The 60,948-nt window shown below is 44.9% G+C and overlaps 3 long non-coding RNA genes across 3 annotated transcripts; all 3 read left to right on the plus strand.

Annotated features, from left to right (window-relative positions):
* The first annotated feature begins 28,874 nt into the window (after positions 1–28,874).
* Positions 28,875–30,319, plus strand: LOC306809728. The gene is made up of 3 exons (XR_013776300.1): positions 28,875–28,973; positions 29,897–29,944; positions 30,092–30,319. It is a non-coding gene; the product is annotated as an uncharacterized lncRNA (long non-coding RNA).
* A 482-nt stretch (positions 30,320–30,801) lies between these two features.
* Positions 30,802–51,279, plus strand: LOC306809630. The gene is made up of 4 exons (XR_013776279.1): positions 30,802–30,930; positions 31,699–31,878; positions 50,736–50,870; positions 51,152–51,279. It is a non-coding gene; the product is annotated as an uncharacterized lncRNA (long non-coding RNA).
* Positions 51,280–51,405: 126 nt separating this feature from the next.
* Positions 51,406–53,434, plus strand: LOC306809971. Its single transcript, XR_013776338.1, has 3 exons — positions 51,406–51,443; positions 52,622–52,781; positions 53,339–53,434. It is a non-coding gene; the product is annotated as an uncharacterized lncRNA (long non-coding RNA).
* The last annotated feature ends 7,514 nt before the right edge of the window (positions 53,435–60,948 follow it).

Here is a 60,948-nt window from a genome sequence, read left to right on the forward strand (position 1 = left end):
TACCCATAATTCCCGGGAATTGCGCACAATTCCCTGGGAATTACACACAACCCCCTAGTAATTTCTCACAATTCCCTGGTAATTATCCCCAGTTCCCAGGGACTTACCTAAAACTCCAGGGGAATTACCCACAATTCCTTTGAAAATGCCCACAACTCCTTGGGAATTGCCCAGGAATCCCTGGAAATAATCCACAATTTCCTAGGAATAACACACATTTCCCTGGGAATAACCCACAATTCCCTAGTAATTACCATCAATTTCCTGGGAATTACCCACAACTCCTTGGGAAATGCCCAAAATTTCTGGGAACTACTCACAATTCCCAGGGAATTACCCAGAATTCTTGAAATTACCCTCAATTACCAGAGGATTACCCACCATGCCCTGGGAATCAACAGCTATTCCCTAGGAATTAACCACAATTCCTTGGGAATTACATATAATTCCTGGGAATTACCCAAAATTCCAGGGGAATTACCCACAATATCCTAGGAATTATCAGGAATTATCCACAGTCCCTGGGAATTACAAAAAATTCCCTGGGAATTGCCAACAATTCCTGGGAAATACCAAGAATTCATTGTGAAAAATCCACAATCCCTGCGAAATTACCCACAATTCCCTGATAATAACCTACAATTCCATTGGAATCAGTCCCAATTCTCTAAGAATTACCCACAATTTCCCAGGAATTGCCCTCAATCCCAGGGAATAACCCATAATTCCTTGAGAATTACCCACAATTCATTGGGATTTGCACATAATTACATACAATATCCTGGGAAATACCATGAATTCCCAAGGAATTACCCATAATTCCCGGGGAATTACAATTCTCCGGGAATTACCCAAAATTCCTGGGAAATACCCGCAATTCCTGGGGAATTTCCCACAATTCTCATCGAATTCATCGCAATTCACTGGGAATTACCCATAATTCCCTAAAAATTCCCATAATTACTAGGGAATTACTCAAAATTCCAAGGGAATTACCCACAATACCTGGGGGATTATCCATAATTCCTGAGAATTACCCGCAGATCCCTGGGAATAACCCACAATTCCCTAGGATTTACATACAATTCTCAAGGAATTTCCCTCAATTCCCTAGGAATTACCAACAATTCCGTGAAAATTGCCCACTATTCTCTCGGAATTATCCACAATTCCTGGGAATTACCCACAATTCTCTAAGAATTTCCGAGAATTCCCTGGAAACTACCCACATGTTCTCGAGAATTACCCACAATTCCTGGGAGTTACCCTCAGTTCTCTGGGAATTACCCACAATTATGTGATAATTACTCACAATTCCATGGGAATTACCAACTATTCCCAGGTATTACCTTCAATTCCTGGGAATCACCCACCAGTTCTTGGAATTACCCACAATTCTCTATGAATTACCCACAATTTTTTGGAATTAACGTCAGTTCCGTAGGAATTACGCACAATTTGCAGGGAATTACCCACAATTCCCTGGGAATTACCCACCATTCCCAGGGAATTTTCCACAGTTCCTGGGAATTGCCACATTTCCCAGGGAATTACCCACAATTCCTGGGATTTACCCACCATTTCTTGGAAGTTACCTACAATTCCCTGAGAATTTCCACATTCCCTGGGAATTACCCACAGTTTTTTGAGAATTACCCAAAATTCCTGGGAATTACCCTTAATTGCTAGGGAATATTCCACAATTCTGGGGAATTGCACATAATTCCCTTTGAATTACCCACCATTCCCTGGGAAATACCCACAATTCCCTGGGAATGACCCATGTTGTCTGGGATTTACCCACAATTCCCTGGGAATTTCTTACAATTCCTGAGAAATAATCCAAAATGCCTGGGAATTGACCACAATTCCCAGGGAATTACCCTAAATTTCTGGGAATTGGGCACAATTCCCAGGGATTTACCCACTATTCCTGGGATTTACCCACAATTCCCTCGGAATTACCCACTGTTATCTAGGAATTACAAATAAATTTTTTAATTATCCTTAATTCCCTAGGTATTACCTATAATTTTTGGCAATTACCCATAATTCCCTGGGAATTACCAAGAATTCCCTAGGAATTACCCACAATTCTCTAGGAATTACCACCAAATTCCCGGGGAATTACCCACAATTCCCAATTCATTACGCATAATTTTCTAGGAATTACCCACAATTGCAAACAATTTCTTGGAAATTAGCAACAATTCCAGGGAAATACCAACAATTCATTGGGAAAACCCCACAATTCTTGGGGAATTACCCACAATTCTCTGAGAATCACCTTCAATTCCCTGGGAAATTTCCTGGGAGTTACCTGCAACCCCCTGGGCATTACTCCCATTCCTATAGGAATTAGCCATAATTCCCTGGGAATTACCCACAATTCCCAGGGAATTGCCCACAAATCTTAGGAGTTATCCACAATTCCCTAGGAATTACCCACAATTCCCTTTGAATATCCCACCATTCCTTGGAATTACCCACAATTCCCTGATTTTTACCAATAATTCCCTAGGAATCAACCAAAATTCCTATTAAATTCCAAGAATTCCCTGGGAATTACCCAAAGTTTCCTGGGAATTACCAACAACTCCTGGAAATTACCAACTATTCCTGCGAAATTACCCACTATTCCTCAGGAATTTCCCAACTTTCCTGGAATAACATACAATTCCTTGGGAATTTTCCAGAATTCCAGAGAGTTACCCACAATTCCCAACAAATACTCTGCCATTCCCTTAGAATTACCCTGAAGTCCCAGGGGTATTACCAACATTTCCCTGAGAATTACCCACAATTCCTTGGGAATTACCCACAATTCCTTAAGAACTACCCACAATTCCCTGAAAACTGTCCAAGTAATTACCCACAATTTCATGGAAATACCCACAATTCTATGGGAATAACAAACAATTCCCTGGGAATTGCTCAGAATTCCTGGGAATTACCCAAACTTTCAAGGGAATTACCTACAATTCCCTGGGAATTACCAACAAGTCTCCGGGAATTACCCACAACTCCCAGGGAATTACCCACAATTCCTGTGAATCACCAACAATTCCTTCGGAAAGACCCAAAGTTTTTGGGAATTACCCACAATTTCCTAGGAATTTCCCACAATTCCTGCAACGTACCCACGATTTCCTTGGAATTTCCAAAAATTCCCTGGAATTACCTACAATACTCTGGGAATTACCCACAATACCAAGTGAAATACCAACAATTGCAGGGAATTACCCACAATTCTCTGGGAATTACCCACAAGTTTAGGGAATTGCACACAATTCACTCAGAAGGCTCACAATTCCTTGGGAATTTTCCAGAATTCCTAAAAAATACCAAGATTGGCCTTGGAATTACCAACAATTCCTGGAAATTACCCACTATTCCTGGGAATTACCCACTATTCCTTGGAATTCCTCACAATTCCTGGGAATTACCCAGAACTTTTGAGAGTTATCCACAATTCCCGATGAATTTCCTTCCATTCCCTGAGAATTACCCACAATTCCCAGAGGTATTACCCACAATTCCCTGAAAATTCCCCACAATTCCCTGGGAGCTACCCACAATTGCCAGGGAATTGCATAATTTTTTTTTTTTAATTACCCACAATTCCTTGAGAATTACCCGCAATTCCTGGGAATTACACAAACTTCCCAGGGAAATACCCACAGTTCCCCGGGAATTGTCCAATATTCCTGGGAAGTACCCACAATTCCTGGGTATTACAAACAATTCCCTGGGATTAGCACACAATACCGAAGGAATAACCCACAATTCCTAGGAATTATTCTCAACTCCTGGGGAATTACCAACAATTGCTGTGAATTACCATCAATTCCTATGAAATTTCCCAATATTTAAGGGAATTACCCACAATTCTCCAGGAATTACCCACAATTCCTGGGAATCACTCACCAGTCCTGGGAATTATCCACAATTTCTGGGTAATTACCCACAATTCCTGGGAAACTACCCACAGTTCCCTAGGAATTACCCACAATTCCAGGGAATTATCCACAATGCCTTGGGAATTTCCCACAATTCCTAAGAATTCCCCACAGTTTTTGGGAATTACACAGAATTCCCTGGGAATTACCCACAATTCCCTGGGAATTAAAGATAATTACTGGGAATCACCCAGAATTTCTGGGAACTATTCACAATTTTCTTGGAATTGCTCACAATTGCCTGGGAGTCACCCATAATTCCCCTGGAATTAGTCATATTTCTTGGGAATTACCCACAATTCCCTGGGAATTTCTTGCAATTCTTAGGAATTACCATCAAATCTCAGGGAACTACCCAAAATTCCTGGTAATTACCCTCAATTCCTTGAGAATTACCCACAATTCCTGGGAAATACCAAGAATTCTCTTGTAATTACCTACAGTTCCCTGGGAATTACCTAAAATAGTCTAGGAATTGTGCTCAATTCCTCAGGAATTATCCATAATACCCTGGGAACTACCCACAATTCCGGGAATTACCTAGAATTCCCTGAAAATTACACACCATTCCTGGAAATTAGCTACAATTCCCTGGGAAATACCCAAAATTCCTGAGAAGTAGAAGAATTCCCTGGGGATTATCCACAATTCCCTAGGAATTACCCACAATTCCTGGGAATTGGCCCCTATTTCTTGGGAATTACCAAAAATTTCTGGGGAATTATACACAATTTCAGGGAATTTCCCACAATTCCCTAGTAATTACCCACAATTCCCTGGGAATCACCCAAGGTTTATGGAAAATACCCACAATTTCCTAGTAATGACCCAAAATTCCGGGGAATTACCCCCAATTCCGTGGCAATTACCCAATATTCCTGGGGAATTACCCCAAGTTCTCTGGGAATTACCCACAATTCCTGGAATATACCCACAATTCTCATGTAAACACTTACAATTTCTGGGAATTACCTACAATTCCCTAAGAATTACATGTAGTTCCCTGGGATTCACCAGCTATTCCCTGGCAATTACCCACAGTTCTGTGGGAATTACCCAAATTCCCAATTGTGGGAATTATCAAAAATTCACAGGGAATTACCTAAAATTCCTGGGAATTACCCACAAGTCCCTGGGAATTGCCTACAATTTTTGAGAAATACACACAATTTTTTAGAATTACCCACAAAATTCCTGTCAAATAAAAGAATTCCCTGGGAATTACCCTCAATTCTCAGGGAATTAACCACAGTTCCCTGGGAATTACCCAAAATTCCCTGGTATTTACTCCCAATTCCTGGGAATTACACACAGTTCGTGGGGAATTACCTACTCTTCCCTGGGAATTACCCTAAGTTTATGGGAAATACCCACAATTCCCTGGGAATTACCCAGAATTTCTGGGGTATTGCCCCCAGTTCCATGGCAATTACACAAAATTCCTGGGGAATTACCCCAAATTCTCTGGGAATTACCCAAAATTCCTGGGATATACCCACAAGTCCCAGGTAAATACTCACACTTCTTGAGAATTACCCACAATTTCCTAGGAATTGCCCACAATTCCCTGGGATTTACCAACAATTCCTTGGGAATTATGCATATTTCTTGGGGATTACCCACAATTCCCAGGGAATTATCCACAATTCATGTGAAATTACCTACAATTCCTGGCAATTACCCACAATTCCTGTGAATTACCCAAACTTCACAGGAAAATACCCTCTATTCTCTGGGAATTGCAAAAAATTCCTAGGACTTACACAAAATTCCTGGGAATTACAAACAATTCACTGAGAATTGCCCACTACTCCTGAGAATCCCCCACTAGTCCTGGGAAATACCCACAATTCCCTGGGAATTACACACAGTTCCTAAGTAATTACACACAATTCCAGTAATTACCCTCAATTCCCTGGGCATTACCCACAATTCCTAGGAATCACACACCAGTCCTGGAAATTATCCACAATTCCCTGGAAATTACCCGCAGTTCCTGTGAAATTACCCACAACTCCATGGGAATTACCCAGAATTTTTTGGTAATTTTCCACAATTCCTGAGATTTACCCACAATTCTTTGGGAATTACCTGCAATTCTCTGGGAATTACGCACAATTCCCAGGGAAGTACCCACTATTTCTGGGAAATGCCCACAGTTCCCAGTGAATTATGCAAAATTCCTGCAAAATACCAAGAATACCCCAGGAATTCCCCCCAAATACTTGGGAATTACACACAATTTTCTTGGAAAATACACACACTTCCCACAATTTCTGGAGATTTATCCACAATTACAAGGGAATTATGCAATTTCGGGGAAATTACCCACAATCCCTGGGGAATTGCACACAATTCCCTGGAAGCACCCACAAGTCCTGGAAATAACCCACAATTTCCTGGTAATTACCCACAATTCCCTAGGAATTACCCACAATTCCCTTAGTATTACCCTCAATTTTATGGAAAGTACCCGCGATTCTGTGGGAATTACCCAAAATTCATGAGAATTACCCAAACTTCTCAGGGAATTACCGACAATTCCCTGGGAATTGCACACAATTTCCTGGAAATACACACAAGTCCTGGAAATTACTCACAATTCCCTGGTAATTTCCCACAGTTCCCTGGGAATTGCCCAAAATTGCTGTGAATTACTCGCAATTCCCGGGTAATTATACAAAATTCATGGAAATTACCCACAATTCCTGGGACTTACCCACCAGTCCTGGAAATTACCCACTAGTCCTGGGAAATACCCACAATTCCTGGGAATTAGCCACAATTCCCTTAGAATTTTCCTGCAGTCCAGTGAATTACCCAGAATTCCTTGGGAATTACCCACAATTATGGGGAATTGCCCACAATTCCTGGGGAATTACCCACCATTCCTGAGAACTACCTGCAATTCCTGGGAATTATCCACAATTCCACAGTAATTTCCCACAATTCCAGGGAATCAGACACCACGTGAGGGAATTATTCAAAATTCCCAGGGAATTACCCACAATTTCAGGGAATTACCCGCAATTCCCAGGGAATTTCCCACAATTACGGGCATTTATCCACAATTCCCTGAAAATTACCCACAATTCCTGGGAAGTAACCACAATTTCTGGGAATTACCCAAAATTCCTGGGAAATACCAAAAATTCTCTGGGAATTATGTACAATTACCCAGGAATTAGGCATAATTCCTAGTAAATACTCACATTTTCCGGGGAATTAACCACAATTCCCTGGGATTTGCCCACAATACTTAGTGAATATCCCACAATTGCTGGGTATTATCCCCAATTCCTGGGGAATTACCCACAGTTCCTGGGAATTATCCACAATTCCCTGATAATTACCCACAATTATTGAGAAATACTCAAAATTCCCTGAGAATTCCTTACAATTACCTGGGAATTACACACAATTCCTTGAAATACCCACAGTTCCCTAAGAATTACCCACAATTCCCAGAGAATTACCCACAGCTCCTGGGAATTACCCAAACATTCTTGGGAATTACACAAAATTCTCTGGGAATTTCTAACAACTCCTGGGAATTACCCACAATTCCTGGAAATTACCCACAATTCTCCGGAAATTACCCAAAATACCTGGAGAACAACCCACAATTGCTAGGATTTACCCACAATTCCAAGGGAATCACCCTAATTGTCTGGAAATTACTCACAATTCCCTTAGATTTTTCCACAATTCCTGTGACTGACCCACAATTCACGGGGAATTGCTCACAATTCTCTGGCAATTACCCACAATTGTCAGTGAATTACCCAAAATTCCTGGGAATCACCCAGAATTCCAGTGTTCTACCCAGAATTTCCTTGGAATTTGCCACAATTCCCAGGAAATTACCATCAATTCTGGTGACATACCCACAGTTCCCTGGGAAATACCAAAAATTCTTGGGAATTTCCCTCAGTTCCTGGAATTACCCTCGATTACTCAGGAATTACTCACATTTCCCTGGGAATCACCAACAATTCCCTAGGAATTATCCACAATTCTTGGGAATTACCCAAAATTCCTTGGAAATTGCTTTCAATTTCTGGGAAATACTGACAATTAACTGGGAAGCACCCATAATTCCCTGGAATTACCTGCAATTGTGTGGGAATTACACACACATTCATAGCAATTACGCACAATTCCAAGGAATTACCAGTAATTTTAACACGCTCTGCAGAATCAGATTTCCTGCCTTTGTGTGATCAATTGCACACTATCTGCTAAAAACCAGGCTTCCTACTTCTTCTGGTTTTTTATCTACCAAGACCAGATGGTTACATGACCAGTTGTCCAAAGAGCTGTTCCACAAAGTTTGGAAGTTCCTTTGACCACCACTGCTTACCTTGCAGAATTACTACACAAAAACAAGAACAATTATTGATTACTGCAAGGAAAAGCATGCTATAAAAAGGGAGCTGCAAACCAAGTTCGGTGGAAGTGTGGAGTGGGCCGTGACCCCTCACGTTTTCCCCAGCACGCTGCTTGCTCTGTCTACGTAAAATGAACCAATGAAAATTCTGCTAAATACAGAGACTTTGTTTCTCATTTATAACAAATCCTTTAAAATTTGCACTGAGAAAGACAAAAATCCACAAGAAATTGCACCAGAAATGGCCAGAAAAACTCCTAAGATCTGCCCTAAAACCCAGTGAGTGTCCAGGGATTTCTAAAGAAAAAACTGGAAAAAACAAGTAGGCAAATTTCCGGAGGAAATGTGACTTAAAATGCCCCGCACCCCACCCCCCCCCAAAAATGATGAAAAAAATTGCCCAAAAATGTCCTGGAATCTATACAAAACCACCTAAAATCTATGAAAATCACAAGGATTGCTGGGAAAAGCATCAGAAAAAATGCAGGGAAAATCAGGCTAACAAATTCGCACTAAGAGATGCAAAAATCCCCTAAAAATTGATATTAAAATGGCCAGAAATAGTCCTAAAATCCACAATGGAACACCCCAAACTGGTCAAAATTACAGGCATTACTGGGAAAAACACTGGGGAAAATCCAGGATAAATTCAGCTTTAGCAACCCAGTAAAATGCCTAAAAATTCGCAGTAAGAAAGACAAAAATCCACAAGAAATTGCACCAGAAATGGCCAGAAAATCTCCTAACATTTGCCCCAAAACCCAGTGAGTGTCCAGGGATTCCTAAGGAAAAACTGGAAAAACTAGTAGGCAAATTTCCAGAGGAAATGCGACTTATAATGGCCCAAACCCGCCTAAAATTCACCAAACACTTCTGAAATCTGTACTAAAACACCTAAATTCTGCCGTAATCCCAAGGATTGCTGGGAAAAGCTTCAGGAAATATCCAGGGAAAATTCAGACTAAAATATTTGTACAACGAGATGCAAAAAGCCCCCAAAAATCGATATGAAATTGTCCAGAAATAGTCCTAAAATCCACACTGAAACAACCCAAACTGTCAAAATTACAGGCATTATTGGGAAAAACTTCAGGGAAAATCCACTAAAAAATGAGCCTTAGCAACCCTGGAAAATGCCTAAAAATTCGCACTAAGAAAAACAAAAATCCCCCAGAAATAGCACAAAATAGCACAAAAAATTGCCAGAAAAGCTCCTAACATTTTCAGTAAAAAACCAAACATGGCCCCAAAATCCAGTGAGATTCCAGGAATTTATGAGGAAAAAACTGAAAAAATGGGTGGGCAAATTTCTGGAGGAAATGCAACTTAAAATGGCCCAAACCCCCTAAAATGGTGCAAAAAAAATGCCCAAAACCTCCTGGAATCTGTACAAAACCACCTAAAATCTATAAAAATCCTAAGGATTGCTGAGAAAAGCATCAGGAAAAATCCAAGAAAAATTGAGCCTAACAAACCTGAAAAGTCTCTGAAAATTTGCACTAAGAAACACACTGAAAATGACCCAAAAATTCCCAAAAGTTGCACTGGAACACCCCAAAGCTGTCCAAATTTCAGGCATTATTGGGAAAAATATGTGGCAAAACCCAGGAAAAACTCTGCCTTTAAAACAGGAAAAATCCTTTAAAATTCGCACTGAGAAACACAAAAAACACATAAGAAATCGCACAAAAATGGCCAGAAAAACTCCTAAGATCTGCCCCAAATCCCTGTTAGTGTCCAGGGATTCCTAAGGAATAAAATGGAAAAACGAGTAGGCAAATTTCCAAATGAAATCAACTTAAAATGGCCCAAACTCCCCTAAAGTGGCTCAAAAAGTGGCCCCAAAACTCCTGGAATCTCTACAAAACCCCTAAAATCCATTAGAATTCCAAGGATGGCTGGGAAAAGCATCAGGAAAAATCCAGGGAAAATTCAGGCTAACAAATTCGCACTAAGAGATGCAAAAATCCCCTAAAAATCAATATGAAAATGGCCAGAAATAGTCCTGAAACATGCACTGGAACATCTCAAACTGGTCAAAATTGTGGGCATTATTGGGAAAAACATCAGGAAAAATCCAGGAGAATTTCAAACTACAAAACCCCAGTAACTAACTGCTGTACGCCGAAAATTCTGAACACCTTCAAGCATGGAGCCAGGTATGCTGCCAGCAGCTCTGCAGTGGCTAATGCTATTTTGCTGAATTGGGCTGTGGCCTTGTCAAAACTGAAGGAATTCAGCGCAGCAGCTAAGGAAGTCTAAAAAGAGGAGTAGGTATCATCCTGCATATTCCCACATAATAAAGTTATGCACGCTTTTGTTTAATATCACTGTGTGTGCTACTACATACCTATTCGTCATGCAGTCTTCTGTGGTGCATATCCAAGATGCAGAGAACACATTTCTAGGTGTAGTGGAAAGTGAGGACTACTGTGTGGTGTCCACACCTTCTCCTTAGCTTTAGGCACACTTCTGTGCTCTTTGCTATGCAGAGCTGAAAGGGTGCATGGCACTCTTACAAGAAGAAGGGAAGATAGATATTACAGAGGATTTAGCACAGAAGTGTTCTTCCTAGGCATGTTTTGGCAGTAGCAAAACCTAGCAGCAGAGTGTTCTGTGTGAGCAGTAGATGTCAGTTCAGCTGTGTTAGAGAGAAATCGCCGCAGGAGACAAAGCCCAAACAAGAAAGCCGCAGAGCACTCTGGTGGTCTGCGCAGCGTACCCCTTGTTAGTGGCTAGTGCACATTTCCTCTAAACCCTCTCTACCATACCAGTCTACCCTGCTTCTTGTAAGAATGCTTCGCACTCTTTAAACTCTGCAGAGCAAACATCGCAGAAGTGTACCTGAAGCTATGGAGAAAGTGTGCACACCACAGAGCATTTGTCCCCTTGCACTGAACTTACCAATATGCTCTCTGAAGCTTATTCACAAGTGGCCTCGGTTGAGGTCGCTCTTGCTTCATGAAAATGCGTCTGCCAGTTATTTACCATGTCAGAACATTGTGCTAGGCTTCTCCCTGCACCTTCACCATTTCAATGTTATTCAGAACACAAGGCGTTCTAAATGCACGTGTTCTTCAAAGAGCTTTGAAACAGCGTACCAGTTGTCAGTGACCCATGGTAAGAAGGAACTTCAGCGTCAACTAGCTTTGCTGCTACAATACATACTCTTTATGCAGACTTCTGTGGTAAACATGCTTCCTGTTCAGCTCCGAGATGCAGAAAACATATAGGTATGTGCAGTGGAAGGAGAGTAATGGTGTGTGCACGCTTTCTCCTTAGTTTTTAAGGTGCACTTCTGTGCTCTTACCTATGCAGAGTTATAAGAGTGCATGGCACTCTTACAAGAAGCAGGGCAGACTTACATGGAATAGAGTGTTTAATAGAAAAGCACACATCTCAAGCGAATTTTGGCCGCAGAAAAATCTCACAGCTGAGTGGGGAGTAGACAGCAATTCATTTCCGTTAGAGAGAAATCGCCGCAGGACTCAAAGTGCAAACAAGGAAGCTGCAGAGCTCTAGAGTGCTCTGTGCAGGGTCTCGGCTGTCAGTTCCTAGTGGTAAGAAAACAGATCAACGCAACCTAGCTTTGCTGGTACAAACATATTTGTTATGCAGCTTTCTGTGGTAAACATGACATTGCCGTTAGTCTCCAAGATGCAGAAAACACATAGGTATGTGCAGTGGAAGGGGAATAATGCTGTTTTGTGTGCAGGCTTTCTTCTTATCTTAAAGTACACTTCTGTACTTTTCGCTATGCAGACTTGAAAGAGTTCATGGCACTCTTACAGGAAACCAGGCATACTGGTGTGGTATAGGAGGCTTAGAAGAAAAATGCACCTCCCCGGCTGTCCTGATTCTTCTATGAGTACCATGCACATTGATCTTTCTTCTTACCTGGAGTCACTAACAACTGATAGGCTGTGCAGAGCACTAGAGTGCTCTGTGACTTCCTTCTTCAGGTTTGTGTCCTTCAGTGATTTTTCTCTAACGCAGCTGAAGTCTACTGCTGACACAGAGTAGCCTGCTGCTATGTTTTGCTACTGCCAAAACACACCTGGGATGTGCACTTTTCTTCTAAATGCTCTCTACCATACAACTCTGATCTGCTTCTTGTAAGAGTTCTGTGCACCCTTTTAACTCTTTAAAGCAAATAGCACAGAAGTGTACCTGAAGGTAAGGAGAAAGCGTGCACACCATACAGCATTTCTCCCCTTGCACTAAACATACCAATGTGCTCTCCATAGCTTGTTCAAAAGCAGCCTCAGCTGAGGTCTCTCTTGCCCCATGAAAAAGCAACACTCAGCTATCAACCGTCAGAATGTTGGGCTAATCTTCTCCCTGCACCTTCACTGTCCCAAAGTTGATCCGAATACAAGGCGTACTAAATGAACATGTTCTCCAAATAGCTTTGAAACAGCAGACCGGTTATCAGTAACTAATGGTGAGAAGGAAGTTCAACGTCTGATAGCTTTGCTGCTACAAGGCATACTCTTCATGCAGCCTTCTGTGGTAAATATGACACTTGCTGTTAGGCTCCGAGATGCAGAGAAGATATTGGTATGTACAATGGACGAGGAGAAATGTTGTGTGGTGTGCATGCTTTCTCCTTAGCTTTAAGCTGACTTCCGTACTTTGCACTATGCAGAGTTGAACGAGTTCATGGCACTCTTACAGGAAGCCAGACAGACTGATGTGGCATAGATGGTTTAGAAGAAAGGTGCACCTCACTGTCTGCCCTGCTTATTCTATGAGTACCATGCACATTGATCTTCCTTGTTACCTGGAGTCACTAACACCTGGTACGCTGCGCAGAGCTCTCTGGTGCTCTGCAGCTTCCTTCTTCAGGCTTTGTGTCCTGCAGTGATTTCTCTCTAATGGAGCTGAACTGACGTCTACTGCTCACACAGAACACTCTGCTGCTAGGTTTTGCTACTGCCAAAACACACCTGGGATGCACACTTTTCTTCTAAACCCTCTATACCCTACCAGTCTTCCTTGATTATTTTAAGGGTGGCAAGCACTGTTTCAACTCTGCATAGCAAAAAGTACAGAAGTGTACCTAAATCTAAAGGGGAAGCATGCACACCATACAGCATTTCTCCCCTATCAGTTGACATACCTATGTATTCTCTGCATCTTGTAGCCTAACGGCAAGTGTCAGGTTTACCAAAGAAGGCTGCATGACGATTAGGCATGTAGTATCAAAGCTAGCTGACGTTCATCTTCCTTCTTACCTCTAGTCATTGACAAGCAGTATGCTGAGCAGAGCACTTCGGTGCTCTGCGCCTTCCTTGTTCGTGCTTTGTGACCTGCAGTGATTTCTCTCTAACGGAGGTGGACTACCATCTACTCCCCACACAGAACACTCCGGTGCTAGTTTTTGCTACTGCCAAAACCCGCCTGGGATGTGCACGTTTCTTCTTAACCTCTGTAATATCGCAGTCTGCCATTCTTCTTGTAAAAGTACCAAGCACTCTTTGACTCTGCATAGCAAACAGTACAGAAGTGTAACTAAAGCTAAGGAGAAAGCGTGCACACCACACAGCATTACTCCCTTTCCACTGCACATACCTAGGTGTTCTCTACATCTCGGAGCCTAATGGCAAGCATCATCTTTATGACAGAAGTCTGCATGACGAATGGGTTTGTAGTAGCAAAGCTAGCTGACACTGGTCTTCTACTTACCATCGGTCACTGACAACTGGTATGCTGTGCAGAGCACTCTTGGTGCTCTGCGGCTTCCTTCTTTGCACGTTGAGTCCTGCAGTGATTAATCTGTTTCGGAGGTTAATTGGCGTCTACTCCTCTCACAGAACAGTCTGCTGATACTTTTTTCTGCTGCTAAAATATGCTTGGGAAATGCAGTTTTCTTCTAAACCCTCTGTAGTATAGCAATCTGCCCTGCTTCTATGTAAGAATGCCATGCAATCCTTCAACTCTGCATAGCAAAGAACATAGCCTTGTACCTAAAGCCAAGGAGAAAGCGTGCACACCACACAGTAGTTCTTACTTTCCACTACACATAGAAATGAGTCCTCTGCATCTCAGATGTTTACCACAGAAGGCTGCATGAACAGTATGTTTTGTAGCAGCAAAGCTATCATACGTTAAACTTCCTTCTTACCACTAGTCACTGGTAACTGGTACGCTGTGTCAAAGCTATTTGGAGAACACATGCATTTAGAACGCCTTGTGTTCTGAACAGTTTTGGAACAGTGAAGGTGCAGGGAGAAGATGACACAATATTCAGACATGGTCGGTAACTGGCAGTTGCTTTTTCATGGAGCAAGAGCGACCTCAGCTGACGCCGCCTCTGAACAAGCTCTTCCTGCACTTTTGCACTTTTTGCACTCTGCTCAACCTGAGATCATCCCGGGCCCATCCGCACTCCCCTCCTCCATGGGTCGCAGCGCAACCTGGGTGAGATGGCGCAGCTCGAGAGGCCCCCAATGCTGCCGAGCCCCTTGGAGAACAGCTCGTTTTTTTTAGTCACTCCACATTCAGCAACTGACAGTCGCCGCACTCAGCAACGTCCCCTCCACCCCCCCCCCCCACCTCCCTGGGCTTCCGGGACTTCCTGGGCTGCTGCTCAGGTACCACACGGGCCGGGCCTTGTACGGGCTGGGCAGGCAGCAGGCCCGGGGATCTACTGCCCTGCTCCATCTGCAGAAGAAAAAGAGACATTTTACATTTCAAAGACAGCAGGCTGTGGAGTTCAAAATGATCATTTGTACTGCGACAGTAACTATAAGAGCTGAGACTAAGATGCAGTGGCCCAAGTAGCCAGCACGTACCCACAAATAACAAGGCCCTACTTTAAACAATTGGAAATGGAATAAAAAAATAATTAAGTGCTCTTTGGAGCTTCTGAGAATCACTGCACTCTTTCTTCTTACTGCTTGATGGGAACTTGAGTCAAGTTTGTATTATCTGGAAACACAGCCAAGAGCCTAAAGCCAACAGATTATGGAATAAATCTAAGTAAGGAGGCAAACCTACATGGCAACAGAGTGATATTGTAGGTTGCAGTGATGTTGCACAAACATCCCCAAAAGCACACCGCACGTTGTTGGAAGCTAAAGGCCCCGAGCCATAACTCTGCTTTTCTTAAGTAGTGAGACTCATGAGATTCCCAGTCATCCTCACAAGCTGCCACTCCCACAAGGATAAAGGTGGCCTGGGCAAAGAGAACAGAGGAAACACAGTGGTGCTGACCTGAGAACACATCACTCCCACATTCTCACTTTTGCAATCCAGCAAAGCTTCAAAGCAGAGAGAGAGATTGCCCTTGCTTAGAAATTCAAATTTAGACACCCAAATGTATATCAAAGAATCCAAATATCTAACCTGAATTTAGGGATCTGCTGCCACTCCCATTTAAATTCCACAGAAACTGTGGCATACCCTGTTGAAATTAAGCATTTCTATCATTGTCCAAACAGGAATTTAAAGACTAAAAACAAAAGCCTTAAGCCTGAGATCAGTTTGTTAATTAAACAACAGTTTTCTCTACCTTGTGGCTTCTTTATTTCCTAAATTATCAAATGACAAGTGTTATCCTCCATCACTCACTCAGGATTCAGATTTGAGCTACTTGCAAAGGATGTACAATGCAATTACGGCACCTGTCAACAGAGTCCAACAGCAAAATCATTTCTGCCTTTGCACAGCTGACACAGATTCGAGGTAAATTTTAAAATACCAAGTCATCTTTGGATTCTGCAATAAAGAGAGAAAGCACTGGAATTGCCATCGTTCATGTCCCAGGAAGCGTTTTAGCAAGAGTTACTCAGACTGCAGGTAAAGCATTTGGCATGGCAGCCAGGAAACACAAGCAGCCTGACAATCTAGAGGAGCTCAGACCCAGAAATCAACATATGGGAGAGCTTACATCTCTGTAAAAAATTCCAATTTCAAAACCTTATGCACTTTGATTTAGCGAAACAATGATACTCTAGTGGTAAACAGTAGAGAAGGACAGATGCATTCAGCAAGCACATTGTTCCTTCCGATGAGTAGCCTTCTGGGGAAACCCACCAAGAGAGAAGAGCTGAAGCCTCTCTAACTAGTTTGGATTGTACAAGTAATACTTAGATTGCAAAAATTACTGCATGAAAGATCTGCTTTCCTATCTATGCAAAGATGAGACGAAGGCTGAAGCCCCATCAAGGATCTTTAGTGAGAACCTGGCCCAAAATCCACCATGAAAATATTGAATGCTTTTGCAACACAAACAGTAAAACTTGTTTAATAACCATGCCAGCTTTCAGGCCTTCCCAGAACAAAACTACAAATCAGCGAAACAAAAAAAAGCTAGGGAGGGACTCTAACTAAATGCCAACTACAGCAAGAAGAAATTCAATCGACAGGAGCAAGTAACAGCCCTTTCTTCTTCTTCTTCTTCTTCTTCTTCTTCTTCTTCTTCTTCTTCTTCTTCTTCTTCTTCTTCTTCTTCTTCTTCTTCTTCTTCTTCTTCTTCTTCTTCTCTTCTTCACCTTCATCTTCTTCTTTTTTATTTTTTTTTATTTATTTTTTTCCCCTGCTGTCTTTATGCTTAAGACTAAAATAGTCAATATATATTTAATGCATGGAACCACGGCAGTGGTATGTACTTGATAATACTCAACAGAAGGGCCTGGGCTAAGTCTCATCAGCAACAATAATTGTTTACCAGGCACAAATATCCCACAGGTGTGAGACGAAAACCTGCCCAGGTGACACAGGGGAAAAAAACCACTGTCCTGAGGTATCACAAGGCAGAAGCACAACTGTGGAATTACTCTGGCAGACATTGGCACAGCTAATAACATGATCATTTCAATCACACATTAGAGTCTTCATGAAATCTGTAATTTGTTAAAACTCCCCATCTACCACTTCAATATGAGAACACAAGGAGGAAGTAAGCCTGTACTCTGCCTGTCTGCACATAGCTTAGCTCAGCAGCATTTTCCCCATCTTTTCCAGCAATTCTGCTAAAATGCCATACAGGCATTAGGGAGAAAGCATGGAGAAGACTAATTTCTGTTGCTCATACACATAGGAGACAGCAGCACAGGCATGCCAGGGAAAATAGCTTTTGTGAGATTCCACACCAACACCTTCAGAAATACAGCAATTGTGATTCAGGTGCAAAGGTAAACCACTGGAACCATTAAAATGAACCCTGCATTGCTGAAATTCCAATTGTACAAAACTGCTGCTATTTCATTTTGATTGATATACTGCACCTGGTGTTTACGGCTTTGTGTTGTTGCCAGAGCTCCAGGAGTTTTGGTCTGGAAGCCAGGCCAGTGTCTACAAAGTTAGTTGCACTGCTGTGGATACACAAAGATGCAATATTGCTCTGATTTAAAGCTTTTGGGCAGATTTTTCACAGATTTTGTTTTATTTATAGCTAGCACGTGTGGAGATAAGCAAAAGAGTCATTTAAAATGCTGTGCCACTGTGAGACTATATCTTCCAGTTTCATATTTCAGTATCTTCTTTTGTAGCCCAGAGAAATGGAAATCTGGTTATTTCTACATAAAGATCCATTTGCGGAGAGACAGATTCGGTAAAAGATTGCCTCTCCAATAAAACAAAAAAAAAAACAAAAAAAAAAACAAAACAAAACAAAAAAAAAAAGAGTATAGGAAAAAGAAAAAGAAAGGAAAAAGAAAAAAGCAAATAAACCTTTTTGTCACAAAAGCTGGAAACGTGGCACTATTTATCCAGATGGTTATTGTCTCTGTTACAGCATGCAAAAATTCAGTGTTTTTCCTTCTCTTATTCATTATGGCACAGATTCTTGCTCTTCTGTTACAGAAAGCTCTGATATGTCAATGGAGATGCTCCAGGTATTGTGAGGTTTTCCAGTTTCAAGGTTTTCTTCTGCTTGGAGAGGTGATCTCCATCCTTCCCTAGAGAAAATCCAAAGAATTCTGATCTTTAAATTGAGGGAAGATAAAATTTAAAAGTGGGAGGCTGTAGTCTAACAAAATCAAAGAGAATTAGTAAAAACAAAGAGTTTCTCCTCAGGGAATATTTGAAGTGTCTGCACAGACAAAAGTATTAAACAAAAATGTGCATAACTTTATTTTGTGGGAATATGCAGGATGATACCTACTCCTCTGTTTTACACCTTCATGGCTGCTACACTGGATTCCTTCAGCTTCAACACGGCCAGAGTCCAATTCTGCAAAATAGCATTGGCTGCTGCAGAGCTGCTGGTAGGATACCAGGGGCACGGCAGCATTGGGGACCCCTCAGGCTGCCGCATCTCGCCCAGGTCATGCACACACTCTGTGGCCCGCAGGGGAGAGGAGCTGGGACCGGTGTTTATAAGTAAAATTTGGTTGATGTTTGTTGTGGGTTGTAGTTTGTTGTTTTTCAAAGTTAATTGTTAAAATGTTGTAGCTCCAAGGGGGGAGTTCGTTGATTTTGGGGGTTGGTTGAAGTGTTGCAAAAATTTAATTAATGTTTTTAATGGTTTAAAGGGGTTCAGGATGTGGTGTGGACTGTTCCTGAGGGGCGTGGTAACACTTTGGGGTGAGGTCAGAACAGTGACATCAGCGCCATGGGCTGTGACAAGTGGAAGGAACTGTCCAATCACTCGACACCCTGAGAGAATGATTGGACAGGAATGAACGTCACTAATGACCAATGGAAGCCCTGGAGACGGACCAATGACTGAGAGGATCCAAATCCTACCAATTCTAGACCGGAGGGGCGGGGTGGGGTGGGGGGGTGGTGATTATTAGAGGGCGTGTCGGGGTGCTGCTCAGTGTTCTCTTGTGGAGCTTGTTTCCAAGGGAGCACCGTGTGTGTCAGGGATGATGATACACTGCATTGTTTTTCAGCTTCCTGAGAGGGGACTCGGGCTTATCTCGGGTTCTCTGCCGTCTACAGCTGCTTGCAAATAAACGAGTGCCGGTTTTTACGAGAGAGTCTCTGCTCCGTTTTTATCAATCAAGTTGCTCTCAGATAGAAGCCCTGGTCTTGTTCTTAGCACAGGGGTTGTGCAGAGTGCAGTGTACTCATTTGCAGAAGTGCAGCAAAAGCTTTTTCACAGGAGGCCTCAGCTGAGGGCACTCTTGCTCCATGAAAAAGTAACGCCCAGCTATTGACCATATCAGAACGTGGTACTAGGCTTCTCCCTGCACCTTTACTGTTCCAAAGCTATTCAGAACACACCACGTTTTTAATGAATGTGTTCTCCAAATAGCTTTGAAACAGCACTTAAGCAAGCCCCTCTCAGTACCGTCCTCCACAGAGAGGTATGTCGCCTACATTTTGCACTCTCGCAGCTCAGCTGCCAATTTTCGGCAGCTGTTCTAATAGCAAAAGGCTCCAGAAGCAAAAGCCAGTGCAGGGCTGCACTTCCTGCTTTCCCCGCTTAAGTCAAGCGTCAATCTCACCTAACCGCTTGTGCCCTTCCCTGCTGCACTGCATCTACGATTACATTCTTTACACCTCAAAGCCTAAAGGGAAGCACAATTGTCTCCACATAGTGCTGGAATTCAAAGAGGCAGCAGCACAAGTTGCACTCTGAGAACTACTTCCTTATGGCTTTCCACTGTGCATTCAGCTGGAAGACTAGCAGCAGCCACGTTTTTCCTATACGCAGTACACTGCGCACAATCAGCCTGGAGCTCTGTGGATTTGTTCGCCTTCTGTTTCCTGATGCGCTTTCACTCTCCTGGAGGTGAATCATCACCTACCCCTCACTAAAAACACTCTGCTGTCAGAGAAGAGCTCCTAGCTTTTGCTTCTACCAAAACACAGCTGCGTAGTGCACTTTCCTCCTAAGCACTAATAGAGCAAAATAGTCTGCCTCTCTTGGTGTCCAAATGTTATCTTCTCAGAAATCTTCTCATGTACATCTGGCCCAGAGATCTTTGCCGATAGACCTACACACACAAGCCCAGTTCTTTGCTGCTTCATCCTTCACCTGATGTGATCTGTACAGAACTGGAGCCTAGCAATAGTATTGAGCTTTGTCGCTTTTCAGCACGTCTGCTCTTCATAAATGTTTTCTTTGGTGCACGGTTTCCCCTCAGCTTTAGGTACACTCCTATGCTTTGTGATTTGCAGAATCCAAAGTCTTCATGTAGCTCTGCCTCAGCGGAATTATCAGGCAAGAAGCACTTGCTGCATTAGTCATCTTATGTGCAAGATATTTCACAAAACACCACAATCTGGGAGACGAGGGGACACACAGGACATATTGCTTCATTCCGCTGGGAGGCCAGTGGTAGCCGTGCTTTTCTCACACCCAGTACGCTGCGCACAACCAGTGCAGAGCTCTGTGGCTTCCTTTGCCTTCTGTTTCCTGGTTCACTTTCACTCTTCCGGAGGCAAGACGTCATCTATCCCCCACTAAAACAACTCTGCCAGGAGAGAAGAGCTCCTAGCTTTTGCTTCTTCTGAAACACATCTGGGTCATGCACTTTCCTCTTAAGCACTAACAGATTAAAATAGTCTGCTTCTCTTGGCATCCAAATGTTACCTTCTCAGAAAGCTTCTTGTGTACATCTCACACACAGAACTTTGCCAGTAGACCTGTATACACTTATTATTTGCTATTTGTAACCTGCCCCATTTACGTTCTCCCAGAGGCGAATCGTCCTCTACTTCATGCACAGAATACTGTACTGGCAGCAAAGCTCTCAGCAAACTGCTTCTGCCGAAAGATGCTTGGGTCATGTACTTAACATAGTTAGAAATATGTACCATATCATTCTGCCTCTCTTGTCTTCTGAATCTGAAATGAAAGCTTCTCAATTATGTCTCAAGCAGAGCACTGTATGAGGACAATGAGGTTGCCTGGAGCTTGTTCCAAAAACTTGTACAAACTTATATTTGAATCACAATCAAGGAGCAGTCCTTTTTCATTTACAGCCTACAAAGCACCACCAGATCGCCACTCTTTCTGCACAATTCTTCTCAGCTTGAAATAGCACTGTGCACATTTCAGCCTTGCAAGGACTCCTTAGGAATTATACAATGAAACCAAAATGGAGATAATTTAAGAATACCGGTTCATGATGCCTTAAATAGAAGCAAAAGAGAGTTATTCAGAAAAATTGGAACATATCAAAAGTGGGGAAATGAGGAGTAACCTTCTAAAGGAATAATACAAACATATGGTCCTACCACCTGGGCACAGGATGGGAATTGGGGATATTATACCCCAATTTTATATGTTAAATCCTATCATAAGACTCCAAGCAGGTGTAGAAATTATAACTAATTAAACAGCTCTAGCCTTGGAAGTAATAACTAGCCAACAGAGGCAAACCAGAGCTGCAGTGTATCAAAATGGGGTGGTGCTAGACTGTTTATTAGCAGAAGGAGGTGTCTGTGAAAAATGTAAGATATCTGATTGTTGTCTACAAACTGATGATAATAGAGATGCAGCTTTGGATATAGCCAAAAACATCCGGAAAACAGCCCATGTACCAGTCCAGGAGTGGGAGTCTATAACAAATAAAGGATGGTGAGAAGGTTTTCCACCATCTTAGTGGGAAAATATAGGATTTATAATGCTGTGTGGTAAAGCAAGTTTTAGTTTTTCTTCTATGTTTAATTCTATGTCTTATCTGCTTAATTACTTATGTGGTTCAAAATATACAGGTACAACAATGCCCACCAATCCCAAGTCGGGAACCTCAAGAGGAACATAGAAAATTTTGATATTAAAGAAAACAAATTTTAATAAGAACCTAAAAAAGCTCTTAGGATCTACAAAAGGTATCAGTGTGCCAAAAATATAGAGGCTTAAAATAGTAGCTCAAGCCAAATAAAGTAAGAAAAAACAAAGGAGGGGGAAATTGTTATAAATAACTAGGTAGTCATTTGCTTTCATTATTATATTGGCTTTTGCAAATTATTTTATATAATCCAGTTTGCAACCACTGTTTAACTGCTTTTGATATAGTATAATTTGTAAGGTTTTTTCCTCCTGTGTAGATTATATAGTGTCATTAATATATTATAGTTAGGCTCTCATAAAATATCAAAATACAGACTATGTCCTATTAACTGTTGTTTTTATTTGTGCCTTTATTTGTGGAAGTAAACAACAATAGTGAGAATAACTCAGATAATGTTGACTTAATGTACTTGTGGAGTATCTTGTCTGTATGATAAGATAACATTGAGAAGAACCAGGAAAACATACATTGAAAGGTAGAATGTAAAGAGGAATTTAACACTGACCCTCTGGTTATCAAGAATTATCAAAACACAGAATAGAGGGCCTTGTGAGGACATAAAAGATATAAATTTCATCTACAGTATGGTATGTACTTTAAGAAGACGGGTCAAGGGTAGAACCAAGCGAAGGAATTCCCAGAAAATTTGAACTGAAAGGAAGGTATGAATATGTATGATTGTCTTGAATATGCATGTAACCAATGCAATGAAAAAGTACATAAAAATTGTTTTAGGCTAACTGGCATGCCTCTGGCAGTTTTCCAAGTATCCAATGCTGTTTACTGTCCCTCTTATCCCTTATTAAATTTTTAAAAATTGCAAAGAGGGGGACTTGTTTCTCACAAGAAGGCTGACGACCACCACAGTAGGAACTGACACGTGTGAAAACAACAACCTGCTATAAAACCAGGACACAGCTTTATGCAAGTATGACTATGGTAATAATATATTGTAAATGAGACGTTGCAAAGAAGAAATTTTAAAATATTACTGAAGGCTAAAAAAGATTGGGTGAGGTTTTGGCAGAGAGATTCTCCTCACTCCCAGAGCTGAATAAACAGATACCTGCTCTGTAGCTGAGTCGACTATAGAGTTTTATTTTCTTGTCTAGTTTTGGACATCAGTAGTCCCCAATGATGGTGGCTCAGGGGAAGCCATTCTTGGGGTTCCCAGACCCCCCATACCCCGGCCCTGCACTGGTGCCAATCCACATGGAGTAAGTCAGTACGGTTCACCTGGACACTCACCTGGACCTGCACAGGTGAGAGGGTGGGGCAGGGGTGAGGCAGGTGAGGGGCAGAGCAGGAATCATGCAGGGTGGGAAGGATGAGGGGAAGGGTGTGGGAGGAACGAGCGAATTGTGGGTCAGGTGAGGGGCAGCCCAATGACTTCCCCAGAGAGCCCAAGAGCTCTCGCAGAACCCCATAACTCATCTCCTGTCCCCCTGTCGAGGACTCCCCAGAGACCTTCAGGATTCTGTCCCCCCATATTCCCCTCTCAGAACTCCCAGTACCCTCCCCAAAGATGTTCCTGTATGTGGCAGTAGAAGGCTGGTATCCACCATAGACGAGAAGGCCGTGGGAGGGGGGTACAAAACCATGGAGTAGCTGACAGTGGGTGGGGGATTCCTCCCTGCCCCAAAAACCCCAAGCACTCCCTCGACCCCCCCACAGCGGGAACTAGAGCAGCTCCAAGGAGAAAACATCCTCGGCTGTGCAGCCTGGGGAGGGGACCCCAAAATCAGGGGGTCAGAACATTAGGGGAAACACCTACAATAATAGATGGGACCCCCAGATGCCCCAGGCCTCCCTAGATGAGAGGAGAGACCCCCAAGATCTGCCCACTCCCTCCTGGTGGGAGGAGAACACATATTGCGTGGTCCCCAAAATCAGAGGAGCTCTGAAAATTAAGGGAGATCCAAAACCAGGGGGCATCCCAAAATCTTGTTGGAAGACCCCAATATCAGGGCAACACCTCTGCCAAAGAAGCTGGGACAGTCGAGTCTCCTCAGATAAGAGAACAGGTCCTTGAATGTATGTCCTGGGGGGAACGCCGAAATTAAGGGGTCTCCAAAATCACAGGGAAAACCAAAAATCAGGAGAGACCTCAAAATCAGGAAGGTGCTGGAAATGCTACAAAGGTTAAAATTTTTATGTAACTTTAGCCAGTTTTGTTCGCCTTTGGCACGGGGAAAGGGAATTGAACTTTCTTTTCAGGCACTGGTCCAGCAGGTGAGGTCTGACAAGCTTAGCAACTCTGGGAGTAGCACAGAAGATACACAAGAGATAATGACCATTAGCAATCATTAACAGCAATGAACTCCAAACATCACTGGTAGCATGGTTGGAGATACCTCCTCTGGGAAAAGAGATAAGAATCAGAACGTAATTAGCATCAGAGGTGAAGAGATTCCTAATGAATAGGCAACCAAATACTGAGAACTGCACAATGTGGGACCGGTGTACCTTGAATGATGCATTTTGATGGGCTTTGACTGTGTAAGTATCTGAAAAATCTAGTAAAATTCATGAGTGATGGAATTATTTTCTCTGCACACCTGGACAATATGTGGATGAAATGATTTGTTGCACATCCTGGCAAGAACAACATCCTGGCCAGAATAAAGTAATGACTTCGATTCTTTAACACTAAAAATGCTGCTGAAGAAGCTCTCTTTTTTTTAATTTATTTTTCCCCTGCTGTTTCGGTGACAAAGGGACCCCCCACAAAGACGATGGGATCTTCACAGGTCACCTCCCTCCCGGACAGGAGAACAAAAGAACCCTCGGCCCTTTGCTGAGGTGTGGGGAGGTACCCGATAATCAGAGTGGACCCCAAAATCAGCCACCCAGTCCCCTCCCCACCTCTAAAATCATAGAAGACCTTGACCCCCCGCCCTCCCATATTCTCCCCCATTCCAAATTGCCCCCATGCCCCCAAGATGCCCTGAAGTTCCCCAGCAACTGTAACCCCTGCAAAGCTCCTCCAGAAGCTGCCCTGGACGTCCTGAGACCCCTTCCCACCTCCAAATACATAGAGCCAGTTATCCACCAGTTCAGCTGCATGACTGAGGGGCTGCAGGGGCCATTTCAGGGTTGCAGCTCCTCCCAGCCTCCCCTGAAGGGACTGAAGCCCTACAGGTTCTTGGTCAGGACACCCTCACCAGCTCCCACCTGAAGGCCACCAGGGTGTCCCCTCAGGCCATGGCTGTGTGTGAGTACCAGTGACATGGGGGGGGGGGGGGGGGAGGGGAAGGGGAGAATAACCTTTTGGCTTCAGCAAGACATCACCTCATCTCTCACTGTCCTATGAAGTCTTTGTTCTTCTACACAAAGTTCAGGAGTTTAGCATGAACCTGGCTGAGGAGCAGTCCATGTCAATTAGTAAAGTTTACAGAAAATATAAATTGATTCAGCTAGTTGTAATGATCATGGATCCTGTGATTTTTGGAGGGTACACACTAAGCGGGGCATGGATAGGTAGATTTGGATGTCCCGAGTACCTTCCAAATACCTCAGCCAACGGGGAAAGTGAATGAGAAGAAAATGGCCAGGAAATGAGGAGAAAAGAAGGCTACTTGCTCCAACTAATTAAGAGAAACCCCACTGGACACACACCTCATGGACTCTCTGCCTTTTACAGGACTCCACTGCTTCCTTTATGGACACGAACCTCTAGCGATGTGAATTTTATGCTCAAGGGGATAGGGGGCGCTGGAGCTCCTCTGCCTGGGGAAGGGGAAGAATAAACCAGTATAAACCAGTCCAGACTGGGGCAGCTGGGGAAAATTCAGAGTCACGAGGGGCAGTGGGAGCAAGGCAGGGGAGGGGCGGGAGTGATCGGTGAGGGGAGGGCGGAGAGAAGTTCCCGCCTCGGCCAAACCCCCTCAGGGATTGACAATGGGGGGGCGGCTCCCGCTCAAACCGCGGGTGGGGAAAAGCGCCCTCAGGGATTGGCTGGGCGGGATGGGGGCAGGGCGAGAGTAGTTCCCGCCTCAGCCAAACTTCCCCCAGGGATTGGCTGGGTGGGACAGGGGCAGGGCAGGAGCAGTTCCCGCCTCACCCAAACTGTCCTCGGGGATTGGCTGGGCAGGACGGGGGCAGGGTGGGAGCAGTTCACGCCTCACCCAAACTCTCCTCAGGGATTGGCTGGGTAGGACGGGGGCAGGGTGGGAGCAGTTCACGCCTCACCCAAACTCTCCTCGGGGATTGGCTGGGCAGGTACTCAGAATAAGCCAAAAAAGCCTGAAAACCTCCTCAACATTTCAATTAAATGGACAAGAATGGAATAAATTTGAATAAGTATGAAATATTTAAGGCTATATTTTAGTTACATTTAAAAATTGAGGGTTGAAAAGGTGCATTGTGTGTTAAGACCTGGCAAAACCAAGAAACCCCCGAAAAAAATCCCCAAAATCCTTTTAAGAATCCCTTGAAAATAAGTCAAATGAAGTAGAAGCGTAATAAAGATTAATAAATACAAACAAGTTAAAATATTAAGTAAGGTATAATTAAAAATCTGAGAGGTATAAAGTGAGGCTTGGGGTGTTAAAAACACTTCAAGAAAGCACCAAAATCCCCAAGTGCCAAATTCCTCTTGCACCTGGGCTGGCTATCCCACAATTCAGGTTGAAGAGTCCTCCAGTAGCTCAGGGGAGCAGCAGCCCTCCTGCTGATGCACAGAAATGGTTCAGTGGCCCAAATGTGTGCTTTGGAAATCAGAGTTGGATTCCTAAATGCTGTTGGAACTCTCTCTAATAGAGCTCTGGTGGCTGAGGGATGTACGTGGGAAGGGCTTTCCTGCCATGAACTGGACTTGTTGATCATCTGAGCTCTGTTCAGGGGCAGTCTGGGAACCTGTTCCTTTTCCCTTTCCCAAGGGCAGAGTGTTGGTGAGGGCTGGAGTTGGAGGCTGTGTGTGCCCCGACAGCCGGTACCGTGGGGCTGCGGATGCTGCTGCCAGCGTGGGCTTGTCTGAGCTGGGCCCTGTGCCTCTTCCAGGTATCCCTGCTGCAGTCACAGCTGGCCTGGGACTGACAATACTGGCAGAGCTACACTGAGAGCTGCTCAAGGACCAGGCAGGAGCTGTCAGACCTTCACCAGGAGCTCTCCTGCTCCTTTGCAGCTCCACTTAAGAAGCCTAGAGCTGCTCTTGTGGAACAGAGACTTGAAGCTGTGTTAATCTTTGATCTGATGTTACTTGGCAGTGACATCTTTGGACCATCAGTCTCTGCAGAGACAGGCCCTGGAGAAGGCAGGTGCAGCTCTTCTCTTCCACGAAGGATTTGTGCCCTGCCAGTTCCTGTCAACTGGGACACAGAAATCCTCCGCAGGACACAGAAGAATGCTATCGAAGATGAGGGCAAAAAACACTTACCAAAGTTTTTCCAGGCAGACCCATTTGGTTCTTGAAGGTCTGTTCTTAGCGAGGAATCTTTGATGTAATAAACAAGAATTTTCTTCTGCCTAGAAGATCTAGATATATTGCCAAACAAAGTGCAGAGAAAAAATTGCACTTGTGACTGTGTCATTTTTGATCTATTTTATAAGCCTTAAACACTGCAGCTCTTGGCATTTCTCTGTAGGAATTTCAAAAGCCCCTGAAACACCATTTTTCCTCCTCATGTGACTGTTCTAAACACAAGGCTTTATTTTCCATAAATATTTGTAAGCACCAAGAACATTTTTGGGCTTTTTCTTACATCTCCCCTGTGTCAGGGTGTTGCCTGACAGAGAGACACGAAACAACTAGGTTGTTTAGTGCGGTGCTTTATTGAGGGTCCTGGGGTCTGAGGACTAGCATCCAAAGTCAGAGCCTACCAGATTACAATTTCTCAGAGCTTAAATACACTTCTTGGAGAATTTCTTTATCCTTTGATTTTCTTACTTCACTACCCCTACGTGATTTTCTCAAGGTTCTCCTAATCTGTCTACATTCCTCTAAGTAATAAATTGTTACACTCGGCTAGACAAGTCACATACATCATGTAGATAAACAATGCACTATTCAAGAGAGTAACATTTCTACTGTTTCAGCAAGTTCTACTTCGGTACACACATAAATTTACTTAACTGAATACCCCTCACTCTTGCCAACTCAGGGCCTAAGCTACTTGATCAGTCCTTAGCATAACTACTACTAATTTTATATTTCTATTTTACTGAAACATACTGCAACAAGGGAAGACAGAAGAATTTCTGTGACTCAGGAGCTAAGCACATCCCTAAAGTGTATGTGGTTCTTGAGAATGCCGAGCCTTAAAATTGATGCTGTCTGGACCACCAATTTAGAACTCATGTTATGAGCCAGGGCCCTGCCCAGCATGGCTGTGGGGACACGGGGGAGGCAGGGCAGGTGCCAGGGCCAGCAGGGAGCTGGCATGGGGAGAGCTGGGGAGGGCCATTCCACCAGCCCCTGGAATGATGGGCTTCGGATCCTGACAACTGTCAACAGGCCATGGAATGTTGGAATGTTGGGGGTTGGACCCTGGAAACAATCAACAGCTCCTGGCTCATTGGGGTTTCGACCCTGGAGTTGTCAACAGCTCATAAACATTGGAACTCAGACCTCACAAAGGCCAACGGCACCTTGCTTGTGTGCTATTGACCTTGCAAAGGCCAACGACATTTGGAGATTGGGGTTAGACCCTGCAAAGGCCATGAGCCTTTGGAGATTTCGGTTTAGACCCTGCAGAGGCCAAGGGCCTTTGGGCACTGGGGTTTAGACCCTGCAGTGGCCAAGGGCCTTTGGGCACTGGGGTTTAGACCCTGCAGAGGCCAAAGGCCTTTGAGCACTGGGGTTTAGACCCTGCAAAGGGCAAGGGCCTTTGGGTGCTGGGGTTTAGACCCTGAAAAAGTCAACGACCTTTGGACATGGGGATTTGGTCACTGTTCTTGCCAAAGGGGCAGATGGACACCCGGCGGGTGCGTGAAAAAGCCCCCGCTCTCCAATGTGCCAGTCCCAGCAGGGACCTGGCTGGGCTGGGGCTGTGCCTCAGGGGAATTGGTTCCCTTTGGGAATAGCAAAGGATTAACAATTGGCTGTTCCAGAGCTGGCAGCAGTTTTGGTGCTTGATGTGGGGACAGGCCTGGGAGGGAATGGGGGGCTCCTGGCCACATCTCCCACTCCATCCTTGTTCCACTGGAGGCCGTAGGCACAAACAAGGGGGCAGCTTTTCATTGCCTTCCCTTCAGCCCAATTTACAGCACAGCCTCAGTTCTTCCCAGAGGCAAGAATGGGTTTCTCCCTGACACCTCCAAGATGATCCCCAGAGTCCCAGAGGAGGCCATGGGATTAATAGGAAGATGCTCCAAGGGCTGGAGCACCTGCGCCAAGGGAAAAGGATGCAAGACTTGGGGTTGTCCAGCCTGGAGAAGGTTCCAGGGTGACCTTAGAGCCCTTTCCAATGCCTGAAAGGGCTGCAAGAGAGCTGGAGAGGGACTTAAGCCAAGGGCCTTCAGGGACAGGACAAGGGACAGTGGCTTCCCACTGAGACATGGCAGAGATGGATGGGATATTGGGAGGGAATTCTGCTCTGTGAGGGTGCTGAGGCCCTGGCACAGGTTGTTAAGAGAAGCTGTGGCTGTCCCTGGATCCCTGGAGTATTCAAGGCCAAATTGGACTGGGCTCTGGGCAGCTCCCTTTCTGGTGTTCTTAAAAGTGATGACACCTTCCAGCATGTTCATTTGTTCTGCTGTCAAACTACTGGGCTGGAAATATTCCATAGGAGGGGAGGAAGAGCTCAGCTGGAATTGCTATGCTTTGGGACAGGCTGGGAAGCACTTAGAAGTGGCTGCCTCAGGAGCAGCCATGCAGTCTGAGTGTCCTCTGCCCTGTGGTCTTCCAGGAAGCTCGAGGCCTTTCTCACCAGGGATGTTCCTCCAGATCTCCTGAGGTGAGTAAACAGTGCTGAGCTGGGTGAGATTTTGAAACTGGTTCTCCATGAATGGAAACTGGTTCTTGTGAGATCAGAAGAGGCAACTCAGTGGTACTTTGAAATAGGAACAGAATAGCTGACTAACAGCTGAATGTGGGCTTTCAGGTGCTGTTAGATGACAGTGGCAGCATGGGCAATTCCATCATCTGCACTGACAGTCCTGGGAACATGCTCTCAACTCTGACATTCACTAATGAACAGGATCCCTTGGAATTGGTTCAGGAAGCCACAGAGAATTGTGGGCTCTTGCAGCAACATTTTGAGAAAAATGGCAGAGAAATACCAGAGGATCAGAAGCCACCAGCAGCACATAGACTGTCTGCTAGAAGAAATCAGAAGCTGAGCGTTTCTTTCTCCTGCGTTCCAGAAACCATCTACTTTCAGGCCTGGGAGTTCAGGGCGTCCGGGGAGAAGAAATCCCCTTCCCTACCATGCATAGGCCTCAGTGTGGCTCTTGAGCATCATCCTGTTTGGGTTTTTTTCATGCTCTACTGTGACTCCTAAGGCTGTCTGGGTGATGCACAGCCATATTGGAAGAGAAGATTCCTTCTTCTCACCATGCTGCTTCCCTGAATTCTGTTCTTTGCATGCCCCTGCCCAGCTGCTGCTTCTCACTGAAGGAAGGCAAAATCCTGCCTTCCTTTCCCTTTGCCTCTGGAGGATTTCCTTGGGAGGGAAAGAGCAAGGTCTTCCTTAGCCCACTGCACCCTGGTCCATCCTGGAGTGCAGAAAATGGGATCGTTGACCCTTTAGGCTTCTTTGTTCTTCTGACTGAGCCTTGTCTCTGCAGTGACTGTGAAAACATGGAGAAGTCCAATGAAAAGCTGCAAAAAGTCATTGGAATCCCAGAGCCAGGAGCCTTGAGTCTGCATCAGAAGAACACCAAGCAGCAGAAGGGAGTGTCAGCCCAGGCAGAAAAGGCAGAGCAGAAGGACAGGATGGAGGTTGGTTTTAGAAATGAGAGTTTCCCACTGGAAACTCGTCTTGCCCCTTCTTGCATAGTGGAGGACCTAGCTGCACTTGAGGGAGAAGACCCATCAGTGCAAAGCAAGCTGAAAGTCAAGACATGGACATTGGAGGAATTGCAGTTTCAGAGGGATCTGCTGGAGCAAGAGAGGGATGATGTTACCAGGGCTCTGGACACCTTATTCCTAGGCAGCACCTGAGGGAGTGGGAGTTGTGCCAGCCAGATCAGCCCAGATGCTGTTTCTGGCTGTAGAAGACAGAGACACTGCTGTGCATACCTGGCTCAACATGCTCCATGCATTTCTTAGCCAGGGATAGACATGATGGTGAGCAATGTTCTATATGCGTCTGCAAAATTTGTTTCTTTGGGCAGCTTCAGAGCCTTAAAGACAGGGATCAGAGCAAGGAAAGGGTCAGGAACACAGATGTGACAAGGAGTGGCTGAGGGAGATCCCCTGCCCATCAGTCCTTGTGACTGGAGCATCAGAGAGAGAAGGTGACACTTCCTGTTCTGAGTGGTTGGACTCGATGCTTGGGAAGACCTTTCCCAATAAAAATGATTCCATGAGTCTGTGATACTTGCACCTGCTGAGTCTCCTTTTAAATTCCCTGACAGGGCAGAGTTTGTGAATGCAGAAAGCCAGTGCTGTTGTATTTTCAGGTTGTGGGAGGGATGAAGCTTCACATTTTTAAGCGAGGAGCTTGCCTGAGACTTCATCTTGAAGAATTTTTCCTCCCCTCCTCAGGCAAGTGAGTGTGAAAGGCACCATGCAGAGATGCAGGAGACACTGGAACAATGGGAAAAAGAGAAGGCAGAGAGAGAGCAGGAGCACCAGAAGGTGCTGTCTGAGATGAGGCAGAAAGTTGCCACCCTGGAGGCCCAACAAGAAGCAGAAAAAACAAGATTTGAAAATGCCAAGTGAGAGGTAATTATACTGAAATGAGAACTGGTGTGATTTTTTACAAGGCTGGAGCTGTGGGAGATGGCAGGACATGAGGCTGTGTGGACCACGTCATCCATGTCTTCTACATTGAATTTGACTTTTTTCCGTGTATGCAGTGATGGCATCCTGTAGAGGGCAATCCAGCACTTTCAGTTTAGGAATCCAAGCATGACACTGCATCCATTGCAAAACTGGATTTTTTATCGATTTCAGCTGAGTATTTTGTGCTGCTTCCAGAACACTTGCCTGTAAATCTGGAGAATGATACATATACCATGCCAAGTCCTCAGCTTGCAGGGGTACATAGATATTTGCTGGTTCAAGTCCTGTTATTTCTAGACATCTAAGTCACCCCTTTTTTATTAAAGCAGCGAGGTTAGCAATATGACTTTGTATTGTAGTGGGAGGCTGCACAGATAAAGTCACTAGTAAAAAAGCCACTAAAAAAGCCAGTAAAAAGCCACTCCAAGACAAGTGTCTGATGGTCAGGTATAGTCTGTGTAAGGGCACCCACTATGTATTCTTTTCCAAGTAGAACAGTAATGTCTGGGTACTTCTGCCATCTTACAGGAGACAGCCCTCTCCACAATAGAGGTGGTTAACTGCTGTAGCATCTCTTTTTGCTGAGTAGTTACAGACAGAGATGCAGCAGAGTCTCTACCTTTCAGCAAAGGTCGAAGGACTTTCAACTCATTGTTGGAAAATCCAATTACCGGTCGGAGCCACTGGAGGTCACCGAGAAGACGCTGAGCATCATGTAATGTGTGAATAGCTGTTTTTAACTCCAGTTTCTGGGGTCATATTGTAGCATTAGGTATCTGCCAACCCAAATACTGCCAAGGAGCAGTGTGTTGTATTTTGTCAGGGGCAACCACCAGTCCATGCTTTTCCAGAGTGTTGATTATTATATGCTCATGTTCTCTTGTAAAGATTTTTCCCTGTGCAAATAAGGAATCATCCATAAAATGGAAGATCAAGGTGGTCTTCCAATGCGCCCACAGGGGTTGTAATGCAGCTGCTACAAAAAGTTGACAAAGTGTTGGTGAATTTCGCATGCCTTGTGGCAAAACAGTCCACTCGTACTGTTGTGCAATTGCCTCTCTATTAATGACTGGTAAAGTAAAGGCAAACTGTTGTATGTCATGAGGGTTCAAGGCAATTTTAAAAAAACAGTCTTCTAAGTTGTGAGAGTCCATCTGAGCCTCTTGTCTGTTTCTGCCCAGCAACCCTTGCCTGAGGCCTACACTGGCCAGGGATGGGAGGAACGCCAAGTAACTATTTCGCAGGTGATGCCTAGGTCATGTTTTCTCATGACGACTAGTCACGGGGCCCTGACTCAACAAAGCTCCCACAGATGGAAGAATGATGGCCTGGTCCAGTATGGGGTACCCTGCATTTGTCCCTAACGTCAAAGACAGTTTGGTGTTCCTTGAAGCGTCCTGTTTCCACCTGTTCCTCAGGGTAACGATCTCCACATACAATAGTTCATAAATCTTCCCACCTTTTGGCCAGAAGCCACTCACTTTGGGAAAGGACTATATAAAAGACTTTCTTAAAGGAGACCCCCTTGAGATATCCCCAGATGGCAACAGACATCTATTGGCTGGTTCCACGAGGATTCGTCTGCCCATCTTGGTAGCTATAATCCCGACCCCCCTTTCTCTCTTTCTCTCTCTCTCTCTCTCTCTCAGTCCCACTATAGAATTTTGGTTGGCACTAAATAAAGTGCATTTCTGCAAAAGTAAACTGGTTTTGTCCCCTGCTGTGTCTTTTGCGCTCTTCATACCGAAATAATGAGAAAAAGGACTAATGTCGATATAGTAGTAGTCATGCTAAGGCTTAGAAAACTGCAGTTTTCGGACAGGCCCTGAGAACCTACCTTGTGAAACAACAGTGAAAAGAATTAGTAGAGCATATAGAACATTTAGAACTGTAAAAACAATAATCAAAGGATTTAGTAAAGCATATAGGACATCTAGAAACTTTCAAGATAAGGCTAAAGTATAATAATAATAAATAAAGGGTTCTGGTGATGGGCAAACATACAAGGGGGATTAAGGGGGGTAGCCTATAGTTCTAAGTAGACAAGCATGCAGAATTTATAACTTTTAGGAATGATACCTGCAAGATTTATGTATCTGTATTGTTTTGAAGAATGTGTATTTCTGCACGTAGACCACTTTGTAAAAAGGTATAAAAACCTGATGGAAAAAGGGAGCTGTGGGATCCTGACTTTGGACGCTAGTCCGCAGGTTCCCCGGGCCCTGAATAAAGCACCGCATAAACTAACTCTGTTAGTTTGTGTTCTGTTTGGGGCATCGGGCAACAGTTTTCCTGGCGACCCAGATGGGACTCCGGAGGTGGCTGGGGCGGTTCGTGGGCTGATCCACTCCACGCCGGCACCAGGTGATTTCTGGGGAGAACATCAACCCATGCCCGACCCCGCACCTGACGGACGACCTGGAGGTAAGCCTGAAGGTGCTTTATTCTTTTTTTTGAGGGGAAAGGGGGCCTGCCGATTAAGTCGGAACGGCGATTCCGCACGGGGGTCACAGACGTCTTTAAGGTTGTGGAAAAGCCTAGGCACTGACCGTCAGACGCGGCAGTGACTGCGCAGGTTCAGCACTTGCCACTCGCGGCGACGAGAAAGGCAAGATTGGTGGATTGGTGGAAAAGGGTGTGAGTGTTGTGTGTGGTGTGCAGTGTGGCAAAGTGTGTGGAAAGGGTGTGAGTGTTGTGTGGTGTATATTGTAAAAAAAAAAAAAAAAAAAAAAAAAAAAAGAAAAAAAAAAGAAAAAAAAAAGAGGTGAAATGATGTCTTTAAAAACGTTTAGAACTATGGCAAGTTCTGGGATAGAAATCCCGGACGATTCACCTTTGGGCTGTTTATTACAACATTGGAATGTGGGGAATTTTGGTCAAGAACTAAGTAAAAGGAAATTGATTGATTTCTGTAATCATGTATGGCCTTTATATGAACCCGATGGTATGCAATGGCCTAGGAACGGTACACTGAATCCTGACATTATTACACCTTTGATGCATTTTCTGCAAAGTAATGAAAAATGGGATGAAATACCGTATCTAGACCTCTTTTATTATTTGAAAGATAAACCGGAGTGGCAAAAGGAGTGTGGGATCATGGTTTTGAAAACATTAAAGCAGAATTGTGATGGATGTAAGGGTTGGCAGAAAGAGAAGGAATGCTCGGTTAGGTTTTCGGAACCTGAGGAGGATGTTTCTTTGCTGATAGCCCCTAGTGCCCCTCCGATGGAGGAACGTTGAGGAAGTATGCCAGAGGTAGAAAGGGAGGATCGGGAAGCAAAAATAGAAACCACTGATATACCACGGACCCCCTTATGTGAAAGAACTCGGAGAGGGCGGTGGGAGGTGGAAAGGAAGAAAAAGGAAGAAGGTGCTCATTTAATGATTCCTCTCCGTGAAGCTGTCGGGCCGCAGGGGAAACGGGTCATAGTGAAAGTTCCCTTCTCTCCGAATGATTTACTAATTTGGAAACAATCAGCGGGGGCGTATCGGGAGGATCCTGAACGAACTGCGCGGGTGGTAAAAATGGTAATTAAGACTCAGAACCCAGATTGGAATGATTTACAAGTTTTGTTAGACACAATAATGGATTCTACTGAAAAGGAAATGGTGTTTAAAGCTATGACAGAGAAAGCATGAGAAATGATTAGGTTGCAGCTTGTGGATGGTACAGTAAATGATTTGGTACCTAGGGAAGATCCAGAGTGGGATCCCAACTCGACGGGCGGTTCTCGGAGACTTAAAGCTTATCAGGATTTGTTAACAGAAGGAATACGGAATGGAATACCAAAAACTTTGAATTGGTCTAAGTTGTATTCGGTCAGGCAGGAAAAGAATGAGTCTCCGTCAACCTTTTTAGAGCGGCTTAAGGAGACAGCTTGTAGATACACTAATTTAGAAGTTGAAGGGAAATCGGGAAAATTACAGCTAGCATTAATTTTTATGGGGCAGTCTCAGGAAGATATTAGAAAGAAATTACAAAAATTGGAGGAAGAGGATACTCGGAATTTAGATAAACTGTTGGAAGTTGTGTGGAAGGTATATAATAATAGGGAAAAAGAAACGGCCAGGAAACAGCAGGCTACTATGTTGGCGGTGTTACAGCAAGCGGCTGGAAATAATATGAGAGGGGGGAGTCGTGGACGTGGACGAGGAGGAGGAAGGGGAATAGCAAAGGGGGGAATGCCAATGGGTGCGGGAGGACTTATGGGTTAATTTAATATGGGAAGAGGGAGAATACAGCTAGGGATAGATCAATGTGCTCTATGTAAAAATAGATGACATTGGAAAAATGAGTGTCCTCTCAACCAAGGAATGGGTTTTGGGGGAGGAATTATAGCCAGCGGGAATGGAAATCAGGGATTGATGAATAATACAGGTGCTTTCCCAGGAAATCCCCAAGGTGTCGCTCAAGCCCTTATGATGGGGAATTACCAAAATCAGAGCTGACTAGACCAGGATTTAAAGGTAATAATGGAAGTAGATGGGGAACCATTAGAATTTAGAGTAGATACGGGGGCATCATATTAAGCTGTTAACACTAAGCTAGAACCTTTGAGTGATTCTACTATCCAAGTAGTGGGGGTTACGGGTCAAGTTAAGGAACGAACATTTTTGTGGCCATTAGATATAAAATTTGGGGGGAAAGAATTTGATCATCAATTTTTATATATGCCAAATAGCCCAGAATCGCTATTCGGGAGGGATCTATTGTCAATGTTAGAGGCAAAAATAATATTTGAAAAAGGTAGAGTAAAATTGGAATTTCCTGAGGAGAATATTGCTAAGTTGTTTGTAGTAAAAGAAGTTGAAGCAGCAGAAATACCACAAGAAATAGAACAAGCTGTAGTACCATGGGTATGGGAAACAGGAGTACCTGGAAAATCAAAAGCAGCACAACCGGTTGTAATAGAACTAAAGGAAGGAGCCTCCCCAGTAAGGGTAAGACAATATCCTTTGAAATTGGAAGCACGAATAGGAATAGCACCCATGATTGAACAATTTCTTAGCTTGAGAATTTTACAGGAATGTGAGTCAGAATTCAATACTCCGATATTCCCAGTCAAAAAGCCAAATGGTAAGTATAGATTAGTTCAAGATTTAAGAGCAATTAATAACATCACTAAAGATATACACCCAGTAGTAGCTAATCCGTATACATTGTTGACAGCTGTGTCGGAAAGGTTTAAGTGGTTCACAGTGATTAATTTGAAAGATGCATTTTTCTGTATCCCCTTGGCACTTGAAAGTAGGAAATACTTTGCCTTTGAGTGGGAGAACCCAGACACGGGATGCAAGAAGCAGCTCACCTGGACGCGTCTACCACAAAGATTCAAAAACTCACCAACTATTTTTGGAAATCAATTGGCTCGAGAGTTAGAAGAATGGAAGACGACTCAGGTAAAAGAATCACCTTTCTTATATGTTCTCCTACAATATGTTGATGACATCTTTATAGCCTCCACAGAAAAGAATGTTTGCCTCAGACTCACTATTGGATTACTTAATATGCTGGGATAAGCTGGATACCGAGTATCGAAAGAAAAAGCTCAGCTGGTAAGAACCCAAGTAATTTACCTAGGCTGCGAAATTTCACAAGGGGTGCGAAAGTTGGGAGTTAATCAAATACAAGCAATTTGCACCATACCCACACCACGAAATCCACAAGAGTTAAGATCCTTTTTGGGCATGGTAAGGTGGTGCCGCTTGTGGACCCCAGAATTTGGACTAAAAGCAAAACCCCTGTATGAGGCAGCCAAAAGCCCTGTGTTTCAGTGGGGACAAACTCAAGAAAAAGCATTCCAGAGTCTAAAACAAGCCTTAAAAGAAGCCCCAGCACTAGGATTGCCAGATCTTACAAAACCTTTTCAACTATACGTAAATGAGAAACAGAGACTGGCAATAGGGGTGCTCACCCAAAAACTGGGCTCATGGAAGCACCCGGTGGGGTACTTCTCAAAGCAGCTAGACACTGTAAGTGCCAGATGGCCAGGTTGTCTTAGAGCTGTGGCAGCAACAGTGCTTCTAATTCGGGAAGCCAGAAAATTGACTCTGGGGAAAAGGATGGAAGTATTTGTTCCCCACATGGTCATTGCGGTTTTGGAACAAAAGGGGGGGCATTGGCTCTCATCAAGCCGCGTGTTACAATACCAGGCACTTCTCCGAGAACAAGAAGACATTAAATTAAAAATAACTAATCATCTCAACCCAGCAGAATTTCTTAGGAGCAGCAGCCAAGAAAAAGGAAGCAAATTGACACATGACTGCGTAGAAATCATTGAACAGGTGTATGCCAGCCGGAAGAACCTAAAAAACAAGCCTTTAAAAAAATCCGGAATGGAAACTGTTTACAGATGGATCCAGCTTTGTAGAAAACGGAACCAGGTATGCAAGATATGCAGTAGTGACTTTGACACAAATAATAAAAGCTCAAGCTTTAACCCCGGGAACTTCAGCCCAGAAAGCCGAAATACATGCTCTGGTAAGAGCCTTAGAATTGAGTCAAAGGAAAAGAGTAAACATTTAGACTGATTCAAAATACGCCTTTGGAGTAATATATGTACATGGAGCACTATGGAAAGAAAGAGGACTGTTGAATTCTCAAGGATCAAAAATTAAGCACAAAGAACAAATATTAGCACTATTGGAAGCAGTGCATAAACCTCAGGCAGTGGCAGTGATGCATGTAAAAAGACATCAAAAAGAAGAGGGAAAAGCGTTCCAAGGAAACCAGTTGGCTGACAGAGTTGCCAAACAGGTTGCCCGAGAGGTATGGACACAATTAGCTTTATTGCCAGTGCGAATTAACCCTGCAACTTCTTTTCTTGAGCAGAAACCATGGTATACACATGAAGATAAGAAGCTTGCTCAATTTCTCCAGGCCCAGAAAAATGAAAAAGGATAGTATGTCACAGCTGTAGGTCAGGTTGTACTGCCAACAAAAGTAATAAAAACAATTTTAGAAATCGAACATAACAAGTGCCATTGGGGAGCAGACGCATTGGTACAATTTTTAAAACATGAGGTGATTTCCAACCAGATGTTAACAATGGCAAAACGGATTAACGCCACGTGTCCTGTCTGTATTAAAAATAACCCAGTGACACGAAGGCAAATACAACTAGGAAAGTTACAAGTAGGGCCGCAACCAGGAGACTATTGGCAAATAGATTTCTCAGAGCTACCAAAAGCACAAGGGTACCGTAGTTTACTGGTGTATGTGTGTACTTTTTCAGGGTAGCCGGAAGCTTTCCCATGCAGGACTAACCAGGCAAAGGAAGTAATTAAAACCTTACTACGAGAAATCATTCCTAGATTTGGAATCCCATTAGGAATGTCCTCAGATAGGGGACCTCACTTTGTAGCTGGAGTAGTCCAAGAGGTAGCCAGAGTATTAGGGATAGCCTGGGATCTCCATACGCCCTGAAGACCACAATCTAGTGGCCAGGTAGAACAGATGAATCAGACATTAAAAGGGCAAATTAAGAAAATTTGTCAGGAAGCAAAGATACAGTGGCCTCAGGCACTACCTCTAGCCTTGCTAAGAATCAGAATTAAACCCAGAAAAAAAATAGGAGTAAGTCCATACAAAATTTTGTATGGCAAGCCATATCATGCTGCAACTTACAAAGGGGACCCTCACTTAGTAGAAAATCAAGTATTGTTGAGTTTACATTTTGTCTTTAAATAAAGTCCTTACAGCGCTGCGGGGAGCATTGCAGTGGAACCGGCCTCTGCCCTTGGAAAATCCTGTCCATGACATCCAGCCAGGAGATCAAGTATATGTGAAGAACTGGAATACAGAACCCTTGAAAGAAGTATGGGGCAGTCCTCACCAAGTGATCATGACTACCTACACGGCAGTGAAAGTCCAAAGGATCGACAACTGGATTCACTACACTCGAATCAAGAAGGTCCCGTCAAGATGAGAAGTACAGCCTCTGTCAGCAACAAAGCTGGTGTTCAGGGCAAAGACTTAGTTCTTTTAACATTAGTCTGTATAATGCAAGTGAGAGAAGCATTTGTTAAAATTACAGTTCCGGAGCCAGATGTAATGGTGCCAGAAAGAATGATTGCCAGAAAAGGAACTAATACTCGACGTGTCATGAGAGCACTGACCCGGAAAGAAGTAATCCTGCCAACTCGAAAAAAAGACTCACCGTTCTACATAGAAACCACAACTTGAAGAATTGAGCATCCTTGCAGAAAATCTGAAGAATGCTCAAAAGGGGGGAGTTGATACTGAAATAATGAGAAAAAGGACTAATGTAGATATAGTAGTAGTCATGCTAAGGCTTAGAAAACTGCAGTTTTCGGACAGGCCCTGAGAACCTACCTTGTGAAACAATAGTGAAAAGAATTAGTAGAGCATTGCAGTATTTTCTCGTGTAGCCCTTTTGAAGGCCTCGGCCTGTACTAATCCTGACATTATCTCAACTCCCACTAACACAAAATGTTTTCCTCCTGATCGCTTAAAGGGACCAATATAACCTATCTGCCATGCATCCCATAAGCCTTTCCCTCCTCTCAAGTGTAATGGGTCATCCTCTAAAGGATGTCTCTCCACCCGTTTGCAACACTGCTTGCAGGCTGATACACAAGTTTTACACATTTCTGGTAACATTGCCATCCAATGTGAATTAATTGTTGGATCTCTTGTTGAACCCATACACAGCTGTGGTATAAGACCTCATGGCCATGTTTTACACTGTGAGACTCAAAATCAGAATTGTTGGTTGAACCTAACTGATGTGCAATTCTTTCACAAGGGGATATGTGGTGAGAACAACACTAAACACTGGGGAGAACTTGATGTCAATGTTGTAACACCATAACATCCACTACTCAACCACCATTTGTGCTGAAGCCAAATATTCTTGAAATTGGGCCTTACATAATTAAGAAAACTGGACAACAACAAATATTGTTTAATTCGGCGTAGTCCCTTAAACAAGTTAAATTATTGATACAGAACACTGTTTCACAAATTCAGCCAAAATGTTCACCTTTTTTACAAATTTCGCTACAGAGGTGGACCACCTGGCTGTGGAGGCAGATTCTTTCCAAAAAACGCATGGCAAGGGACTTAACCGGTGATGTGGGAACAGGATTGGGAATTTTAAATAGCATTGATTCAGAGGTATTAATGAACAAATTGGTTGCCACCACCAGAGACCTGACCAAATTGAAACAACCTCTGCAGTCCTCTTTAACAGCTCTGGGGACGCAACAGTGGTTATTATCAAACATTTTACCAAATTGGGAAAAGGCAAGAGTAAATGATCACAAATTAATAATTGATGCTCTTGGTACTGCTCAAAACAACATCTCTTTAGCCCTCAGCTGTATCCAGGCACAGCTTCGGATGCAAACAGTTGTTGCCTCAATTATAAGGGAAGGGGAAGAAGGCATCTTCCCTACTGAAATTCGGACAATAATTTGGGACAATGCTAATGATTTTGAAAGGAAGTTTCAGTCCTGGTGGAATTTGGTAAACTTTACCTACAACCCCAGCACTAATACAGCCACAGCCTTTGTGTTGACAATACGCTTCAGTGCATTTGATATACCCCATCATTGCATTAGGATTGAATCACAATGGAACTATTCTCTATCCTTTCGAGCATAGAGAATGAGCCCGTCAAATTGGTGAGAAATGGCAAACTGTTAATTTGGAATCTTGCGTTGTTCGGGAGCAACAGGGTTTCATTTGTGAAAGCAATGCCATTGTGACCCAAGACATCTGTTTAAACACAGAGCAAAATATCTGTCATTTTGAAATACACCTTGATGAGACTCCTGCAACAGTGCTGGTGTACATAGGTAATGGATGTGTGTGTGTAAGAACTGCTTGCAACTCAGTGTTTCTAGAAAATGAAACAGTGGATCTAAAAAATCATTTAAATTCTTGTGTTTGTAATTTTACCACGATCATGGGCTGTGACTTTTCCTATACTGTTCCAGTTATGTCTTATCACCTTTTGCAATGCAGTTTTACACTGATTCATCAGTTAGTGCCTGCTCCCATCGGGATGAACCTCACTTTGATTAAATAATTGTTGCTTCACCAGGACTTAATTGGGATCTTGGGAAAGATCAAGAAAAATGAACAGAAGACCCTGGTGACAGTTCATCACTATGTGAAAGAGATACATCAGGTTTTAGAAAGGGTAAAAGGGGATGCTGAACCCAGGTGGTGGGATACTCTTTTTGGGCGGTCACCTACTGCTACCAGCATCCTAAACAAATTGTGTCATCCCATTGTTGTGCTTTTGATTTTGGTTTTGATCGGTTTTGTTTTGTCAGTCATTCTATACATCCTGAATTGGGGAATGGTAAAATGGCTGACACAATTAGCATCAACAATGGAAGCACATAATTTGATCACTACTCCATCTGCTAAAGATACCCCTAAAGTTATTGACACCAGACAAATTACATGAGCAATAAAATTCAGGCCTTTAACAGCAAACTGATTAGAATTGTTTGTTGCTTCTTATGATTGGTATGATTAGTTTTATTAATGTTAAGCTTTTGACTGAAAACGGTTTTGGAAAATAATTGTTTTAATCATAAAAACATATTATAATGGATACTGAATTGTTTTAATTGTAATTGTTTTCAATTTTAATTGTTTGGATGTAATTTCATTGATTTTGTTTTAATTGTTTGAAAGTTATTTTAGCTAATTTGATTATGATTTGTTTGAAAAATTGTTCTAATCAATTTTGTTGTGAATATTTGCTTTATTATTTTCCTGTTTATTTTCCCTTTCTTTTCCTTTTCCTTTTCCTTTTCCCTTTTCTTTCTTATCCCCGGGTTTTGTTTACCCTGTCCCTGTTCTTGGGATGTGCTACCAATGATGGATCCTGAAGCTGCTAAAACGTCACAACATCATGCTGATGGAGTTTCTCAGTGACGCTCATTGGTCATGGGGTGATGTGAGAGTCCGTCTGAGCCTCTCGTCTGTTTCTGCCCAACGACCCTCGCCTGAGGCCTACACTGGCCAGGGATGGGAGGAACGCCAAGTGACTGTTCCGCAGGTGATGCCTACCAGGACTGGTTTCTCATGACGACTAGTCACGGGGCCCTGACTCAACAAAGCTCCAACAGATGGAAGAATGATGGACTGGTTTGATATGGGCTACCCTGCATGCGTTCATAACAACAAAGATGGTTTGGTGTTCCTTGAAGCGTCCTGTTTCCACCTGTTCCTCAGGGTAACGATCTCCACATACAATAGTCCATAAATCTTCCCACCTTTTGGCCAGAAGCCACTCGCTTTGGGAAAGGACTATATAAGTGACTTTCTCAGAGGAGACCCCTGAGATCTCCCCAGACGGCAACAGACATCTATTGGCTGGCTCCACGAGGATTTGTCTGCCCATCTTGGTAGCTATAATCCTGACCCCCCTTTCTCTCTTTCTCTCTCTCTCTCTCTCTCAGTCCCACTATAGCATTTTGGTTGGCACTAAATAAAGTGCATTTCTGCAAAAGTAAACTGGTTTTGTCCCCTGTTGTGTCTTTTGCACTCTGAGATCCCTAAAAGAACCCATCACGACTCCCACTCGGGTTGGGCAGATCATGACACTCCCCTTCCAGATAACTTCCACAACTGTAAGGAGTTAAAAAGAAGGGGAGTCCAAACATTACTTCATATGGAGAGGCCCCAATATCAGATATTGGTCGAGTTCTAATAGTAGGGCTAGGGGAAGACATTTTAGCCAATTTCCGTTTCCATAATTAATTTGGTTAATACATTTTTTAGGGTTTTATTCATCCTCTCAACTCTCCCTGAACTTTGGGGGTGCCACGGGGTATGTAACCTCCACTTTATTCCCAAGGATTTTGTTATATCCTGTATTACTTGTGCAGTGAAATGTGGCCCTCTGTCTGAATCTATGTCATTTACAAGGCCATACCTGGGTATAATTTGCTCTAACAATATTTTGGCTACTACCTGGGCAGTTTCCCTTTTGGTAGGAAATGCTTCCACCCAGTGAGTTAGGTGGTCCACAAAGACTAGTAGATGTTTATATCCTTGTACTGGGGGCATACCTGTAAAGTCTACTTGGATGCTCTGGGAAGGTCTCAATGCTATTTCCCTTCCTCCTGGTATGGCCTTCCTCATCTGTTTTTGGTTTGCCCTTTGACACTTTAAGCATCCTCCTACAATAGCTTTTGCTAAACTATACACTCCTACACATAGGTGATCCCTTAAGAAGTGATCACATATCTCTTGAATTCCCCAGTGCGTTAGATTATGTATCTCTTTTAGGATTTCCCGAGCTAGTGCCTTATTTATAAACTTTCTTCCATCCTTATTTCCTTTATCTCTGTTTACCTAAATATTGGCTCCCTTTTGTCATTCGGTGGTGTTTCATCTAATTTTAACACATGAATTGGTTTTTCCATACTCTGGGCAGCTATCTTGGCCGCTTGGTCAGCCGCGTGGTTCCCTCTCTCTTCAAAAGTGTCTCCCTTTTGGTGTCCTTTTATGTGTAGTACGGCAATTTCTTCCGGCTTCATGAGAGACTTTAACACTGATTTAATTAAGTCTTTATGGGTTATGTCTTTTCCTTTTGAGTTGAAGAAGCCTCTTTCTTCCCATGTTTTTCCAAAGGTGAGCACTATTCCATAAGCATACTTAGAATCAGTATATATTGAGCCTCGATCTTTCTCTAACAGATCCAATCCCCTTTTCATGGCATACACTTCACAGCACTGGGCTGACCAATGGGCCGGTAACTTCCCTTGCTCAAGGATTTTAAAGCAGTGTTTGTCATTCCTTCAATTACTGTGTACCCTGACATTATTTTTCCTTCTATTACTTTAGATGACCCATCAATAAACAGTACTCTCCCGTAAGGCAATGGTAAATTTCCTAAGTCTTCTCTTAGCTTAGTTTGTAGATTTATAATTTCTGAACAGTTGTGCTCAAGATTACCTCCTGGTTTGCCCATCAGAAACTGTGCTGGATTTATGCTCTTGGAAGTAATTAAGTCTAACTCTCTGGTTGTTATTAGGATGGCTTCATATTTTAGCATTCTAGGATCTGTCAGCCACTGTTGTGCTTTTTGGCTTAGTACTGTTCACAAATCATTGGGGCTGTGTACTCTGATTTTTCCTTGAAAGGTTAATTTTTTTCCTTCTTCTACTAAAACTGCCGTAGCTGCCAGAGCTTGAATGCGTGTTGGCCATCCTCTCGCTACTGGGTCTAGCAATTTTGAGAGATAAGCCACTGGTTTTCTGTGTCCTCCCCATTCCTGTGTCAGTACTCCATATGCGATTCCCCCTTCTACATTTACAAACAAGTCAAACTCCTTTTTGAGGTCAGAAAGACTTAGAACTGGAGCAGTGGACAATTTAGCTTTTAATTTTTCTAATTGTTCATCATCTTTACTTGTCCAATTTACTGGGTCAGATTTTACTAATTTTTCATATAAAAATTTAGCATTTTTTGAATATTCTTCTATTCATAATTTACAATAGCCGAATAAGTCTAATAATTTCTTTATGTCTCTTTTTGGTTTTGGTGGAGGGATTGCCAATATTCCAGATATTCTTTCAGGGGTTAGCTTTTTATACCCTTCTCCTATGATGTGCCCTAAATATGTGACTTGTGACTGTACAAATTGCAATTTTCTTTTTGATACTGTTAAGCCTTTTCGACTTAAAAAGTTTAAGAGTTCGATACTGGTTCTTTTAACTTCATCTTGATTTTTTCCAGATACTAGTATATCGTCAACGTACTGCAAAATTTGCACTTCACCTTGGGGGGGTAAATTCTCGTAATAGTCCTTCCAATGTATGTCTAAATAAATCTGGGGATTCTGCGAATCCCTGAGGAAGTCATGTCCATCTAACTTGTTGCCTTGTCTTGCTTTCTGGCCATTCCCACTCAAACAAGAACCAGTTTCTACTTTCTTCTGCTAAGGGACATGCCCAGAAAGCATCTTTTAGGTCAATTACGGTGAACCATGCATGATTTCTAGGTATTCTGCTTAATAATGTATACGGATTCGTTACTAGGGGATACTGGGTTACAGTTCTTTTGTTTACCTCTCTTAAATCCTGTACAAGTCAATATTTATTTTCTGCTTTTCTTACTGCTAAAATTGGGGCATTGTGGGGTGACACACAGTGCTCCAGTATACCTTCTGCTAACAAATGTCTGATGATCTTTGCCAGCCCTCTCTGGCTTTCTGCCGATATAGGCATTGCTTGACCCTAATGGGTGTCCCTCCCTATTTAATTTCTACTTTTATAGGTGTTATATTTAAGTAGCCATATTTTCCTTCTTTTCCCCATACTTCGAGTTCTATATCATCTATATCTTTTGCTGTTAGACTCATCAATTTGACAACCATCTTGCCTTTTTCTGAGGTTACTCCTATGCCTAATTTTACTTGTAAACCTCTCCCTAATAGATTGCCTTCTAACCAAGGTAAATATATGAAATCCGCAGTGCATTCTGTAGAGTTTCCTTTTATTTCAATATTATCTATGATGTTTGCCATGAAGGGTTTTCCTCCTGCGCCTAGTACTTCACATGTCCTTTTTCCAATAGTCGTGCCTAGGGGTAACTGGCATAAACTTGATTTATCAGCTCCTGTATCTACCACAAACTCTAGGTCTTCTTGATAGGGACCTACTTCTAGATTTACAATGGGCTCTTGGTGTTTCTTTAGGTCGCCTAATGGATAGAGCCCATGACACCCCTGCTCATCATCTCCTTCCCCTTTTAGCAACTTCTCAAGGGTTTCTTGCTCCCTAGCAATAGCTTCATCAAAAGTAACTTTACGACAATGTCTTTTTATATGTCCTACCTCTCCACAATAGAAGCACTTTGGTGGTTCTCTTGGCCCTTGAGGGGTTAACCAGGGTGGCTTAATCTTTCTTCCCTCTCCCCCTGTTGGGTGTGGATGTGCCTCTTTCCCCTGCGGGTTTCTTTCTGCACCAACACTTTCCTGAGCTACTGCAACCATTACCCTTGCTTTTGATTTATTTCTTTCCTCCTCTCTTCTTAAATAGACTCGCAAAGCCTCCCTAAGCAGCTCATTGATATTTTTTTCTTGCCAATCATCTAATTTTTCTAATTTTCTCCGTATATCTGGCCAGGATTTTGAAACAAATTGTAATTTCAAGAATGTTTGGCCTTCAGGATTGTCTGGGTCTATATTTGAATACTGCTGGAAATTTTTGCAAAGTCTATTTAGTCAGGAGGCAGGAGTTTCATCCTTCTCTTGGGCTGCGTCAAATGCTAATTTAGAGTTATTGCTATGGGGGATTGACTCCTTGATGCCTCGTATCATGAGACTTCTATAGTCTTCCATATTTCTCCTATCTTCTTGCCTATTTGGCTGCCATCCTGGGTCTGCTACTGTCAACTTGTGATCTCCTGGTGGTCCCACTTGGTTTTCTTTTTCCCAAATTTTAATTCCGGCTGTTCTAATCAATCATACCTCCTCAGGGTTGAATAATATTTTTAAAATGGAATTTAACTCTCCCCAAGTGTAAATGTTTGGTCCTAGGAATTGGTCTACTTGGTTGGCGATGCTCATGGGATTCTCTACTATGTTTCCTAGCTCCTTCTTAAAACTCCTTACTTCTCATGCTGTAAGGGGAGCATTTACAAACCCTACCCCTCCATCTATGCCTCCCATTGGGACTTCTCTTAAAGGAAAGAGCTTTGTTTTCGAGCGTGTACAACACGGTGACCCTTCAGGAGCTTTTATAACTGGCGGTGGTACAGCAGAAGGAGGGGCATGCTGGGTTTCAGGGGAAAAATTAGCATTGGGGTTTGGTAGTCTTTGTCCCCAACTTGGGAGAGGTGCTGGGACAGCAGCTGGCAAGGGAGAATTAGCATTGGGGTTTGGTAGTCTTTGTTCCCAACTTGGGGGAGGTGCTGAGACAACAGATGGCAAGGGAAAAGGGCTTAGTTCAGGGTGCAGATGCAGTGGCAAGGGGGAAGAGTTCAGATCAAGGTGCGGGAGTGGTGGCAAGGGAGGAGAGTTCTGATTAGGGTGTGGGAATGGTGGCATCAGGGTTTGGGCATAGAAGGGGTTAGTTTTAGACAGAGAGCACTGAGGTGTAGGGACAGCAGTTTGGCTCGGGAGACACAGGGGCTATAGGCTGCAGCGTTGTGGGGGCTATAGATTGGTGGGAGGAATGGTGGTGTACCATTGGATAAGCTGAGAGAGGAGGTGGTAGGTATTCGAGAGGGTCCCATTTGTGCTCTTCCTTCCCCCCCCCCCTTTCTCTTTCTTATCTTCTTTTTGACTTTCCTGTCCTTTGAGCCTACATACTTTTACCCTTTTGTTATTTAACTTACACCCTTCCCAACAAGCAGCGTATTGTAACTCCTCTTCTTCGAGACTCCCTTTGGTCCTTAAGTGCTGATTTAACATTGTACACATCCAGGGGTCTCTCGTGCCGCACCATAGCCACCTTTCAGGGAGATCTATAGTCAGCCAAATTTCTACACAGAAATGCATCATTTTAATTTTATTTAAGTCTTCGGTGTTCTCACTGATTTCCCACTTCTCTAGCATTTGTCCAAGTGGGCTATCTGGGGGAATGTTTTTCATTTTTTTACTTTTTCCCTCAGTTCTTCCCTTTTTGCTCATACACTTCCCCATGGTTACTACTTGAATTAGGTCTTCAACAAAAACTCTAAGGAGCCTCTACCCAAACAGAAAATGATGGACAGGCAACACAACTCTAAAGCAACTGAAACTTCTTTTAGGCCTTTTTAAAATTACAATTTAAATTCCTTAACTGAAACTATAAGGTGCCCCTACTCGAACAGAAATTACTGACAGGCAACACAACTCTTAAGCAACACAAACACCACACTGGCACACTGGGGCTTGTATGCCCCTGGGGTTAGGTCCAAATAGAGCTTGCTATCACGGCTTGCTCCTCCCTATACTCCTTTTAAACTGGAGTTAAGTCCCAACAGGGCTTGCTATCTCCGCTTGCCCCTCTCTCAACTCCTATCCCTTCCAGGGTTAGGTCCCAACAGGGCTTGCCACTTCCACTTGCCCCTCCCTACACCCCTACTTGAGCTGAAGTTAGGTCCTGATAGGGCTTGCTATCTCCACTTGACCCTCCTGAAACTCCTATCCATCCCAGGGCTAGGTTCCAACAGGGTCCCAGTTACCCCCATCCTATCCTGACAGGGCTTGTTATTTCCGCTTGTCGCTCCTTAAACTCCTATCCCTCCCACGGCTAGGTTGTAATGCGGTTCCAGTTACTCCTTCCTATACTGACAGGGCTTGCTATCTCCGCTTGCCCCTCCTTAAACTCCTATCCCTCCCAGGGCTAGGTTCCAATGGGGTACCAGTTACGCCTTCCTATACCCCCTTCCGCGCGCTACACACACCCTGCCCAGGCCTCTGCACGCCCAGAGTCACCTGGGCCTTGACTTGGACTTTTTACGTGCCACTCACTCGCTTAATTTCCTCTGCACGCCCGGAGGAGGGCCCACTATACCCCCGAAGGCACCTCTTACACTCTTTTAAGCCTCAATGGGCCACACTTGCTTCCCCCCGTTCGCGGACGGCCCCCTTGCGGGAGTCCAGAAACGCGGTACTAGAGGTCCACACTCGCTTCGGGGGTCCGAGCTACCGGCCCCCGTCTCACTCACACCACATTTACTCACCTCCCACACCCGCCGCCGGTTTCTTTCCAGCTCTCCCCATCGTCCAGGTCCCGTTCTGTCCTGGGTCCACGATGCCCAGCTGACCCAAAGGGCCTCCCCTGGGTGGTGCCGATCCCAGATGAGGTGCTCTTCTGGGCATGGTCTGACCCTGGACGAGCCCCCAAAACTGCTAAAACTAACCAGGGCGGAAGCCTTTATTTAAACAGCTCTTTTATTAAAAGCAGTGGGGACCCAAGGGATGGCTTATGCTGCTGCTGATGCTGTTTAGCCAGTCCGAACACCGGAGAGAAGGTGCCACGTTGATCCTGCCAAGAAGCAGGGTCAGGGGTTCCAGCCTCATGGGCATTCTCAGGAACTCACTGTGACTCATATTGTTTAGGGGTGTTTCTCTGTATGGTCGCTTTATAGAAGATAGTGAGCTGATGATCAGAGGACGAGGGCAATCTTTGGCAGTTGATAGCATAGCTAGCGGGATGGTGTTTTGCGGGTTCTCAAATCTTGTATTGGCTCGCTGTCTCAGGGGCTTTTTCTTTTCACGGGAACTTCCGCTAAAGAGTGGTGTTTTGGGAGTCCTGCCATTTTACATGTTGGGCATGGTCTTTCAATTAAAGAACAGGCCTGAAGCAGCAGCAGCTAGGCCGGAAATGAGGTAGGGGAGAGGACGGAAGTGGGAAGTAACAGGGAACCAACTGGAACAGGGAATACAACAAACTGGATTTAAGGAAGGGAATACAACAACTGGATTGAAGAATGAACTGGGGTCATACAGAACAGTGTATCAAACAATAAGGTAAGTGACAATTTCAACTCTTTAACAATTTTCCTTTATTACACCAAGCATCAACACTTTTCTTTTGTGGGCACGTGGAGGGTGCAGCAGGAATGCTGACACAAAAGAGAAAAATCTTTTTAAACCTCATCTGGAGTATTTCTGAACAGTAACCCAGAGATGTCATCTGGGCTGTGTTCTAAGTCACGTCCTGGGGAGCTGTGGCTGCCCTGGGGCAGAGTGGCCCAGGGGAGCAGCAGCCGAGTGCTCTGAGAGTGTGTGAGCCCATCAGTCTCTGCCTCTTGCCACACAGATGTTGCAGGGCAAATGTGAAGCTCTCTGCTCTTTCCTTCTGTGCAGGTGCTGCTGGAAGAGCAGAATGAGAGGAATGCTTTATCAGAGGCACTGCTCCAAACTCAGGGAGAGTTCAGTCAAGCCTGCCAGCAGATCCAGCAGCTCAGGCAGGAGGTGAAAGAGCAGCAAGAGAAGGAGCAGGTAAGTCTGAGTAGGCAGGGAACAGAGTGCAGGGCAGTGACAAGGTCACAAGAGGCAGCTCCTGGGACTAAGGAGGCAAGGGCTGCTTCAGGCCCTGGGACCACAGAGCCTGGCATGCTCCAGAGCTCAGGCCCAGGAAGGAGGGCTTGCAGAGGAAGCAGAGCTGGCTAGAGAGGTCAAAAGAAGTAGCTGAAAGTGTGGGATTTTGAGACAGTGTGGAAAGTGGAAAAAGCTGAACATGAAGGCAGGTCTCAAGAAGTTGCCCTGTATTTTGTTGCCAGACCTTCAAGGCAGAGCTGCAAGCTGAGCTGCAGGAAGCTCGAAGTGAAATCCAGGCAGGGCAGAGGAGGCACAAGGAAGAGCTACAAGCCATCAGGGAGGAAATTAATCTCCTCCTTGAGCAGAGGGAGGCTCAGTAGCACCACAGTCATCCAGGGAGGGATCTGTGGCCTTCTTGCTTTTCCATGGCAGAGTAGCAGTTGATGGGGTGATCCCTGGGGCTGCCTGGTCCTGTGCTCTCCATGGCAGCTGCTCACAGTCTTCTGTGAATGTCCTAGAGAGGGAAAAAGCCAGGTAAATGAAAGCCTGTGGGACTCTGCATTGTGGTGAATGGATTCCCTCTTTGCCATCTTTGCACATACCAGGGGCTCTGGCAGCATTTCCTAACTGGCTGATTATAAGCTGTACGTGCTGATACATTTTATTATCTGAATATTGTGGGTCAATTTCTTTTTCTTTAGCCATCAGTTAAAGTTTTTCTGAAGAAAAAGGCTTTTGGGGTAGCTCTTTCCCTCTGGCGACTGTTGTGTTGTTGGATTAGGTGGGTGTGTTAACACTGCCCAAACTGCAGTGTAAGGAGGTGGATACATGCATCAGCTCCGCCTTGGGTCCTGTAATTTGAAGCCTCTGGGATCTGGATCAGCCTGGCATCTGATGTCTTTCCTGGGCAGAACCATCTTAAGGCCCTGATTGCTGATCTAGGCCAGATTGCCCTCAGTGTCACCCAAGAAACAAGAATGTCTCTGTTGTATCATTCCTCAAAAACTATCCCCCACTGCCTGGAGGGTGTCTGGCAGGGTCCCTGGCACTCTCCACAGTCTCAGGCATTACTGACTGTACAAAGATTGCAAGAAACAAGACCGAGGGTAGGGGAGCTCCTCCAGCTGATCAAGTCCTGCCAGTCTTCAGTGCCACAGGATCTTCCAAGAAGAAGACAAAGGAAGGCAAGGGCACTTTTGCTTGCCTGGAGGTTTCTGCATGTTCCATCAGGTTGTGCTCCAAGCCTTTGACCTTTTTTTCTCCAGCTGAAAGTAGGATGGGTACTCGTAAATCTTAGGGAAAGTCCCAGAGATCCCTGCTGTAGGGGGCTGCTTGTCCTACCTGGGCATAAGGAAATGTTTTTTCCATGTTGACTAAACCTCCCCCCTTGGAGCATGGTTAGTCAGAAGAAAATTGTCCCTCACCCCTAATGTCTTCATTGCAAGACTTTGTAAGGTTTGTATTCATATTCCCATCTGAAAAAAAAAAAAAACAAAAAAAAAAGGCAGGGCATGTACGCAGGGACTCCCCGTTATTTCAGGAACAAAAGGAGTGTGGATACATGCTGGGCTGTGACTGCAGGGGGAGCAAACAGCCAAGTTGTTTAGACAAAGCTCATCAGACAGAGAAGTTTTTTCCCTGAGGTGGTGCAAATCCTAGGAGTTTATAAAATGTCATACCATGTAGTAATGAGTTGCATACTTTGCTTCTAGGCTGATTCTGTCTCTGGAGGAAAAGAACCTGTGCCTCAGGATGCTGGAAGAAAAGAACCTGGAACTGAACAATCAGGTGTCTCAGTTTCATTCTGCTCTTCAGGAGACTAAGCAGCTCTGTTCTGAGCATAGAAGAGAACTGGAGGAGCTCAATACCCAGGTAAGCTGTGCACTGGCATCCTCTTCTCCACGCACACACACCACCTTTGGCTTGGAGGCCCCAGTCTCTTTCTCCTCCCAGCAGCATCCACTGCTGATGTGTTCTGTCTATGGCTGCTGCTGCACCCTGGCCAAAGCTGGATCTGGTGTGTGCTGCTGACGTTTTCCCCCATTCTCTCCTGGGTCCCAGCAGGAAATCTGGGAGGAGAAGCAGCAGCAGACTCCTTTGGAGCTTCTCTGTCCCTGTGTTCGCAGAATTGTCTCAGATAGAGTTGGTGCCTGTGCTGGGCACTGTGCAATGTGGGGACACAGCTGTGGCTGTGGCAGGCTGGGCAGGGCACTTGCACCGCAGCCAGTTCAGGCAGTGTTAGAGCTGCAGCCTCAAGGGTGTCCATTGCCTTCCTTTCCTTTTTCTCCAATGGAATCCTTGGTTCTGCACCTTCTGTTTCTTTCATGTTTTTTACCTGAAGTAATTTCTCCTTAGTTGCTCTCCCTACTGCCCGCTCTGCTGCCTCAGGAGCAGCCCTGTCCCTGAGGCTCTGTGCATCCATCTTCCAGACCTGGGCCATTTTGGAGGCAGTGACAGAGAAGGCAGCTTGTCAGGCAACTCAAGAGAAGCAGCTGCTGAAAACTGAGGTGTCTGAGCTGCATGTGGCTGCATGTGAGGCTCCAAAGCTCTGAGGAAAGAGCAGAGGCCATGGCCACACAGTGTAGGGCTGTGGAGCTGGAGCTGAGGAATACGCAGGCTAAGAGACAACAGCTAAAGGCCTGCAATCAGGAGCTGCAGAAGAAGTTGGAGGAAAGTGAGCAAGGTACAGCTTCTCTCCCATCCATTCACTGCCCTATCCTCTCTCTCGCCAGTGGGGATTTTTAATCCCATGCACAGGAAAAGGGCACCGCCAAGACTGGGCAGATGAGAAAAAACAACCAGCAGGAGATTTGTCTACTGTGGTGCCAGTGAAAGCTTTTTCTCAAGAAAGATGCCATTGCTGGCAGTACCGTCTGCTTATTCTGGGGCTGATAACATGCACAGCTGTTGCCTTTCAGGTGCCATGTCTGTGCTAAGGAGCTGTAGCTGGATGCCTCAGCTTGATTCCCCCAAACTCCAGGCCCTGCCAGAGCCTCCAGGCTATTGATCCCTTTGGAGCAGGGCTGCATAGGCATCTCCGCTCCTTTGTCTCTCTTGAATTGCTCACTCTGCACAAGCCCAAGAGCAAACACACTTTCCTATTCCTCTGAACCTTGCCCCTTTCACTCCTGCTTTTCTCTCTCCCTGGAAGTTTCCTTCATTTCTGTCAGGTTTGGAGCCCATCTGGGCTTAGGACCTGGCAAACACAGGCAGGCAGAGAAGACAGTACTGTTGTCTCTGCAAGATGCACATCAGTTTGTCTTTGCTTTGCTTTTCCTCTTCTCCTTCCCTGCTGCAGTGATGTGGAGGGCACAACACCAGAAGACCACTCAACAAACTGCCCAGAACAAAGAGGCCATTGCCCTGCAGGAAGAGGCTGTGACCCTTCATCAGGAGATGGCATCTCTTCAGAGGAAATTAGAGAACCTGGAGAAGGAAAGGAAGGATGTGCTGATGAGATGGGCAGATGCCACAAAGGACCATTTCCTAGATCTGTTTGGACCTGGTGTTAATAGTTCTAAGGAACACCTTTTTCCAGTTTAACTTTTCTAATTTCAGTCTTCTGAATAAGGAGGAAAGGATGTTGTAGTCATGTCAAAGCCATATAGTGCTGAGGGTGCTAATTTTTCTCCATGATGGAGTTCTGTGCCCTAGAAGCTTTAGTTCTCAATGTCCACACTGTCTCTGTTCACATTGCATGGTTTGGGCAATTCCTCATGTGCTAAGCCATGTTCAGATTAATAAATATTTGGACCTGGAAAGAGGGGTGAGAAGACCAAGATTGCTGTTAATAGAAAGGTATTTGGCCTTGGCCATCTGAGAGCAGCCAGTGGGGAGAGAAGAGAGGAAAGCCAAGTGCTGATGCAGAGAAGGACATGTGTCTGCAAGGGGAGAAGTGGTCCTGAGTGGCAGCAGAGAATGACAGCCTGATCTGGCTTTTGCTGCTCCAGGAGAGGGCAGTGGGGCTCTCGGGATGGTGCCATGGAAACTCTACACAGGAGAGCTGGAAAACCACTGCTGTTGCCCCAGCCCCAGGGAATGGAATGCTGGGGATGTTTGCTCTTCCCTTCCTCCCTGCTGGAGAGCACACCCTCGTGGCACTGCCTAAATCCTGCTTAGCATGGACTTGAAATCCTGGCTGCAGTTCTGGCAGCTCCTTCCCAAAAGAACACTGAAGTGGAGCTGCAAGTGGTCGGGGAAGGGCAGGAAGGGAGCTAGGACTGGCTGAGTGAGCTGGGAAAGATGCAGCATCAAAGGGAACCCAGCAAAGGTCTGCAGCATCCTGAGAGGCAGAGAGAGAGGGGCAGCGCCTGTGCCTGCCACTGGGACAGGAGTCCAGATCTGGTATAAGAAGCAAACCAAGAGAGGGAATGAGTGACCCTTTTTCTCCCTGTTTTGCAGCATGAATGGGAATTGTACCAGCAGCAGATGAGGGATCTGGAAAAGAAGAATGAAATGCATGCAGCTGAGATGAGAAATCATGGGGAAAACAGTCAACAATTGGAAGTGGAGAGGGAAGGCATGCAGGAAGAGTTAGAGCATGGGACTGCTGCTTTGAAGAAATTGATAGACAGTGCTCAGGTCCTGAGGACTGGACTGAACAAGAGTGAAATGTCCAAAGGGACTCTGAAGAAACATTTGGACATCCTGAAGGGAAAGACTTGTATCCAGGTATGCACTAGCATTGCCCTTCAGTCCACTGCAACATCCCTGAATTATTCCAATGATGCTTCCCATAAAGAATTGGGACCTCCTATCCCCGTCAGTCCAAACCTGCTTGGGCAAAGGATCCTGGGCTGCAGCAGGCAGCCTTGTTTGTGTGCCTGGCTCTATTCAGAGAGCATCGACTGCCAGATTGTCTCCTGGCATGCCTGGAATGACTGATACAGCTCTGGAGCTTGCAGTTCAAATCATCTCCTGGCCAAAGGCTGGACATGGGGAGCTGTTTCTCCTGTGCCCTGGCAAGGGGAGGCAACACATGGGGATTTGGATTAGGTGTGAGAAGGAATGGAGCAGGTGAGCAGAGTGATGAACTAAACTGAGCAGAGTTTTGTACCGAGAAGTCTGAACAGCAGCTTCACTGCTGGTACTTCGAGGATGCTTCCTGTGATGAGTATTTCTGAGGTACAGCTCATGTGATGTTTGAACAAAGAGAATCATCTCCTCTCTGTATCCCCAGCCAGCATTTAAAGCACAAGTGGAGCAGCTGTTCTGTGTGTCAGATGCCAGCCTGGAATCTGAGCAACAGGTTGCATCATCAGAAAAGAAGACGGAGTGGCCTGAATGGAGCACTGAGCCCAGGAGAATTGGCGAGCAGGTAAAATGGTCTTTCGCTGTCTCTGCAAAGCCTCAGGGTCCTCTGGAATACAAGTCCATGGTGTCCGGAAAGAGGAGTTGGAGGAGTTTGAAGCCCTCAACAGTGCTTGAAGGCTCATTCCGCCCCTGTGCTTTGTTGCCCACATTGTTCCCTGTTCCCATGTGGAATGCTCTGAAGTTTGGGAGAGGGAGAGTTTGCTCCCTGCCTCTGGGGTGGCTGTGCAGGAGCTTGCTGTTCAAATCAGCTCAGGCCAAAAGCATGGCATGGGGAGCTGCTTCTCCTGTGCCCAGGCAAGGGTAGGCAACAGGTGAGGGCTTGGATTCTGCATACAAAAGAATGGAGCAGGTGAGCAGGGTGATGAACTAAACTGTGCTTCGAGGATACCAAGATTTCTGAAGGACAGCTTGTGTGGTGTTTGAACTAAGGAAATCATCTCCTCTCTGTATACCCAGCAGGCTGCTGGAGCAGAAGGGGAGCAGCTGTCAGAGCACTCCAGGAAGGCCATGCAACGTGTGCAGAATGTGATTGCAACATCAGCAGAAGACAAGACAGAGAAGTGTGAAGCAACCACTGAGCCCAGGAAGACTTACAAGATAAAATGGGCTTTCAGTGTCTGTGCAGAGCCTCAGGCTCCTCTGGAACAGGGCACGTTAGCCCAGGCAGCACTTTGGAGTCCTCTGCTTGTTTCCTTGCCTCTCCCTGTCCCTGCTGTGGGCACAGTGTTTTGTTTGTTCTCTGTGTTGTGGCAGCCCATGGCTTTCACAAAGGCACCTTAACTCCACTGCCTCCCTCCCTGGCCCCATGTCCCTGGACACACACTGGCCTCTCTTGCACAGCTGCCAGCAAGAGCTTTTTGTCCCCAGTGTTGTCTGGTGCAATTCAGGGTGTCTGAATAGAGATCTCCTTGCCTTGATGTCCAGAGGTCCTTTTGCTCCACGTTTACTGACAGGTTTCTGTGGCCCTCTCTCATGTCAAGAGGCAGAAGAAAGAACTTTTAGGAGTGTTCTCCCCAGACTACTTTACATTGCCTGTCCACGAGTCTGCCCAGCAAAATATGTCTTCTGAAAGAAAGGAGTCCTCCAGTAGCTCAGGGGAGCAGCAGCCCTCCTGCTGACTCACAGCCTGTGGAGAAAGGGGTCAGTGGCCCAAATGTGTGCTTTGGAAATCAGTGTAGGGTTACTAAATGTGTTGGAACTCTCTCTAATAGAGCTCTGGTGGCTGAGGGATGTACGTGGGAAGGGCTTTCCTGCCATGAACTGGACTTGCTGATCATCTGAGCTCTGTTCAAGGGCAGTCTGGGAGCCTTTTCCTTTTCCCTTCCCCAAGGGCAGAATGTTGGTGAGGGCTGGAGCCCCGACAGTCAGTACTGTGGGGCTGCGGATGCTGCTGCCAGTGTGGGCTTGTCTGAGCTGGGCCTTGTGCCTCTTCCAGGTGTCCCTGCTGCAGTCACAGCTGGCCTGGGCCTGCCAGGACAACCTGGAGATCTGCGCAGGGAGCAGGCTGGAGACACTCCCACTGAGGCACAAAGTGCAGAAAGGACCTCCTGACTTCCTAAACTTCTCAGAGAGGAGCCAGGGAGCAGCTGGATGCAGTCTTAGACTTAGTCAATAGTTGATGTTTATAGGATAGTATAGGTGTAATTGAACCTTTATACAAATGTGTTCCATAGGATGAGGGATATATTTATAAAAAAATAAAGTGTTTATTATGATCACAATTAAACTCAAAGATCTTTTTCAGAATTACTTACTACTTGGTATAGAGAACTATAACTTCTGCTATAGTGCATTATATTTCAAGCAACAATGAAGCAATTCTATCCAAACCAATTCTTAATGAAAGATTGATGCTACTTATCCAAACCAATGACCATGGGCAAACATTTCTCTCAGTTTCAAGGAGTGACCTTGAAGGGGCATCCTCACACCAGGGAAGAATCTCCAGAAGGGAGACATGTGACATTGACAACTTTGGTGATATCAGGAGAAGCCTGCCACGTGTGGAGCTTTTTCATTTGTCCTTGGGAAATTGCAACCTGTTTTTTCTCGGAGTCACAGAATGACAGGGTGAGGCTGGAGGCACCTCAGGAGGTCACCTTGCCCAGCCCCTGCTCCACCAGGGCCCCCCAGCTGCCAGGATGCCCAGCTAGCTGCCCAGGATGTGTCCACATGGCCTTTGATCTCTCCAGCCATGCAGACTCCACCACCTCCCCGGACACCTGCCCCAGTGCTCAGCCACCTCCCAGTGCAGAAGTGTCTCCTGAGCTCAGAGGGCCCCTCCTGTGTGTCACTTTGTGCCCGTGGCCCCTGGGGCTGTCCCTGGCCCTGTCCCCTCTGCAGCCTCTATCCAGGTATTTATCCCTGGGGATGAGATGCTCTGGACCTGCTCTGCTCCAGGCTGGGCAGTCCCAGCTCTCTCAGGCTCTCCTCATGGCAGAGGTGCTCCAGTCCCTCCATCACCTTATTGGCCCTGTGCTGGACTCTGTCCAGTCTGTCCCTGTCTCCTGTACTCGGCAGCCCAGCTCTGGGCCCAGCATTCCAGGGCTGGCCTCACTGGTGTGGGGCAGAGGGGAAGGATCCCCTCACTCCATCAGCTGTGACAGAGCTCCCAGTGCAGCCCAGGATGCTGTTCTGCATTGCTGCAGGAGCACATTGCTGGCCCATGGGCATCCAGGTGTCCAGCAGGACCCTGCCAAATTTTTGTTTTCCAGCTGGCTGGCCCCCAGCAGATACTGGTGCCTGTGGTTGCTCCCTCCCAAGGACAAGACTCAGCTTTCATTGGCTTTCATTGAATTGTCACCCTTGTTAAAATATCATCCCTGTGGGTGGCAACATTTCTCTCTGGCAGATCAGCCACTCCTCCTGGTTTTGTGGGAGGGTACACTCTGCCCCATCACTCAGTTACTAAAAAGGGTCAGAAAGGACTGGTCTTAGCATTGTCCTCCAGGGCACACTGCTGGACTTTGTGCCATTGATCACCAGGGATCCAAGAAGGCAGATTTTGTGCAAGGCATCTTTGCTTGTATGTACATATTCAGAAAGAATTGGTAGGATTCACAGCAGGGATTTCTGTTCCATATCTTATGTGGGAAAAATGTAATGATCCATGGTGCCTCTCACTAGTGGTGGGTAAAGTGGACCTGTTCTTGGTGACAATGGATGTCAGCTGCATAGGAACTGTGCCAGTCTGGTGTGACATACTCTGGGAAGAAGCCCTCTGAGGGAGGTAAAAGTTGAGGTGTAGAGATCCTTCAAAGATTATTCTTCAAACCACAGAAGCCCCTGTTTTGTGAGGATCAGGAACAATTCCTAGGCAAGGGCTGAAACTGTGCTTCTGTGAGTTTCTTTAGCTCCAAGGTCAATTTTTCCATTAATGATGACAGATTGTCCTGGTTTATTGATGATTGAGAGAGAGAGAGACAGGGACTACTGACTTGTGATCAGAATCTCAATTAACTGTGAACTACATATGCTTACATACCATTTTTAGGAAGGTAGTAATTTTTTACTACATTCATGGAGTTAAATATCACACAGACAAACTTTACATTTCTACTTAGTTAAATCATCTTTCCTGTTGTCAGTCTTGATCCAATCTTCTTCAGAGTTCTTTTTGCTCTTGCCAAGGCATCTTGGTTATCAAACTGCATATGCTAATTAAATCCACAGTACTCTCTGTGTTAGCTTCCACACTAGTTTAAAAGACACATGTCTGTCAAGAAGGCTGGGGATCTTCCTGGAATGGAAAGTCCCTCCCTCCAAATTATTATAACTTGAAATTACAGGGCTTCCAGGCTGTTATGAGTTGATGTTTTGACTAGCTCCTCTCCTTGCCCCCCCGCCATGCAGCTGCTGGCCCCTCCCCCGGGCTGTTTTATCTAGGCTGGTGGTTTTTTCGGCTGGCCTGCTGCTGCGCTTCAGTTTTGGGCTGCTCGCTCACTGCTGCCGTCACTTAGCTGCTCCCCCGGCTGTTTTAGCTGCCCCCGGGCTGCTTTAGCTGCCCCCCGGCTGCTTTAGCTGCTTCCCCCCTTCCCCCCCCCCCCCCCCCCCCCAGCTGCTTTGGCTGCCCCCCTGCTTTGGCTTGTCCTGGGCTCGCTTTGGCTAGTCTTGGGCTTGCTTTGGCTTGCTCCCAGCTGCCCCTCCCCCTCTCTCCCTTCTCTCTGTCCCAGGGATTTTCGCCGGCTCCGGCTCCGGAGAACACAGACCTGAACTTCGGGGACCACCTCTGAAAGTCTGCCAGGGAGGCTCTGCTGCCCTTCCCTGCGAGGATCGGCTGGGTTCATCTCATCTAGGTCTGTGCTGGGAAGTGTTTTCTTTTGTATTTTTGTTAATAAAAAAAGTTTTTTTCCACTTTTCCCTGAAGAAAAATTCTTTCCAAGCTTGGTGAAGGAAGGGGAAGGGGGGCCTTTAGAAGTCTTTTTCCCCAAATTTGTCTTACACTTGGACACAGGCAAAGATATGGGAAAAGGAATATCAGTTCTTTACTAGAATATATATATATATATATATACGTAACAAGAGAGAACAAACAACAAAAACAAGGGCTACAACCCCCCAAAGCATTAAGAGATTCGTCCCACCCATTAAGCAGTTTCTCCCATTGCTGTAGTTATGCCACAACCGGCAGAGGGCACTGCAGGCTCATGTCGAGCCAGAGTGGCTGCAGCAACTCTGACATGTCTCCAGGGGGTGCTGTTGGCTCAGGCAGCTTCAGGGGCCACCT

Source organism: Erithacus rubecula (assembly GCF_903797595.1).
Source record: "Erithacus rubecula genome assembly, chromosome: 18".
Lineage (NCBI taxonomy): Eukaryota > Metazoa > Chordata > Aves > Passeriformes > Muscicapidae > Erithacus > Erithacus rubecula.